This window comes from Nycticebus coucang, chromosome 11 (assembly GCF_027406575.1).
Source record: "Nycticebus coucang isolate mNycCou1 chromosome 11, mNycCou1.pri, whole genome shotgun sequence".
Classification (NCBI taxonomy): domain Eukaryota; kingdom Metazoa; phylum Chordata; class Mammalia; order Primates; family Lorisidae; genus Nycticebus; species Nycticebus coucang.
In genome coordinates, this window is record NC_069790.1 from 42,810,897 (window position 1) to 42,871,844 (window position 60,948).

At 37.8% G+C, this 60,948-nt stretch overlaps 1 protein-coding gene across 1 annotated transcript; it reads left to right on the forward strand.

The window, feature by feature from the left end:
- The first annotated feature begins 42,908 nt into the window (after window positions 1-42,908).
- AGR3 (anterior gradient 3, protein disulphide isomerase family member) lies at window positions 42,909-60,693 on the forward strand. The gene is made up of 8 exons (XM_053609329.1): window positions 42,909-42,948; window positions 44,921-45,056; window positions 48,885-48,948; window positions 51,705-51,757; window positions 52,228-52,304; window positions 52,558-52,621; window positions 59,719-59,802; window positions 60,482-60,693. Exons 2-8 carry the CDS (start codon window positions 44,948-44,950, stop codon window positions 60,529-60,531), a joined length of 501 nt encoding a protein of 166 aa, XP_053465304.1. The 5' UTR covers window positions 42,909-42,948; window positions 44,921-44,947; the 3' UTR covers window positions 60,532-60,693.
- Window positions 60,694-60,948: the final 255 nt, after the last annotated feature.

The following is a 60,948-nucleotide window of genomic DNA, read 5'->3' on the forward strand; positions in this document are numbered from 1 at the left end:
AGCAACCTCCAGCTCTTGGGCTTAGAAGATTCTCTTGCCTCAGCCTCCCAAGTAGCTGGGACTACAGGCGCCCACCACAACGCCCGGCTATTTTTTGTTGCAGCTTAACCGGGACCAGGTTCAAACCCGCAACCCTCGGTATATGGGCCAGCAATCTACTCACTGAGCCACAGGCACTGCCCCAGAAACAGCTTTTAAAACACCATTTTTACTATTAATATTAACTATCATGGATTGGAAATTGTCTACGGGGAGGCACTTTATCCTCATATACAGCTCTTTACTTGTTCCTGAAAAATAGAAAGGGCATTATTTCTATTTTACAAATGAGAAAGTTGAAAGATAGGTAAGTTATGTTCTTTGCCCGAGTCACACATCTGTTTATGGGGCAGAACAAGGATCCAACACAAGGTCTGACACCCTCTCGCCCCAAGCCCATCTCCCTGACCAGTCCATTTCACACATAGTGCCACAGTACTAAAGGATTCCTGTTATTTTGGAAAAGACATTTCAAAGACAGGTTTGTAGGTGAATGCCAAGTTAGATCATCTTAAACCACTGAAGGTGCAGATGAACCTAATTCAAGTCATTTAGAAGGCTTAGTTCATGTCACTCCTCAATGTCAGTTGTATTCATAATTCCTTCAGATCCTATAAGAAATCGATCTTATTTCTGTTTGGGAAAAGTTAAGCATGAAAGGTGTTACCCCATTAAATCAAACCATTTAAGACAAAGACTTCACCCAACAGTGAGAATGAAAGGCAACACAAAAATGATGCAAAAGCCATTTGCTGTGTGAACAAAAGGAAGTCAACCTAATGAGACAGGCTGTCCTGCAGCAAAAAAAGGAGAGACAAGTATGTTATTTGCATACTTGAAGGTTGACCTTTTCATGATCAGATAGTGATTTGCCTGTTGTGACACTACTCTGAGCACAAAGTTACATACATAATGCAAAAGCTGAATGAATAAAAAGTACATAAGGCACAGAATATGCGTTCTAAATGTTTCTGATAGACAAATATTTTGCAATGAGTTACAAAGGTTACCTGGTTTAAAAGAAAATTAAACATGATATGAGAGTTTTTCCTTCTCTTTGAAAAACTGGTTAGTCATCCCTGAAATAAACATAAATTGAGGACCCTTCAGAACCCAGCGTTCCATAATCCTGTTCAGTAATTTAAGGAGAAGAGACACTTCAGGCACATGAATATTATTGTAATAAATTGAGTAAGGTTTTATTCCCAGGCACTTAGCATTGACTCTCATGAGCTGGACTAGACTGTGCCATTGTTCTTGTTTCTCTGGCATAATTCAAACACCAGTGACTCCCTTTGCTAGAAGCCACACCTGACATTTTACCTCTTCATCATTAAACCAGAACAGACTGCAGATGAGAGAAACCTCTCTCAGGCTTTCCCAGGACAGGGAATCTTCCTATGTATGGAAGTTCTCACAGGCCACAAGAAAGGGAGCACAAAGACAAAAGCAACCCCAAGAGGGCCTGGCGCACAAAAGCGCAGCTTCTCATTTATTCATTCCTCACACTGCCTTCCCCACCCCTAGCAACTAGGTCCATCAGTTTCTTCCCTTTGATACCACTTCTGGGGCACTGCCTAAGCATAACTTAGGATGTACGCAAAAGACAACTTTCTTCTTGGGCTCCTGTCACCCTTTAAAATATATTCACTGCCCCTGCTTGCCCCGTGCTTTTTCTGCTCATTCTCATGTTACATACAGTTCTACGTGCACTAAAATATTGCCAACAGACTAATATAAAAAATTAAATCTTTTGGCTCAGAATATGAATCAAAACTCCTGCTTTGATAAACAGCAAACCCTCCCTTTCCCCGGCTCAGGCTGGCTTCAGGCTTAGCCTGTAATAGAAAAAAAGGCACAGAGGGATTCTTAGGTATTTCTTCCACTTGCGGTTTTCTTCCTTCTGTCTCCCTATTTTCCAGTTACGTCTTCCTCCTCAGGTGGAGGGCAGGGGCAGTTGTGGGCACAGGATGAAAAGGAGCAAAGTGTGGAAAGTGGATAGGAAATAGCTCCTGTGAACTGGTATCATTTCAAGCCACTTTCCATCCCTTAGGGTCTGGCAGAAGTTGCAAGTGACTCGTTATTACAGGGACGCCTTTGTAGGCTCTTCATAGAGGTACACCATGGGGAGTTCTCACCTAACGATCCCTTGAGTCAGACAGATGTTTCTCCAAGCTGGGTGGTCACTTGCAACTCCTTCCTTGACCCTTAAGTATTGGGCCTTCTCTCCCACCACATTGCAGCTCACCTTTGGATGCAAATGTCTTCTGGTGTAGGAGGGACAGTTCCCTGGTGGCCTCGGTCAAGCCAGCTGTCCCCTCTCCCACTTGTAGTTCTTAGAATAACTGTAAAATTTCTGGAGAATGCATTATCCTGAGAAAAAGAAGAATTGGCCAGAACAGCCATAGCTATGCTATTGTTCCTGTTAGTACAGGATATTCTGCAACACTTGAGTTCAGTGACCAAGAGATATCTAAGGTATGAAATCCCAGATAAAGCTCTTTTGGGATCCCTCAGATGTAGTACAATTAACAGTGCATTCAGATGAGATTCTGTCCATCCCAGGCAGCTTTCCTGAGTCCTGGGAAACTGGCTCAGCACAGATCCTAGGCTATGTGTTTTTGCTGCATATCAGTGACTAACAAATTTGCTTTGCCTGACTTGTGCATATGCAGTTTCTTACCAGTCTCATGTACATGGTAGAAAACCTTAGCTCCTGCCAGTGGAGTCCACATCTACACCATGGGAAACAACTATGCGTTCCTTGCCCCTTCCAAGAAACCTGGGCTAAGAAACTCTCCTGGCTTCATCAGCAGCACTGAGAACCTGCCTAAGTACTTAGATCTGTCTTGGTACCTGTCTATTCCTAAAGATATGAGGGTTCTAGAGTCACAGAGAAAGTTCTAGAACATTCTGTACCTCTAGCATACAGTGTGTGTTACATGACACATTTTTGATGCTTTCTGACATGATTTAACCAATTCCATAATTCCTCATAGTAAGTAATCAGGGCTCCCTGGAAATTTCTGGTATAAGAGGGGAGACTGAAACCACTTCAGTTTGCAGATTCTTACGATTTTTATTTACTCTGTGACACATGTCTGCATCATGGGAGTAGTAGAGAGATCATCTCAATTTCAGTTCAAATATTCCTAAGATTTATGGAGCTTTAACCCAGCTCAACTTTATAATAACTTTCCCAAATCTCCTTCCCCAACAACTTAACCCCCAAACAATGAGAACCTTAAAATAGAGACCGTGGAGATTATTGTACCTCAGGGGCATCTTCTGGTGATCTTGGACTGCTTGAAATGCTAAAATGAGTAGCCAAAGCCAATGAACACTTGAAAGTGGCAAAGGAGGTCTAGGCACAGCAGTCTTCTTGACAGTGACAGACTGTGCTCAGAGCCTGCAGCTCTCATCTGACATCTAACACCAGCAGAGGTTGTGGCAGGGCAATATCTGAATGGGTGTGGAATGGAGGCCTACAGGGTCTCACATAGCATGTCTACCACCACTGGCCAGATGCAGGGGACTGAGTCCACTACCTGTTTGTTATCCAACAATGAGTCCAGCTGCCTGTCACTGTCCAGCCAATATGCAGAGACAGGAATTATGTCCAAACAAGCTTTACTATCAGAAGGCCAGCAATGCTGAAGAACAGTGAGAACAGCCTCTCAATTCTGTTCTATCTCAGTTACAATTCTAATAATTTTTATAATAAGGAAACCAGCAAACCTAGAAATTTTTAACACTGTCTAACAGAAAATGATATCAAAGTAGTTTTTGTTCTAACAATGCAAAATGTTTCGGCCAGGCATGCTGGTTCACGCCTCTAATCCTAGCACTCTGGGAGGCTGAGGCGGGTGCATTGCCCTAATCTCAGAGATTCAAGACCAGCCTGAGCCAGAGCCAGAGTGAGACCCTGTCTCTACAAAAAAAAACAAAAACAAACAAACAAAAAAAAAAAAAAAATAGGGTGTTATGGCCAGTGCCTGTAGTCCTAGCTACTTGGGAGGCTGAGGCAAGAGAACCTCTTAAGCCTAAGAGCTGGAGGTTGCTGTGAGTTATGATGCCACAGCACTCTACCAAGGGCCACAAAATGAGACTCTGTCTCAATTTAAAAATAAATAAATAAATAAATAAAAGAAAAAAAAGAAAATTAACAATGCAAAATGTTTCAACAACTTAAAGGTAAAATTTACAAAATATCTAAGGTAATCATCAAATAAAACATTGTATCACCAAAGTAACCTTTACTCTACCAACATCATAACACTTATTGTCTTGTGTTGACCACTTCCTCAAGATTTCCTGAAAGAAACATCTTCGCAATATTAGTAAAACCTTAACTAGATAATCACGGGGCTGGGAGTGGGAGTGTATGAAGCTGTTTTGGCTTCATACCCACAATGTCAGAGAATCTGTGTCTGGAAAAAAATAGTAAGAAGAGAAAATAGAAGGCAAAAAAAAAAAAAAGAGAAACTTCATATTTTCAAATTTTTGCCATTTTGCAACATGCCTTAGTGTACGGGAGGATATAGAGGGTTTGGTTGATTAATGAATATAAAAATACAGGTGGAGAGAAGGAATAAGATCTAGTATTGGAAAGCAAAATAGGGCAACTATAGTTAACAAAACTTATTGTTATTTCAAAATAAATAGAAGAATGGAAGTAAAATGTTCCTAACACAAAGAAATCATAAACATTTGAAGTGATGGATATCACAATTACCCTCTGAAGCTGCTCAGGAAATTGCACACCAAAATAGGACTCTTTGATATAAACAGTATTTGAATTAAGGCCCTTGGAGATCAATAGGCCCTTGAAAGGGGCTTTCTCTCTACCAGACAGACCTATCAGAAGAATAATCAACTTCCCTTCCCTGTTATCTCTCTATATTGCAGGAAAGAAAATCAAGAATGCAACCAGGTCTGACTCAAATAATTTCAAATATAATACCTGTTTCTCAAGGTTAATCAATTTGCAAACAGAATCATTTACAAATCAATCTACTTCCCCCATTCATTCATCCTTTCCAGCAATTATTTATTGCCTTTAAACAGAATTACCTATATTCCTCACCTCTGCCTCCCCTCTAAAAGAAGAATATAAAAATCCCACTGGGATATGAGATAATTACTCTGCGATTCTCCCCGTGCTCTTAATAATAAACTTCTTCCTAATATTAGTCTGCCTAAATGGTGAATTGATCTTTCAGTGAAAGTTCAGAAAGGAGTGGGAAAGTTTCTCCTCACCCCAACACCTGACCCAATCATTACACATTGTACGCTTATCTCAAAATATCACATGTACCCCCCATAATTATGTATAACTATTAATATTATATAGCCATAAATATTTCAAAAGTATTTTTTAAATTAAAAAAATCTTTCAGAAAAATAAATAAAAGGTTTGAACATATTTTGGATATGAGGTTTCTGTCACCCAGGCTGGGGTACAATGGCTTGGTCATACCTCCCAGTAACCTTGAACTGCTGGGCTGAATCTTCCTGCCTCAGCCTCCAGAGTAGACAGGATTACATGTACACACCACTATGCCTGGCTAATTTTTCTATATTTTAGAGAGACAAGGTCCTATGTTGCCCAGGCTGCTCTTAAATTCCTGTTCTCAAGAGATCCTTCCAAGCCTCTTAGCCTCCTAAAGTGCTGGCATTACAGATATGAACCACTGAGCCCCAGCCAAGGGTTACTATTTTTTTAAAAAAGATAAATGGTACCACTCTGTTCTTGTATTCACCTTATAGGAGAAAACAATTTCATTGCTGGGTCTTTGCAGAAATTAAGAGCTATCTGAAATATACCCGCTTTCATTCATTCATTCATTCGGAGACAAGGTCTCACTATGTCCAGCCTCAAGCAATCCTTTGCCTCAGCCTTCCAAAGTTCTGAGATTACAGGTGTGAGCCACCATGACCAGCATAGGTTTCTTTTAAAGTCATAATTCATAGTAGTGATACCACTAATCCCTAATATGTTTGTTTTCCAAATTTTTCTCTGTATTTTATAACTGTCCCATATATCATAAAAATCTTTCTTCTCTTTCTAATAGCACTATGTTTGATTCTTGCTTTTCAACTACCTCAATACTGAGTTAACAGTGGATTCTCTTTAGACACTTGGTATCAATCTCTTATGAGGAAATCACCCATTTTTTTCTTTATTTTTCTTTTTCTTTTTTTATTTCAAAGTGTTAAGGGAGAAAAAAAGTTTTTGGTTACATGGATCACTTTTGTAATGCTTGAGTCATGACTATAAGATGTCCATCACCCGAATAGTGTTCGCCATACTCATCAGGTAAGTTTTCATCCTTCCCCTCCTCCCCCACCTTGATGACTACTAAGTTTTACATACCTGTGTGTACATATATGGTCATCAGCTAGTCCCAGTTTAAAAGTGAGTACCTGTAGAGTTTTTTTTTTTTCATTCTTGGGCTACTTTAATTAAGACAATGGTCCCCAGTTCCACCCAACTTGTTGCAAAAGGCATTAATTCATCCTTTTTATGACTGAGTAGTACTCCATAGTATGCATATACCATATTTTGTTAATCCCCTCATGAACTGATGGTTACTTGGATTGATTCCACATCTTTGCAATTATGAATTGTGCTGCAATAAATATTCGAATACAGGTGTCTGATGAAATGACTTCTTTTTCTCTGGGAAGATACCCAGTAGTGGGATTCCTGAATCAAATAGTAATTCTACTTTTGGTTCTTTAAGGAATCTCCGTCCTGTTTTCTGATAGAGGTTGTACTAGTCTTCAGTCCCACCAACAATGTATAGGCATTCCTTTCTTGCTGCATCTACACCAACATCTGTTGTTTTGGGTCTTTATAATAAAAGCTATTCTAACGGGGAAGGTGATATTGCATTATGGTTTTTTGGGTTTTTTTTGGGTTTTGGCCGGGGCTGGGTTTGAACCCGCCACCTCTGGCATATGGGACCAGCGCCCTACCCCTTGAGCCACAGGCGCTGCCCTGCATTATGGTTTTAATTTGCATTTCCATGATGATTAGACATTGAACATTTTTCATAAGTTTATCAGTTTATTGGCTATTTGTCTATCTTCTTTTTACAAGGTTCTATAAATGTCTTTTGCCTACATTATAACCAGGTTGTTCATTTCTTTCTTGCTGATTTGCTTGAGATCTTTGTAGATTACGGATATTAGCCCTTTATCAGATATACAGCTTGTTAAGTATTTTCTCCCATTCTGTAGGTTGTCTATATGTTCTGTTGATTATATTTTTAGCTATGCAGAAGCTTTTCATTTAATCAAATTTCTCTTATTTATTTTAATTTTCATGATTGTCATTGGGGTTTTTTCCATAAATTTTTCACTTATGCTAATATCTAGAAGCATTTGTCCTATATTTTCCTCTAAAAAACTTAACAGTTTCAAGTCTTACATTTCAACCTTTATTTTATTTATTTATTTTTTCCAGTTTTTGGCCAGGGCTGGGTTTGAACCCACCACCTCTGGCATATGGGGCTGGCGCCCTACCCCTTTGAGCCACAGGTGCTGCCCACATTTCAACCTTTAAGAGTCAATCAGGATGCAGAGAAGTGGCTCACCACATTGTGAGAGGTGCTGTGTTCTCAAATATGCTCTGAGATATTCCTGAAAAACAGAGACTCTTATCCCAGGGGCATGTGAATACTCAAGAAGCTGATATAGATTAAAGAACAGAGAAGATGGCTGACCAGGGACACCAACTGGCAGATTATCTCATAAAGAAAATTTTTAGATGAAAAACAAAAAACAATCATAGATTGAGAGTAATTCTGAGGGGAAAGTGCCAGAACCTATAAGAGATTCCATGGAAAGAAATTGTGGAGTAGAACGTGAAGAAGCAAGATATCAGGAAAGGCCAGCCTCTGAGAAGTTTGGAGTCTCATGAAAACAATAGGTTTGTTTCTCCATCCCTCCTATCTCTGGCTGTCAGCAGGCTCCCAAACTGCTGGAGAGTCCTTGTACACTCATAAACCAAAATGTTGTTTCCATCAGTGAACTAAGAGCTTCTTGAGAACAAAACATCAGGCAGCCATTCCCTTTGGGGCCCTTCCTGATACCACAGACATGAACTATAATGACAGACACTGTATTGCTTTTCTATCCACCAAGGATGTTTGGTCCTCTCCTTGGGTCTTTAACCCCCTAGATTTTCAACTTTTATCATTCCCACACAAACATTTCTCAAACTCCAGCTGAGACTATAGGAGCTACAAGGAGCCAGGGAGTCCTAGGGGATCTGTGTGACCCCAGAGCCTGGATATTCCAGGCAGACTGCCTTCTGGAGAGGGGTACAGAGATGACCAGAATGCTAGTTTTCCTCCATATAGACTCTTTTCCTATCCTTCCTCTCCCCTATCCATGGCTGCTGAGAGAGATGCTTGAGCCAGGGTTCTCAGGAGCTGCTGCTTTCCCTCTATTGAGGATTACACAGAGGATGGGGCTAAAGTTTTTTCTCTTAAAGACCTTCACAGGACAAAGGGAGGTTCAAACTATGAGTTCCCTGCTCATCCATCATCCACAATGTTGCTTACCTGGGTGCTCCACTAGAGTAGGGCACACCTCCAGCAGAGGGACAGAAAACCTGCTAAAAACTCCACAGGTGACTTAGGACCAGCACATTACTCCCTGGAATTTTCAGGGAGTGATCTTTGGGGACCTAGGGACAGGCCTATTGGCCACATCTCATACCCCCAGGATTTGGTCTTGTTGCTGTGAAGCAGGGAGGGGAAATTGTAAACTAAACTCAAGAGGCAAAGAAGCCTTTGTGGGCAGAACTGAAAAGAGAGCCTGGTGTAAGTCACAGCTGCAGTGCTCTTATGGATCACCTCTTCCCCCACAGGAAGGCTCCCAGCCTATAGCACCATTTCTTGGGAGCTCAGTTAGTTTGAGCTCTTGTCTACTGGCAGTTGCCAGAGAAAGACCACAGAGCAGGGGAGAAGAGCAAAACCTATGCCTAACAGCCATATGGTGGTTCTCAGATAGTCTTAGTGTCTACAAGCAGACTTTCTGACTGAGATGGGCCACTTCAGCTCCTTCCTGGCAGCTTTCCCCACAAAGCTGAGACTGAACCTTTGACTCCCATTAAAGCAGCAGCTAATTTATCAGCTTCTGTGGAGCCTGAAGGCAGCTTCACCCAGACTCACTTTCTCAACTGTGTTTGCAGTGGTGGAAAGTAAGGACTCACCTAGAAGTTCCAGGGACTCACCCAGCACCTGGAACATTCAAGTGCTCCTTTTGAGTGGCTAGAGCCAGTCATAGGTCCCAAGGGAGGAAAAAACTACAACTTGTTCCTTCTGGAAAGCACTAACTACTGACAGGAAGGTAAATTTGTACCACCCTTATAGCGTTTAATGATACAGTCATACAGGGTGTGATTGATTCACACCCCAAACCACCAACTGCTATCTCAGAGATTAAACTGGGCATGCCAATATAATTCATGCTGTTAAGAAGACCACAGGGCTGAGGGAAAAAAAAGTATCTCAGGGATCGAGTGTGGTGGCTAACGCCTGTAATCCTAGCACTCTGGGAGGCTGAGGCAGGTGGATTGCCTGAGCTCATGGGTTCAAGACCAGCCTGAGCAAGGGCAAGACCCCATCTCTAAAAATAGCCAGATGTTGTGGCGGACTCCTGTAGTCCCAGCTACTTGGGGAGACTGAGGTAAGACAATCACTTGAACCCAAGAGTTTGAGGTTGCTATGAGCTATGACACCATAGCACTCTACTGAGGGCAACAAAGTAAAACTCCATCTAAAAAAAAAGAAGAAATAAAATATCTCAAAGAGCTCCATTCCCCCTCATCAAAGAAAAAGAGGGAATCTTTCCATACAAATAGCTCACCACTGCCACGTCCTACAAAGCACCCATAAGCAAAGCCAAAGGTTCTTACCCAATATATGCTACAGACATTCCCTTATAAGTGTGTGTGGGGTAGGGAGAGAAACAAAAGTCCATCTAAACAATAACAACAAAAACATCCCCAAACAAGAAGTGACAACTGACCCAGATAAGAAGGAATCAGTAAAAGAACTCCAGATGTATGAAAAATTAGAGTGAGAGAACACCACCAAAAGGGAACATCAACTCTATACTAATGATGACAACTAAGATGAACATATAGAAATGACAGATAAATAATTCCAAATAGGAATTATACAAGAGCTCAATGAAATTCAGAGAAAATGGAAAGCAATTGAAAGAAATCAGAAAGCAAATTCCAGAAATGAATGGAAAATCCACTAAGGCTACCAATGTATTAAGGAAAAAAGCCAAATAGAACTTCTGGAAGTGAAAAATTCATATAAGGAAATACAAATCACAATGGAAAGTATTAAGAATTAACTAGACCAGGCAGAAGAGAGATTTCAAAGCTTAAAGACAACTCTTTTAAATTAAATCATTCATTCAACAATAAAGAACAGGTAACTAATAGAAATGAACAAATCCTACAAGAAATATGTGATTATATAAAACAGCCAAATGCAAGAATCATAGGTATCACTGAAGGTGAAGAAGAAAATATGCAAGGAGTTAAAAACCTATTTGAGGGAATAATTAATTAAAAGTTTTCTGGTCTTGCTAGAGATATAGACAGCCAGGTACAAGAAGTTCAAAAGTCATCTGGGAGATTCTTTGCAAATAGACAATCACCAAAACATATGGTCATCAGATTGGCCAAAGCCAACATGAAGGAGAAACTCCTATGAGCTATGAGATGAAAATAAGTAACTTACAAAGGAAAACCCATCTGAATAATTTCAGATTTCTCATTGGAGACCTTAAAAAACTAAATATCATATATGAAGGAGAAATAAAGAATTTTCTAGATAAGCAAAGACTGAGGGAATTTGTCAAGACCTATCCTGAAGAATATATTCTGAACTGCATTATATATCAAACAGCATAACAGACATTTATCAGAGTAAAACCACCCAAAAGCTAAAGCTCAAAGTCAAATAAAACAAGAGCATAAGAGATAAAACAAAGCAATAAAGTACTACTCATTAGGATGAACACAACAGGATCCTACATATCAATTCTATCAATCAACATGAATGGCCTGAATGCACCACTCAAGGGACACAGTCTGACTGCATGGATGAAAAAATACAACTTAAGTATCTTCTGTCTCCAGGAAACACATGTAACCCACAAGGATTCTTTCAGACTCAAAGTGAAGAGATAGAAAATATATTCCAGTAGAAAGCAGGTATTTCCATTCTCATATGAGCTAAAATTGACTTTAAATCAAAAATAGTAAAGAAAGACAAAAATGGTTATTATATAATGTTAAAGGGAGAAATTCAACAGAAGAACATAATAATCCTGATTATTTAGCACCTAACATAGGAATGCTCATATTTGTAAAGCAAACCCTACTAGATCTAAGCAAAAAAGAGATAAATAGCATCCTAATTACTGAGCACTTCAATAGTGTCCTGATAGAACTGAAGAGGTCATCCAAGCAGATAAATAAAGAAATCCTGGATTTAAGTGGGGCTCTACAACAAATGGGTCTAACAGATAGTCTATAATGGCCACATTAAAAAGAAAGATCACAAATTAACAATATAATAATAAATCTCAAGGAACTAGAAAAGTTAAGAGTAGACCAAACTAAAAGCCAACAGAATTAAAAACATAACTAAATGAATTGGAGAACAAAAAAAAAAACAAAGCATCAGTGAACAAGAAAACTGATTCTTTGAAAAGATAAACAAAATTGAAAAACCTGTTGCTAAATTAACCAGAAACAGAAGAGAAAGAAGCCAAATAAGCTCAATCAGAAATGAAAAAGGAAAAAGGAGATACTACAACCAATACTGCAGAAATACAAAATATCATCTAAGAATACTATGAAAATCTCCATGCACATAAACTTGAAAACAGAGAGAAAAGTAGCAAATTCCTAGAAACATACAACCTCCCAAGACTCAATCAGGAAGAAACAGAACTCTTGGACAGACCAATAGCAAAGTAACACCATAAAAAAAAATCTTCCAACCCCCTCTCCCACCAAAAGCCCTGGATCAGGTGGATTCACAGTTTATTTTTACCAGAGCAATAAAGAAGAGTTTATACAAAACTGCAGACATTATTTTGTAACATGAGAAAAAAACGAATCCTCCTTAACTCATTCTAATCATCTTGATACCAAAGCCAGGAAAGGAGAAAGGAAAGGAAAGGAAACAAAAGGGAAGGAAAAAGAAAGGAAAGGAAAGGAAGAAGAGGAGGAGGAGAAGAAGAAAGAAAGAAAGGTACAGACTAACATCCTTTACAAATGTAGATGTAAAAAATCCTCAATGAAATACTAGCAAACTGAATTCAACAGCACATCAAAGAAATAATTCACCATGACCAAGTGGGCTTTATCCCAGGGATGCAAGCATGGTTCAACATACACAGATCAATAAAAGTGATTCATCACATAAGCAGAAGTAAAAACAAAAACCACATGATCATCTCAATAGATGCAGAAAAAGCATTCCACAAAATTCAGCACTCTTTCATGATGAAAACCCTCAGTAAAGCAGGCATAGAAGAAACATACCTCAAAATTATAAAAATATATGACAAACCCACATCCAACATTATATTGAATGGGGAAAAGTTTAAAGCATTTCCCTCAAGAACTGGAAGAAGACAAGGGTGTCCACTATCACCACTTCTTTCCAACATAGTACTGGAAGTTCTTATCAGCACACTCAGGCAAGTGAAAGAAATAAAGGTAATCCAAATCAGGTAAAAGGAGGTCAAAATATCACTTTGTGTTGACAATTATACAATATAATCTTGTATCTAGAAAATATAATTATACAATATAATCTTGTATCTAGAAAATTGATAAATAAATTCAGCAAAGTCTCAGATTACAACATTAATGTACACAAATCAATGTCATTCCCACACACGAACAACAGTCAATCTGAGTCAAATTAAAGACTCAAGGCTCAGGCAGTGCCTATGGCTCAAAGGAGTAGGGCTCCGGCCTCATATTCCGGAGGTGGCAGGTTCAAACTCAGCCCTGGCCAAAAACTGCAAAAAAGAAAAAAAAAAAAAATGACTCAAGGCTTGGTGCCTGTAGCACAGTGGTTACAGCATCAGCCACATACACCAAGGCTGGTGGGTTTGAACCCCACCCAGGCCAGCTAAATAACAATGACAACTGCAACAAAAAAATAGCTGGGCATTGTGGCAGGTGCCTGTAGTCCCAGCTACTTGGGAGGCTGAAGCAAGAGAGTTGCTGAAGTCCAAGGGTTTGAGGTTGCTGTGAGCCGTGAAACCACAGGACTTTACCGAGGGTGACATAGTGAGACTCTGTCTCAAAAAAAAAAAAAAAAAAATTAAAGACTTAATACCATTGACAACAGCTACAAAGAAAATAAAATACCTAGGAATATATTCAACCAAGAATGTGAAGGATTTCTACAAGGAAAACTACTAAAGTCTGCAAAAAGAAATAGTAGATGACACAAACAAATGCAAAAACATATCATGCTCATGCATCAGTAGAATCCAGATCGTTAAAATGGTCACACTGTCCGCAATCCCCATCAAAGTACCAATGTCATATTTCACAGATCTTGAAAGAATAATTCTACACTTCATTTGGCATTAGAAAAGAGCCCAAGTAACCAAAGCAACCTTAAGCAAAAAGAAGAAATCTGAAGGCAACACATTACCAGACTCCAAACTATGCTTCAAAGCTATAGTAACCAAAACAGCCTGGTATTAGCACAAAAATAGAGACATAGACCAATGGAATAGAACAGAGAACTCTGATGTAAAACCATCCACATATAGCCAACTGACATTTGACAAAGCATACAACAATACACACTGGAAAAAGGAAGCCCTATTCAATAAATAGTGCTAGGAAAAATTGATAGCCATATGCAGAAGAATAAAATAGGACTCCTACTCCTGTTTTTAATTGGTAACCTTCAAAAAAAGAGCATTAATTAGCCTTGTAGTCTCAACACTGCTTCTCTCAAGCCTCTTTTGTTATGAGCAATTGAGAACTAAAGTGTCCTTTGTAATGTGCTCCTCAATGATTTTTGCCTTTCCTGGGAGCTTCAATTTTTCTGACCTTGAATACTTGACCACTACTGACAGCTAGAAAAACATCAGTTTAATGAGCTTCTTTTTCTGCACTAGCAAGACTGAGCTTTCCTTCTGATTCTCTAGCATTTCCCTAATTTTTTAAGTTAGTACTGTTAGTTTTATAAAATGTTAACTTGTCTTTTGTACTGTGAAAACACTGTTTATTCAAACTGAGTATCTTTCTCTTTCTCTATCTTTTCCCTACAGTGCCTCTTTTTACTTTTACCCTTATGTTTACAACATAAAGTTTTTCTTCCACCTCTACACAAAATGATGTAAACATACTCTCAGTCTTTTTCTGTCCATTAATCAGCTTTATTATTTGTTAGTTTCTGACCTAAATTCTGAGTCCTCAAATGACATCCAGGAACAAGACTTCATGCTTTATAGCTGTCCACCTAAGATCTGTGAACAAAAATGAAATACTTTGATATCACATAGTCAAATCATTCGCATCACACACACAATTGTGTGTATTTCTGGAATACACAAAATTCCAGAAATCAGATAATAACCAAAAAATAAAATAGATAGCCTGTGAAGGAGAAAGGGAAATTAGAAATTTATTCCTCCTTGACTGCCCCTTTGGTCTGAAATGTTGGGAAATAGATGTGAATTATCATTGCATAATGGAAGCTGGAACTGAGGCTGAAACAGAATTGTATAGGTGATGAAATTATGTAAAATCCACCACTCACTGTACCATCAATAAAAAATCCCAAAAGTATTGTGAACTAAAATAAAATCTTAAGCCTGTCCAGCTGACTGAACTCCTCTTGTCCAAGCAGGTCTTCAGAAAAACATTTTATATTTATTTGTTTATTTATTTATTTATTTATTTATTTATTTATTTATTTTGAGACAGAGCCTCAAGCTAGCGCCCTGGGTAGAGTGCTGTGACATCACAGCTCACAGCAACCTCCAACTCCTGGGCTTAAGTGATTCTCTTGCCTCAGCCTCCCAAGTGGCTGGGACTACAGGCACCTGCCACAATGCCTGGCTATTTTTTGGTTGCAGTTGTCATTGTTCAGCAGGCCCGGTTGGATTCAAACCCTCCAGCTCTGGTGTATGTGGCTGGTGCCTTAGCCGCTTGAGCTACCAGCGCCGAGCCAGAAAAACATTTTAGCTGAGTTACCAACCAGGAGTAGAAGGGAGGACAGACACACCTAGTTATGCCCTTCCCTTTTGGAGTTATTCTTTATAACAATAAGATAGTGAGTAAATAATTAACTGGGCTAAGGCCTTGTAAGACAAAACTTAAACCACACCTGTAGGCCACCAATTTACTTAACAGATCTTTCGAGTTTGGTAAATGTCCATGGCTGTCTCTTATTAACAGACTTCCTTATCTTCACTTAAAATATTCCAAGCCTTTAGACAAAGTTCATTTTTTAAAATCAATTACAAAGAAAAGATCCTTTAAATCCACCTATAACCTATAAGCCCCTACTTTAAGATGTCCTACCTTTTGGGGCCAAACCAATGAGTGCAGGGATATAGAAATGGGTGGATAAGTCATGCCCAGGAAGAAATAAGCACCAATCCCCACTCTCCAAACCCTTAAAACCCGTAGAGTCCCACCCCACCTTAACCCACGTGCTGACATCTTTTTCGAATTGGGCCCACTCGGACGGGAGTGAATAAAGGACACGTTGCCAACACAGAACCTGGACTCCATTTCCTTTCATTCATGTCTTGGAATAACCTCTCATTTTTGGTCCTGAACTTCTCATTTTTGGTGCCAAAAAGCCAAGACAGGGAGAAGATCCCTCAGGGGCCTGAGATCCATCGCATCAGATCCGTTCCCAAGTAGACAACTCTTGTTCCAACAAGACGAAGGGAAATGGGAGGACCCCGCCAATCCCAGCCTGGATTCCATGCATTTATTAGTGAGGTGAGCATTCATCTATAGCCCCTCTCTGAGCCTTTCAACTTTCTTCCTTTCTCCACTCCAACTTCTCTCTCCTCCTTCCTCCATTTCTGGGCATTTCAACTTCCCTTCCCTTTCTCCATGCTGGGCCAAAAACTCTGGTAGTTGGTACTTCTTAAATCCAGCACCGTCACAGACTAACCCCGGAGAGTCAGACTTGCCTGTCCAATGACTAGTACATGGGGATGCCCCACCCTGGGCCTGGAACACTCTTTTTGGGCTAGTTATAGGTCCTTCGGGGAGACCTGGTAACCTCCCCTGCCCCAGCCTCAGACACCTCCTCCTCTTCCTCATAAGTTCTCTTTTGATCCTCATTTTAACCTCATCTATTTTCTACCTCCAATGTGGGGAGGTAGAATTCAGTCATAGATTTCCCTTTCCTCACCATTGAGCTGACTCTTAACTCACCTCAAGCCTTTACACCTTTATCCTGACCTTAAACCTAAACACCTCGTCTTTCTCTGTAATACTACCTGGCCTATGTACAAACTAGACAATGGCTCACAATGGCCTGAAAATGGCACCTTTGAATTTTCAATGCTCACAGACCTCAACAATTACTGTTGGAGAGTGGGAAAATGCTCTTAAGTCCCCTACATCCATGCCTTCTTCCTCCTCTGAAACATTGCTTCTTTGTGTTTGTCTTGTGAACCTTCTCAAATTTTCCTTGCATGGGCCAAACCAGCCCTTCCCAAACTCCTCAATCCCCCGGACTCTCCATTATCTTCCTTTGATCCAGCAGACAACCCTTCCCCTTCTGCCTCCTACAGCCTCCCCCTCAGCTTCCTCACTACCCACAGAATTCCATCCTATCCCTCCTCTCTCCACCCCCCACCCCCACCTTCAACAGCACACAGACAGGAAAGGAAAGATGGCAGACCCTGGTGGGAAAGGAAAGATGGCAGACCCAACATTCCCCCCTCATACTAGATCTGGCCACACCTTTCCACTTTTGGACCACCACTTCCCTCTGAGAAGTTGTGGGAACAGAAGGTATCATCAGGGTTCATGTCTCCTTTTCTCTCTCTCAGACCTGTCCCACATAAGTCAGTAACTAGGTTTGTTCTCCACAGATCCCATAAAATACTCTCAAAAATTTAGATTCTTTCTGCTAAGCCTCTTTGCCGACTTCAAACTCAGTCATCAGAGCCTATCATTACTGGAAGAGTAATGGAGTATAGACAGGAAGGACACAGGGATGCTATGCAGCTCAGGGTTTAGATATTAAGGTCCTTCCTTCCCTTTTGCATCCTATCCAAGTTACGTTAATCTTTGTCATCACTTTTCCTTTGCTTCTCACTGTGTTATAATTCAACAAACCATGTAAGTTGAGGATCTTAATTTGGTCCCTGATAATTCCGAGTCACTTCTGGAACAGTTTCCTGGTAGCACACTTGGAAGTTACCATAGCATCAAAGTAATTTCTCATAATGAGAGGAATACAGACTATCTACACTGTGAAATCCGTAGATGTGTAATGGAATCAAACTTGAGAATTGTAATTATTAAGCCATAGAACAAAAACTACACGTACCAATGGAATGAAAAATATCCAAGTGAAAATAAGCAATCAGAAATCATGGAATTAAAAGGAAGTAATTTCACATAACAGTAAAATAGTAGAGCTCATTGTGACTTCCACGGATGCCTGATGTTGATGAGACAAAGTCTCTAATTATGATGATAATTGTTAGTTTTTAAAGTTATAGTGCCAAAGAATATGCTCATATTTTAAAAAATTTTATGATATATCCATACTTTTTTCAGTGAATATTTGGCATAATTGTGACAACAATTATGCCAAAGATATATTATGAAGATATATTATGCCAAATATATCTTCATCTGCTTCCTCTTGAAGCAGATGAAGATATATATGTAGGTAGTATACCTCTTTCCGGCTACAAAAAATAAGCAGTTCTAATGTATGCAAAGATTAATATAAACCAGATAATTTACCTGTAGTTTGGTTTTGAATCAACAAAATAATGATACAGGTGTCCAGAAGAATAGCTTCAGTAATTGTAGCAGAATCAAAATATCACCAGAATCACTGGTCTGAGAAAAGTTGTGGGTCCATTTCCTTTCAGTGAGAACAATCAACAGAAACTAAAAAAAACCAGCATCAAAACACATTTGGACAACTACTATCTAGGCACTACAAATGATACAAAAATACCTCAAACAAGAAAACTGCTCGCCCTTAGGCCCTCTATAATTAATCTACATGAAATAATTTGTTTATAATTCAAGCTAATGTATTAGTGCTCATTAAAAAAAAAGTGTTCAAGACACTTTAAAACAAACAGTATTTGTCACCTGTACTGAGAACCCTACTCCTATCCACAGCAACAGTCTTTCCTTTGGGATCACTGAGGTAATACAGTTATGTCAAACTCTAATCTGCCTTTTGGAATCTTCAAAGATGTAGTAGCCTCTTGATGTCCATGAGGATTATGGAAGCAGATGAATCAAAACCTTCTTCACAGCTCAAAGGAGGAAGATGTCATACAAATGTATAAAACAACCTTCTACCTGTGTCGTTCACAGTATTTCCCTCCATATGTGACCTTTGCATCATTAAAGCCATGACTATGCAAAAATTAGCAGACCATACCATTATCAAGAGGGTAACAAGAATGAACTTTGACACTGATACATGGGAGTCTAAACCAGAGATCTTATAGGCCCCTGATAAGCCAAGTTGCATACAAGTAAGGTTGATATTCAGCCAATAGGTACTGGTATAGCCATCCAGTTGTTAGTATGTTGAAGTCCTTCCCTCATGAATTGATAAATAGGTCCTGCAGCAATTGCTCCCCATCAAATGTTTCCCTTCCCCACCACACACACACGGCTTCCCTTGGAAGCCCTAGCCACCAAGGAAATTAAACCAATACCTATATCACATCAACTATTAAATATTCTGAATCCATTCAAATGGTATGTGCCAATTCATACACATGAAAAGATATATTTAAAGCAATATCCCTCGAGATTCACCATGTTACCTATCAATAAAAGAAACATTAGATGGGCCCCTTCCCTCCAATTGTTTGTAGATATTTTGCTAAAATAAACAAGTATGATTGTACCCAGCAACTGCATACTTAACATACTTAAGATATAAACATTAGTAACCTGGAAGAAAAAAAAAACTTCCAAGTATAAAACAAATTTTTAATTTAAGGTTATTAAATCTTGGTTCTTCACATTTTTATTAAGCAAAATAACTTTTGAAATATCTGATAAGTTGAGGCGGAGCAAGATGGCAGCCGAGTAACAGCTTCCTTGCATCTGGGCACCGTGAGTCTGGGGAGATAGGACTCCAGGCATCTCTGGCTAGTGGGAACTGCCTATCATCACTCCTATGAAGATACAGGGAGTCAGCGAGAGACTTCTGGACCCCAAGAGGAGGACTAAAACAGTGGAAAACCGGCAAGTGGTCGCGTGTGTTCAATCCGTCTAAACACGCCCACAACTGTAAGTTCAGTAGCAGCAAGACTGCAAACCAGAAAGGCCTTACCTGTGAACTGTTTTGATGTCCTTGGACTTGGCACTGAGTTGAACTGCCTTGGGGAAGGCCTGAGCGGGAGTGTGGAGAACTTTGGCCGTTGTCTAGGGCCCCAGTCTGAGCCGCTGGGCCAGATGGAGCTAATAGTGTTTGGCGCTGGGTCACACGGATCCATTCTCAGTGATCTGCCCCAGCAAGCTCCGCCCTCAGGGTCGCAGAGCTAGAAACGGGTGGGAGCTGGTAACCCAGCAACCAAGTAGCCTAAGGGTGGGGTTTGAGCCGCCTTGCAGCCCTAACCCTCAGGGGCAGAGTGAGACCGGTTTTGGCACACTGAGTAAGTGGATAGCCACTTCAGCAGAGATTCCAGCGAGAAAGCTGGGAAAGCTTCTGCTCAGCAAGTTTACAAGTTTAAAGTGCCTTTTAAGTAGGCTGAAGAGAGATTTAGGGTGTCTACCTGCTGGGGTTTGAGAAATCAGCAGCCTCCAGTCGTATCAGAACTGTGACTAACATCTCATACCCCAGAAGACCACGTGTTGCCCAGACAATATTCAATAACATATACAAACTGCTTTGTTTTTGGTTGTGTATTTTTTTCTTCTTTTTTTTTTGGTTTGGTTGTTTTTTTTGTTTGTTTATTTTGACGTTGCTGATGTTCTTTTGTTTTTTTTAATTTCAATCTTTTCCACACAGATCCCTTTTTCTTTCTCAATTTTCCTAGTTTAATTATAATTTCCCATTGCTGCCTTTTTTAATAACTTCAACTTCATTTTTGCTAGTGTTTCTACCGATATAATTTGGTTTTTCACCCAATGTTATCCCCGTAAAGTTTTCTGTTTGCTTCTTTTGGTTTGATTTATAGCATTTTTGTCTTTCCTCTCTACTTGGTGGAGGTGGGGTACTGTGCCTGATCAGGTTAGCAAAGAGCTGCTGACCTCAAGGGAACCACGCAACTAGGCACCCGCAGAAGGTGGGGTTTTTTAAGGTTGTGTCAAAGTACCCTACTGTACACCTATATTGCCCTGTCTCCCTCTTTCTGTGCCTCTCTTCTTTTTGTCAATATTCCTTATACCCACCCCCCCTCCTTTCTCTATCTTTCTTTTTTTCTTATCACTCGGTCCTCCTTTCTTTCATCCCCTTTTTTTGCACTTCAACCTTCTCACCCTTCTGGTCCTGTAACCCTTAGTACATAGGCAAAAGAACTTAAAGAGCAAGAGGAAGTGAAAGGAAAATTAGGGCAAGGAAACAGACAAAAGAAATCACTCATGAGGAAGAATCAGCAGAAAACTCCAGGCAACATGAAGAACCAGTTTAGAACAACCCCACCAAGGGACCATGAGGTAGCTACTGCAGATGATTCCACCAGTATAGAAATGTTAGGAATGACAGAAAGGGAATTTAGAATACACATGTTGAAAACAATGAAAGAAATGATGGAAACAATGAAGGAAATTGCTAATAAAGTGGAAAATAACCAAAAGGAAATCCAAAAACAGAATCAAATCAGAGATGAACGATATGAAGAATATAAAAAGGATATAGCAGACCTGAAGGAACTGAAACAGTCAATTAGGGAACTTAAAGATACAATGGAAAATATCAGCAACAGGTTAGACCATGCAGAAGAAAGAATTTCAGAGGTAGAAGACAAAGGTCTTGAGATAACTCAGACAGTAAAAGAGGCAGAAAAGAAGAGAGAGAAAGCAGAACGTTCACTGTCAGAATTATGGGACTTTATGAAGCATTCCAACATACGAGTTATAGGAATTCCAGAAGGGGAAGAAGAATGCCCCAGAGGAATGGAAGCCATACTAGAGAATATTATAAAAGAAAATTTCCCAAACATCACCAAAGAGTCTGACACACTGCTTTCAGAGGGATATCGGACCCCAGGTCGCCTCAACTCTAACCGAGCTTCTCCAAGACACATTGTGATGAACCTGTCCAAAGTCAAGACAAAAGAAAAGATTCTGCAAGCTGCCAGGAGTAAGCGCCAGTTGACCTACAGGGGCAAAGCCATCAGAGTTACCGCAGACTTCTCTAATGAAACTTTCCAAGCAAGAAGACAATGGTCATCTACCTTTAACCTACTTAAACAGAACAATTTTCAGCCCAGAATTCTGTACCCTGCTAAGCTAAGCTTCAGAATTGACGGAGAAATCAAATCATTTACGGATATACAAACTTTGAGGAAATTCGCCACAACAAGACCAGCTCTACAGGAAATACTTCAACCTGTTCTGCACACTGACCACCACAATGGATCAGCAGCAAAGTAAGAACTCAGAAATCAAAGGACAAAACCTAACCTCCACACTGATGCAAAAGATAAAACTAAGCAATGGACTCTCACCAAATAAGACGAATAGAATACTACCACACTTATCAATTATCTCAATAAATGTTAATGGCTTGAATTCCCCACTGAAGAGACATAGATTGGCTGACTGGATTAAAAAACACAAGCCATCCATTTGCTGTCTGCAAGAAACACACCTGGCCTCAAAAGACAAATTAAAGCTCCGAGTCAAGGGTTGGAAGACAATTTTTCAGGCAAACGGAATTCAGAAGAAAAGAGGAGTTGCAATCTTATTTTCAGATACATGTGGATTTAAAGCAACTAAAGTCAAAAAAGACAAAGATGGTCACTTTATATTGGTCAAGGGAAAACTACAACAAGAAGACATTTCCATTCTAAATATTTATGCACCCAATTTAAATGCTCCCAGATTCTTGAAGCAGACCTTACTCAGTCTGAGCAATATGATATCTGATAATACCATCATAACAGGGGACTTTAACACACCTCTTACAGAGCTGGACAGATCCTCTAAACAGAAATTAAACAAAGATATAAGAGATTTAAATGAGACCCTAGAACAACTATGCTTGATAGACGCATATAGAACACTCCACCCCAAAGATAAAGAATATACATTCTTCTCATCACCCCATGGAACATTCTCCAAAATTGATCATATCCTGGGACACAAAACAAATATCAACAGAATCAAAAGAATTGAAATTTTACCTTGTATCTTTTCAGACCATAAGGCACTAAAGGTGGAACTCAACTCTAACAAAAATGCTCGACCCCACCCAAAGGCATGGAAATTAAACAATCTTCTGTTGAATAACAGATGGGTGAAGGAAGAAATAAAACAGGAAATCATTAACTTCCTTGAACATAACAACAATGAAGACACAAGCTACCAAAACCTGTGGGATACTGCAAAAGCAGTTTTGAGAGGAAAATTCATCCCTTTAGATGCCTACATTCGAAAAACAGAAAGAGAGCACATCAACAATCTCACAAGAGATCTTATGGAATTGGAAAAAGAAGAACAATCTAAGCCTAAACTCAGTAGAAGAAAAGAAATATCCAAAATCAAATCAGAGATCAATGAAATTGAAAACAAAAGAATCATTCAGAAAATTAATGAAACAAGGAGTTGGTTTTTTGAAAAAATAAATAAAATAGATAAACCATTAGCCAGACTAACTAGAAATAGAAAAGTAATATCTCTAATAACCTCAATCAGAAACGATAAAGGAGAAATAACAACTGATCCCACAGAGATACATGAGATCATCTCTGAATACTACCAGAAACTCTATGCCCAGAAATTTGACAATGTGAAGGAAATGGATCAATATTTGGAATCACACCCTCTCCCTAGACTTAGCCAGGAAGAAATAGACCTCCTGAACAGACCAATTTCAAGCATTGAGATCAAAGAAACAATAAAAAAGCTTCCAACTAAAAAATGCCCTGGTCCAGATGGCTTCACTCCAGAATTCTATCAAACCTTCAAGGAAGAGCTTATTCCTGTACTGCAGAAATTATTCCAAAAAACTGAGGAAGAAGGAATCTTCCCCAACACATTCTATGAAGCAAACATCACCCTGATACCAAAACCAGGAAAAGACCCAAACAAAAAGGAGAATTTCAGACCAATCTCACTCATGAACATAGACGCAAAAATTCTCAACAAAATCCTAGCCAATAGATTACAGCTTATCATCAAAAAAGTCATTCATCATGATCAAGTAGGCTTCATCCCAGGGATGCAAGGCTGGTTTAACATACGCAAGTCTATAAACGTTATCCACCATATTAACAGAGGCAAAAATAAAGATCACATGATCCTCTCAATAGATGCAGAAAAAGCATTTGATAAAATCCAGCATCCTTTTCTAATTAGAACACTGAAGAGTATAGGCATAGGTGGCACATTTCTAAAACTGATTGAAGCTATCTATGACAAACCCACAGCCAATATTTTACTGACTGGAGTAAAACTGAAAGCTTTTCCTCTTAGAACTGGAACCAGACAAGGTTGTCCTCTGTCACCTTTACTATTCAACGTAGTGCTGGAAGTTCTAGCCAATACAATTAGGCAAGACAAGGAAATAAAGGGAATCCACATGGGAGCAGAGGAGGTCAAACTCTCCCTCTTTGCTGACGACATGATCTTATACTTAGAGAACCCCAAAGACTCAACCACAAGACTCCTAGAAGTCATCAAAAAATACAGTAATGTTTCAGGATATAAAATCAATGTCCACAAGTCAGTAGCCTTTGTATACACCAATAACAGTCAAGATGAGAAGCTAATTAAGGACACAACTCCCTTCACCATAGTTTCAAAGAAAATGAAATACCTAGGAATATACCTAACGAAGGAGGTGAAGGACCTCTATAAAGAAAACTATGAAATCCTCAGAAAGGAAATAGCAGAGGATATTAACAAATGGAAGAACATACCATGCTCATGGATGGGAAGAATCAACATTGTTAAAATGTCTATACTTCCCAAAGCTATCTACCTATTCAATGCCATTCCTATCAAAGTACCTACATCGTACTTTCAAGATTTGGAAAAAATGATTATGCGTTTTGTATGGAACCGGAAAAAACCCCGTATAGCTAAGGCAGTTCTTAGTAACAAAAATAAAGCTGGGGGCATCAGCATACCAGATTTTAGTCTGTACTACAAAGCCATAGTGGTCAAGACAGCATGGTACTGGCACAAAAACAGAGACATAGACACTTGGAATCGAATTGAACACCAAGAAATGAAACTAACACCTTACAACCACCTAATCTTTGATAAACCAAACAAGAACTTACCTTGGGGGAAAGACTCCCTATTCAATAAATGGTGTTGGGAGAACCGGATGTCTACATGTAAAAGACTGAAACTGGACCCACACCTTTCCCCACTCACAAAAATTGATTCAAGATGGATAAAGGACTTAAATTTAAGGCATGAAACAATAAAAGTCCTCAAAGAAAGCATAGGAAAAACACTGGAAGCTATTGGCCTGGGGGAAGACTTCATGAAGAAGACTGCCATGGCAATTGCAACAACATCAAAAATAAACAAATGGGACTTCATTAAACTGAAAAGCTTCTGTACAGCTAAGGACACAATAACCAAAGCAAAGAGACAACCTACACAATGGGAAAGGATATTTGCATATTTTCAATCAGACAAAAGCTTGATAACCAGGATCTATAGAGAACTCAAATTAATCCACATGAAAAAAGCCAACAATCCCTTATATCAATGGGCAAGAGACATGAATAGAACTTTCTCTAAAGATGACAGACGAATGGCTAACAAACATATGAAAAAATGTTCATCATCTCTATATATTAGAGAAATGCAAATCAAAACAACCCTGAGATATCATCTAAGCCCAGTGAGAATGGCCCACATCACAAAACCTCAAAACTGCAGATGCTGGCGTGGATGTGGAGAGAAGGGAACACTTTTACACTGCTGGTGGGACTGCAAACTAGTACAACCTTTCTGGAAGGAAGTATGGAGAAACCTCAAAGCACTCAACCTAGACCTCCCATTCGATCCTGCAATCCCATTACTGGGCATCTACCCAGAAGGAAAAAAATCCTTTTATCATAAGGACACTTGTACTAGACTGTTTATGGCAGCTCAATTTACCATTGCCAAAATGTGGAAACAGCCTAAATGCCCGCCAACCCAGGAATGGATTAACAAGCTGTGGTATATGTATACCATGGAATACTATTCAGCTATTAAAAAAATGGAGACTTTACATCCTTCGTATTAACCTGGATGGAAGTGGAAGACATTATTCTTAGTAAAGCATCACAAAAATGGAGAAGCATGAATCCTATGTACTCAATCTTGATATGAGGACAATTAATGACAATTAAGTTTATGGGGGGGGAAGCAGAAAGAGGGATGGAGGGAGGAGGGTGGGGCCTTAGTGTGTGTCACGCTTTATGGGGGCAAGACATGATTGCAAGAGGGACTTTACCTAACAATTGCAATCAGTGTAACTGGCTTATTGTACCCTCAATGAATCCCCAACAATAAAAAAAAAAAGAAAAGAAATATCTGATAAGTTATATAATTAAAGAATATTTGAGACTTGAGGTTTAAGCTCATTAGAAGAACTAGATTCTTGGTGATTTTAGTTTAGTGAAATTTTCATTATAACTATTAGGAAAACTATGTATTGAAAATCCTGAGGGGACTCCATGAATTTCATCATCTATTAGAGGAGGAAATAGAAAGATATGCACAGTGGTTAAACTCATAGTCAGTGTTTTAGAAAAATGGATGCTGTTGCTATGCATATATTAACATCTCCCTTTTTTCCAGTGGCAATAGGGATGTGCCAGTTATAATGTCACAGGTTCTTACTAGATACTTTGTACTACAATTTAAACATGACTCTTTTCTCCCTCCACTTTCAAGTTTCAGTTCACTGTTCATTTGCTTGCTCTGCTTTCCTTTGGTTGTAGTGACATCTAATGTCAGAGTTATGGTTCTACTTACAATTTTTTACTTTAAGAGTGATGCAAAAACAATATGTATTCAGTGGAAATCATCCTTCAAATTTTGAAGATCCTTTCTCAGGCTAGCAATATGCAGCACAGGCTTTCATGTAAGGCTCAGCAGTGGCAGTGAGCTGCAGTGACAAAGAGCTGCAGCTCCCAGTCAGCCAAGTGATCTGAAGGGGAAACAACCAACACTGTACAGTGCACTGTGCTGCCTGGTAATTTTGCCCAACTTTAGACTAATATCAGTGTTCTGAACACCCTTAAGGTAGGCTAGGCTGAGCTGTGATGTTTAAAAGTAGGTGAGGTTTATTAAATATATTTTTGACTTATGATATTTTAAAATTATGATGAGTTTATTGGAATGTAACTCCATCATTAAGTTGAAGAGCATATCAAATCCAGAAAATAAATTTTCCCAGGAGAAAAAGTTGATCAGAATGAAAATAAAAAACCATCTAGATAATAAGAAAAAACATTTCTAGGAACTGACACAGATTCGGGTGTTTATGTTAAACAAATCCATTGAATTTTAGGCAAAATTAAGAAGTAGTAATTTATATTTTACATGTTGATGACTTTTTTCAATTTAAAGAATAAGCAAACAATTTTACAAGTATCTGAACAGGAAAAAAGGAAAGGTTATACAGTAAGGAGTCAGATTGGCTTCAAACTTTTCTTCCACACTAAGTATTAATAAAAGATAATGTACACTAAATAAGTAGAATACTAAACACCTACATCTTAAATTTACTGAACTACAAATAATTCAACATCCAAACAAGCTCTCATTCCCATGAGAGAAACAGAAATGCATTTTAGACTTACAAAGATGAGTAAATACCACAAATGTACCCTTCATCTAAAATTACACACAAATTCTTGTACACCTATTAGCAAATCAAAATAAATAAACAATGAGAAAGATATGACATAAAAGAAATGTCAATGAGAAATGAAACTTAGTGTCAAAAATAGATTTAATAATGAAATAAGCAAATGCTAAATAATTTTCTCGATTTAAATGCTGTTAGCTAAAACAGCTAAAAAGCAATCACTAATCTACTTTAAGTAATAGGAAAAAACACTTTTTTAGAACAAGCCCTAATATGTGACATTTCCCATTTAGTTAAAACAGCGATTCTAATGTTGGGGTTTTTTGTTTTTTGGTTTTTTTTTTTTGACAGTTTTTGGCCAGGGCTGGGTTTGAACCCACCACCTCCGACATATGAGGCTGGTGCCCTACTCCTTTGAGCCACAGGCACCGCCCCTAGTGATTCTAATGTTTAAACACAGATTTATTCTCTCTCTCTCTCTTTCTTTCTCTCTTTCCACATTTCCATATGACTCTTGAAAAGTGTAACAAATTTGTCATTCCTAACTACACTGATAACACCAACAGTTCCATTCATTACATCTAAACGCGACTATCCTCAAATGGAAAAGGAGCCATTTTCTTTGTATTTATTGATTTTCATTAATGGGAAAATAACTTTTTTAGATCTCCCTCATATTTCATTGGCAAGAATTATATCACAGGATTTTGCTTAAGCCAACAGTGGTTTAGGAAGAAAACCAACATGATTGGATTAAAATAGTGTAGGAGTTCTCAACTTTAGCACTATTGGCATTTGGGGCTGAATAATATTTGTTGTGGGGAGTTGTTCTGTGCATTGCAGGGTATTTAAAATCATCCCTGACCTGTATCCCCTAGGTGCTAATGGAACCCTCCACAATGGTAACAATCAAAAATGTCTCCAGACATTGCCAAATGTCCCAGGGGTTGAGAACCACTGGAATATGCTATTGAATCTAACTCCTCAGGCTGGCTATGCATTCTACCTTTCCTAAATATAGAACAGCACAGAAGAAAGGGAATACTTGAACCAATTTAGTATCTTTCAGAAAAGAGAACTATATGAAAGAAAAATAGTCTCAGTATTTTGTACAGTTATACTTTAAAAGATTATATAACAAAGGCATAAATATGAACTTAGAATTCTGTATTAATTGATTAACATGGAAATAAATGAAGAGATTTTGCAGGACTGAGGCCTGTTATTATAGTGTTTCATCATCAAGCTCACAAAATGTCAGTCTGTACTTAACAAGAATTATAATATGCAATTTAGTTGACTTGTAGAAATTTATCTTTGAACACTAATTTTCCTTACAGATTTGTATATACAATATTTAGCCTCTAGAACAGGGTTCTCAACCTTCCTAATGCCGTGACCCTTTAATATAGTTCCTCATGTTGTGGTGACCCCCAACCATAAAATTACTTTCGTTGCTACTTCATAATTTTGCTACCTGTAATTTTGCTACTGTTATTAATTGTAATGTAAATATTTGATATGCAAGAGACCCCCAAAGGGGTCATGACCCACAGGTTGAAAACTGCTTCTCTAGAACCTTGACCAAGTGTTGCCTTTGGCTGTGTGAAGTGGAGGATCAACTGGAGGAATTATATCTTCTTTCAGGGTAAAATTCCTCTATTAATATTTTTGAACCTATCAATATAAAATGATTCCCTACACAAAGATTTATAGTTTCCCTAGAAACGTAATTTATTCTATATCTTATTGCTTTTATATATGCAGCTTATAAATATATTTAGTTTTTATGTGTTAATTAAAATGTAACTTTAAAACCGTAATGGATCACATCCTGAACATCTTATTTGCCATCTTAAAAGGTTCTTTATCCTCTGGTCTTATGTTAAGACTATATCCACACTCTTTCCAGCCCTCTCAATGGAGCCAGCTGTCCCCCACATCACTCCAGGGCCCTGCCCCTATTTACTCCCCAGACCTCTTCTTGCCCCCTCATTTCTTTGGTTCTGTGATTCTCCGTCTCTGCTTTCGTCTTCATACTATCTCTATCTGCTTCTTATCTGTTTGGAACTATTTCAGGATCCCTCTTCAGTCTACCATGGCTGCCTCCCAGGTCTGCACACTCGATTTTAACTTTACCCATATCTTCCAAGATGACCCTTGTTAAAATGGACTCTAGTGAAACTAGACAATCTAGGTCCTTGGTTTCCCACTGTGACATGTTAAATGCTTTGCCTATTTAAGACATAGCATTTTTAAGCAATGAAGTACAAGAGGCATCACCACAGCTATAGGTAAGAGACAGATTGAAGGACTTAATCTCTAATCCATAGCTACTTAATCTGATTTAGCCTACGGGGCAAGTACTTAATCTGATTTAGCCTACGGGGCAAGTACTAGAGAATAAATTTTGTGTATATACATATTGTAAAAATACCATATGTTTATCAAGTATTTAGAGGTACTACCCTGAAAATTCAGACTTGAGATGCTTAATGGAAGTCAAGGGGTTATTACATTGCAATGAGAAGCATAACCATTCTTGACAGAATAAGAACCTGCTGGTTGTAGACATTGAGCATTAGAGGCTTATAAAGACACTATGCTTTTTAATGTCTGGTATAAAATAACACCTTTCCTTTATTCCAAAGGGTCTTTTTCCTCTAAACTAATTTTTTAAATAACTATTTGCCTCTGAAGGATCTAGAAAATAAAGACAAATAAATGATCTTTATAAGGTATCTTTCCTCTTTCATTTGCTGAATAGTCTCATAAATACCTGTCCTGATATGGTACAATCTTCAGTATTATTAAATTTTAAAAGGAGGGGCTCAACAACTGAAGCACAGTGGTTATGGTGCCAGCCACATACACTGAGGCTGGTGGGTTTGAACGTGGCCCAGGCCAGCTAAACAACAATGACAACTATAACAAAAAATAGCTGGGCATTGTGGTGGGCACCTGTAGTCCCAGCCACTTAGGAAGCTGAGGCAAGAGAATCACCTAAGCCCAAGAGTTTGAGGTTGCTGTGAGCTGTGACACCATGGCACTCTACTCAGGACAACATAGTGAGACTCTGTCTCAAAAAACAAACGAAAAACAACAGCACTAAAAGAAAGTTCAGAAGTATTGATAAACTGACATCATTCATGTTAATATTAAAAATAAAAAATACGTAGATACATACAGAGATGATAGATAGATGATGAACAGATAGGGAAATGTTTGAAAATAAAGAAAATATTCCTGGAAGGCAGTTTGAGAAGTTGATGAGAATTATCGTCTTAGGAAGGAGACCCATTGACTGGGTGAAAGGGAGACCTATTTTCCACTGAAGGAGAGACTGTCAAACTGAAGGACAAATGAAGAGAGATGGAAACACACACACACACACGCAAGCGCACAAAGTGAACAGGTAATCCTAACCCTAAATTCAATGTTTGTCTTATGTGACCAAGTAAATTTGTAAAATTCATGGCACAATGCCATTGAAAGAATCAACTCCAAGCATGGAATATTTCCATGTACTAAAAGAGTATATAATTAGATACATTTATTTTTTTGGTTCATGAATAGAATGAAATAGAGGATCTAAAAGTTTGTAGTTTGTAAAGTTGATAAAACAAATAACTATAAAGAGAGATGGCTTATTTTACATGTTTCAATTTGTAAACTCTTCTGTTGAAAAGTTACCCTAAACAAAGACTAAAAGATAGTATTGAGATAATATTTCTATAAGATTAAAATTAGCATTGAATAGATCCTCCATGGAACTAAATTTTCTCTAATTTACCAGGTAACACTACAGAAAAAGTATTTTCTTAATTAAAAACAGTACAGCCTTCAGGAAAGTGCCACAAGTTGAAGCTTTTTATAATTCCAAATATATTAACCATAAGGATAACTTTAAAGATGATTGCATAAGTTTTACAAAAATATAAATATAAGATGACACTGAAAAAAATTGAAACAGTTAATACCAGGAAAATCTTCAGAAAGAAAACCCCAACTGGGTATCAGACAAATACAGTCAGGAAAAGGATTAAAGTGAATACATGTAAATAATAATTTTTAATTTTTTTCCATAATGCAAATGTAGCAACAATAAAAACAAATGGGACCTGATCAAGTTTAAAAGATTCTGCACAGCTAAGGATGTAATCAACAAAGCAAAGAGACAACCTACGGATTGGGAGATGATATTTGCATGCTATGTATCTGACAAAGGGCTAATAATTGGCGTTGAGAAAGTACTCAAGAAGCAAATCAACAAGAAAAGATCAAATAACGCCATTAATAACAGGGCAAGGGAAGAGAGATTAAAGATGGTGGCCAAGTAACAGCTTCCCTGCAACTGGGAACAGTGAGTCTGAGGAGACAAGACTCCAGGCATCTCTGGCGGGTGGGATCTGCCTATAATCATCCCTTTGAGGATACAGGAAGCCAGCAAGGGACTTCTGGACCCCAAGAGGAGGACAAAAACAGTGGAAAACTGGCAAGTGGTTGCGTGTGTTCAATCGACCTAATCACACCCGCAACTGTAAGTACAAGCAGCAATGAGGCTGCAAACCGGAAAGGCCTTACCTGTGAACTGTTTCAGTGTTCTTGGACTTGGCACTCAGTTGGACTGCCTTGGGGAGAGCTTGAGAAGGAGTGTGGAGAACTTTGGGCATTGTCTGGGGACCCAGACTGAGCCACTGAGCTGGGCGCAGGAAGCCATTGTGAAAGAACTGCCCCGGCAAGCTCCGCCCTCAGGGTCTCAGAGCAAGGATTGGGCAGGTCAAACTAACTTACTGACTGAGCAGCCTAAAGGAGGGGACTGAGCTGCCTTACAGCCTTAATCCTTAGGGGCAGAGTAAGAAGGTTTTGGCACACTGGAGCCTTGGGCTGTTGCCCTGGGTAGAGTGGCGCGACGTCACAGCTCATAGCAACCTCAAACTCCTGGCCTTGGCGCCGCCCAGACCTAAATAAGAGCTGTGCAGTGACCCCCGACAGATGACCCGCACCTACCGGGCCTCCACATTCTCTGACCAGGAATTGCGGGAGCCACACAACCCTGCATCCTTCCTCCTGTGTCCTCCCAGCTTCCACACTAGCCTGTTCATCTGGACAGGAACTCTGGTAGCTGCGTGCCCTTTGGAGCCCTCCCTGCCTCTGTGCAGAGCTCTCCTCCTGGCCAGAGTCTGCTGGAGCCTTGGGCTCTCTGTGCTAAAGTCACTGGGCGCCTGGCACTCCCAGAACTGTGTGTACCACCCCAGCCCTGTTGCTGGATCTGGGTGTGTCACAAACCAGAGCTGCTTCCGCAACCAGAACTCCCTAGCTAGAGCAGCCCCAGAAGAACTACACAGGGTCATTCCCTACAAAGATCCAGCAACAATAGAGTGATCCCACTGGGGTCTAATCTTGGAGAGACACCTCCCCAAGGAGGAGAGGACAGCCAGAGGCAATGGTGAAAAACAATCATGAGGCAAAATCAACAGAAAAACTCTGGCAATATGAATAATCAGAGTAGATCAACTCCCCCAAGGATCAATGGGGCAGAAACAGCACAAGACCCCATGCACAAACAAATAGCTGACATGTCAGAAATTGAATTCAGGATCTGGATAGCAAATAAGATCGAATTAGAATTCCAAAAGTTATCTCAAAAATTCAACAGATTCAAAGACCAAATGACCAAAGATTTCGACACATTGAGACAAGAAGTTGCATCCCTCAAAGATCTGAGAAACACAGTAGAATCCCTCAGTAACAGAATGGAGCAAGCAGAAGAAAGGATTTCTGACATTGAAGACAAACCTTTTGAACGCTCCCAAACCCTCAAAGAAAAAGAGAAATGTAGAGCAAAAACAGACCACTCTCTCAGAGAGCTCTCAGATAATTGGAAGAAAACCAATATTCGTCTTATAGGGATCCCCGAAAGTGACAAAGTGGCTTCACAAGGCACAGAGTCTCTTCTCCATGAGTTTATGAAGGAGAACCTTCCAGACATGCCAAGAGATTCCGAAATTCAGATAGCAGACAGTTTCAGAACTCCAGCACGACTCAACCCAAATAAGACATCCCCCAGACATATCATAATCAATTTCACTAAAGTTAATATGAAGGAGAAAATTCTGAAAGCTGCCAGACGAAAGAAAACCATTACCTACAAGGGGAAGAATATCAGAATTACTGCAGATCTCTCTGCTGAAGCCTTTCAAGCTAGAAGAGGATGGTCATCGACTTTTAATCTAATAAAACAAAATAACTTTCAATCCAGGATCCTGTACCCAGCTAAACTGAGCGTCATTTATGATGGAGAAATGAAATACTTCAACGACATTCACATGTAGAAGAAATTTGCCACAACTAAACCAGCTCTCCATAACATTCTTAGACCTATCCTCCATAAAGACCAGCGTAATTCTCCACCACAAAAGTAAACCCACCCAAAAAAATTTTGATCAAATTCCAACTTCCACAGTCGCAAAGGGATTAAAAATGTCCACCAGTCTCTCGAAAGGCTTATCAATACTCTCAATTAACGTGAATGGTTTAAATGGTCCTCTAAAGAGGCATAGGTTGACGGACTGGATACAAAAACTCAAGCCAAATATCTGCTGCATCCAACAATCGCATCTTACATTAAAAGACAGATATAGACTCAAGGTGAAGGGATGGTCATCTATATTCCAGGCAAATGGAAAGCAGAAAAAAGCAGGCGTTGCAATCCTGTTCGCAGATGCAATAGGCTTTAAACCAACCAAAATAATTAAGGCTAAGGATGGACACTTTATATTTGTTAAAGGTAATATCAATATGATGAGATCCCAATTATTAATATTTATGCACCCAACCACAACGCACCTCAATTTATAAGAGAAACTCTAACAGACGTGAGCAACTCAATTTCCTCCACTTCCATAGCAGTTGGAGATTTTAACACCACTTTAGCAGTCCTGGAGAGATCCTCCAAAAAGAAGCTAAGCAAAGAAATCTTAGATTTATACTCAACCATTCAACATCTGGACTTAACAGACATCTACAGAACATTTCATCCCCAAAAAACTGAATACACATTCTTCTCATCAGCCCACGGAACATACTCTAAGATCGACCACATCCTAGGCCACAAATCTAACGTCAGCAAATTAAAAAAAATAGAAATTGTTCCTTGCATCTTCTCAGACCATCATGGAATAAAAGTTGAACTAAATAACAAAAGAAACCTGCGTACCCATACAAAAACATGGAAGCTAAACAACCTTATGCTGAAGGATATATGGGTTATAGATGAGATTAAGAAGGAAATCGCCATATTTTTGGAACAAAACAACAATCAAGACATGAATTACCAGAACCTCTGGGATACTGCAAAGGCAGTCCTAAGAGGGAAATTCATAGCACTGCAAGCCTTCCTCAAGAAAATGGAAAGAGAGGAAGTCAATAACTTAATGGAACATCTCAAGCAACTGGAGAAAGAAGAACACTTCAACCCCAAAGGCAGCAGAAGAAAAGAAATAACCAAATCAGAGCAGAATTAAATGAAATTGAAAACAAAAGAATTATACAACAGATCAATAAATCCAAAAGCTGGTTTTTTGAAAAGATCAATAAAATAGATAAACCTTTGGCCAACCTAACCAGGAAAAAAAGAGTAAAATCTCTAATATCATCAATCAGAAATGGTAATGATGAAATAACAACAGACCCCTCATAAATTCAAAAAATCCTTAACGAATACTACAAGAAACTCTACTCTCACAAATATGAAAATCTGAAAGAAACCGACCAATACCTGGAAGCACGCCACCTACCAAGACTAAGCCAGAACGAAGTGGAAATGTTGAACAGACCTATATCAAGTTCTGAAATAGCATCAACTATACAAAATCTCCCTAAAAAGAAAAGCCCAGGACCAGATGGCTTTACATTAGAATTCTACCAAACATTTAAAGAAGAACTAGTACCTATACTACTAAACCTCTTCCAAAATATAGAAAAAGAAGGAATATTACCGAACACATTCTATGAAGCAAACATCACCTTGATCCCCAAACCAGGGAAAGACCCATTAAGAAAAGAAAATTATAGAGCAATATCACTAATGAATATAGATGCTAAAATACTCAATAAGATCCTAACAAACAGAATCCAACAACACATCAAAAAAATTATACACCATGACCAAGTGGGATTTATCCCAGGCTCTCAAGTCCGGTTCAATATACGTAAATCTATAAATGTAATTCAACACATAAACAAACTTAAAAATAAGGACCATATGATTCTTTCAATTGATGCAGAAAAAGCTTTTGATAATATCTAGCATCCCTTCATGATCAGAGCACTTAAGAAAATTGGTATAGAAGGGACATTTCTTAAACTAATAGAGGCCATCTACAGCAAACCCACAGCCAATATCATGTTGAATGGAGTTAAATTGAAATCATTTCCAGTTAGATCAGGAACCAGGCAAGGTTGCCCATTGTCTCCATTGCTCTTTAACATTGTCATGGAAGTTTTAGCCATTAGGGAAGAAAAGGCAATCAAGGGTATCCACATAGGGTCAGTAGAGATCAAACTTTCACTCTTCGCAGATGATATGATCATATATCTGGAAAACACTAGGGATTCTACTACAAAACTTTTAGAAGTGATCAAGGAATATAGCAATGTCTCAGGCTACAAAATCAACACCCATAAATCTGTAGCCTTTATATACACCAACAATAACCAAGCCGAACAAAAAGTCAAGGACTCTATTCCTTTCACAGTAGTGCCAGAGAAGATGAAATATTTGGGAGTATACCTAACAAAGGACGTGTAAGATCTCTACAAAGAGAACTATGAAACTCTAAGAAAAGAAATAGCCGAAGATGTTAACAGATGGAAAACCATACCATGCTCATGGCTGGAAAGAATCAACATTGTTAAAATGTCTATACTGCCCAAAGCAATATATAATATTAATGCGATTCCTATTAAAGCTCCATTGTCATACTTTAAAGATCTTGAAAAAATAATACTTCATTTTATATGGAATCAGAAAAACCTCGAATAGCCAAAACATTACGGAGCAATAAAAACAAAGCAGGAGGAATCACGCTACCAGACCTGAGACTGTACTATAAATCCATAGTGATCAAAACAGCCTGGTACTGGCACAAAAGCAGAGAAGTAGATGTCTGGAACAGAATAGAGAACCAGGAGATGGATCGAGCTACTTACCGTTATTTGATCTTTGACAAGCCAATTAAAAACATTCAGTGGGGAAAAGATTCCCTATTTAACAAATGGTGCTGGGTGAACTGGCTGGCAACCTGCAGAAGACTGAAATTGGACCCACACCTTTCACCATTAACTAACATAGACTCTCACTGGATTAAAGATTTAAACTTAAGACATGAAACTATAAAAATACTAGAGGAGAGTGCAGGGAAAACCCTTGAAGAAATCGGGATGGGCGAGTATTTTATGAGGAGGACTCCCCAGGCAACTGAAGCAGTATCAAAAATACACTACTGGGACCTGATCAAACTAAAAAGCTTCTGCACAGCCAAGAACATAGTAAGTAAAGCAAGCAGACAGCCCTCAGAATGGGAGAAAATATTTGCAGGTTATACCTCCGATAAAGGTCTAATAACCAGAATCCATAAAGAACTCAAACGTATTAACAAGAAAAGAACATGTGACCCCATCTCAGGGTGGGCAAGGGACTTGAAGAGAAACTTCTCTAAAGAAGACCGACACAAGATCTACAAACACATGAAAAAAAGCTCATCATCCTTAATCAGATTTGCAGAGAAATGCAAATCAAAACTACTTTGAGATATCACCTATCCCCAGTAAGAGTAGCCAACATAACAAAATCCCAAAACCAGAGATGTTGGCGTGGATGTGGAGAAAAGGGCACACTTCTACACTGCTGGTGGGAATGCACACTAATATATTCCTTCTGGAAGGATGTTTGGAGAATACTTAGAGACCTAAAAATAGACCTGCCATTCAATTCTATAATTCCTTTACTAGGCTTATACCCAGAAGACCAAAACTCACAATATAACAAAGATATCTGTACCAGAATGTTTATTGCAGCCCAATTCATAATTGCCAAGTCATGGAAGAAGCCCAAGTGTCCATCGACCCACAAATGGACTAGCAAATTGTGGTACATGTATACCATGGAATATTATACAGCCTTAAAGAAAGATGGAGACTTTACCTCTTTCATGTTTACATGGATGGAGCTGGAACATATTCTTCTTAGCAAAGTATTTCAGGAATGGAAGAAAATATATCCAATGTATTCAGCCCTACTATGAAGCTAAATTATAGCTTTCACATGAAGACTATAACCCAACTATAGCACAAGACTATGGGGAAAGGGCCAAGGAAGGGAAAGGGAAGGGAGTGGTTTTGGTGGAGGAGGGTAATGGGTGGGGCCATATCTATGGTGCATCTTAGAATGGGTACAGGCGATTGCACTAATGTACACAGCTATGATTTAACAATAAAAAAAAAGACACATCCTGATGTTAAGGATATTAAAATGTGAAAAAATAACCTTATGAACAACAACAACAAAAAAATAACAGGGCAAGGAACATGAACAAAAACATGAGGACAAATAGCCAACAAATAAATGAAGAACTGCTCATTGTCCCAAATCTTCACAGAAATGCAAATCAAAGCCACTTTGAGGTATCACTTAAATCCGTAAGAATGGCCCACATCATAAAGTTACCCCCACACATACGAAAAAGAAGCTGTCATGAGTATAGAGAAAGGAACACTTATGCACTGTTGACTGAGCACAGCCTCAGTGAAAGGAGGTATGAAGAATCCTCAAAGAACTAAAAGGAGACCTACCATTTGATACTATAATCCTATTAATAGAAATTTGCTCAAAAGAAAAGACATCTGATCATAAAAACATTTCCATGTGAATGTTTATAGCAGCACAATTCACAATTGCAAAGATGTGGAAACAACCCAGGTGCCCTTCAACACATGAATGGATTATTAAATTGTAGGACATGTATACTGTGGAATATTATACAGCCATAAAAAGATGGACATTTATTTTACCTTTTGTAATACCCTGGATGGAATTAGAGAACATGCTCCCAAGTGAAGTATCATAAGTATCATAAGAATGGAAAAACAAGCATCACTTGTACTCAGTACTGGATTGGACTTAGCAGATTAGCAACTACATATCCACATGAGAGAAAAACTCCATGAAATCCAAGTAGGGGTGAGAGAGGGAAGAGGTTGAGTAAATTTCCACCCAATAGGTACACTATTCAGGTATACTGCACACTGCCTGGGTAAAGGACACAACTACAACTGTACAAATGGAAGAACATACCATGTTCATGGATGGGAAGAATCAACATTGTTAAAATGTCTATACTTCCCAAAGCAATCTACCTATTCAATGCCATTCCTATCAAAATACCAACATCGTACTTTCAAGATTTGGAAAAAATGATTCTGCGTTTTGTATGGAACCAGAAAAAAAATCCCCTATAGCTAAGGCAGTTCTTAGTAATAAGAATAAAGCTGGGGGCATCAGCATACCAGATTTTAGTCTGTACTACAAAGCCATAGTGGTCAAGACAGCATGGTACTGGCACAAAAATAGAGACATAGACACCTGGAATCAAATTGAAAACAAAGAAATGAAACTAACATTTTACAACCACCTAATCCTCGATAAACCAAACAAGAACATACCTTGGGGGAAAGACTCCCTATTCAATAAATGGTGTTGGGAGAACTGGATGTCTACATGTAAAAGACTGAAACTCGACCCACACCTTTCCCCACTCACAAAAATTGATTCAAGATGGATAAAGGACTTAAATTTAAGGCATGAAACAATAAAAATCCTCAAAGAAAGCATAGGAAAAACACTGGAAGCTATTGGCCTGGGGAAAGACTTCATGAAGAAGACTGCCATGGCAATTGCAACAACAACAAAAATAAACAAATGGAACTTCATTAAACTGAAAAGCTTCTGTACAGCCAAGGAGACAATAACCAAAGCAAAGAGACAACCTACACAATGGGAAAGGATATTTGTATATTTTGAATCAGACAAAAGCTTGATAATTGGATCTATAGATAACTCAAATTAATCCACATGAAAAAAGGCAAAAATCCCATATATCAATGGGCAAGAGACATGAATAGAACTTTCTCTAAAGATGACAGACGAATGGCTAACAAACATATGAAAAAATGTTAATAATCTCTATATATTAGAGAAATGCAAATCAAAACAATCCTGAGATATCATCTAACCCCAGTGAGAATGGCCCACATCACAAAATCTCAAAAGTGCAGATGCTGGCGTGGATGTGGAGAGAAGGGAACACTTTTACACTGCTGGTGGGACTGCAAACTAGTACAATCTTTCTAGAAGGAAGTATGGAGAAATCTCAAAACACTCAAGCTAGACCTCCCATTTGATCCTGCAATCCCATTACTAGGCATCTACCCAGAAGGAAAAAAATCCTTTTATCATAAGGATACTTGTACTAGACTGTTTATTGCAGCTCAATTTACAATCGCCAAAATGTGGAAACAGCCTAAATGCCCACCAACCCAGGAATGGATTAACAAGCTGTGGTATATGTATACCATGGAATACTATTCAGCCATTAAAAAAAATGGAGACTTTACATCCTTCGTATTAACCTGGATAGAAGTGGAAGACATTATTCTTAGTAAAGCATCACAAGAATGGAGAAGCATGAATCCTATGTACTCAATTTTGATATGAGGACAATTAATGACAATTAAGGTTATGGGGGGGAGGAAAAGCAGAAAGAGGGACGGAAGGAGGGGGGTGGGGCCTTGGTGTGTGTCACACTTTATGGGGGCAAGACATGATTGCAAGAGGGACTTTGCCTAACAATTGCAATCAGTGTAACCTGGCTTACTGTACCCTCAATGAATCCCCAACAATAAAAAAAAAAAAAAATCCTACAAAAGCAAACTATGTAACCTAACTGTATGTGCCCCCACATTAATCTGAAATTTTTTTAAAAACTGGAAAAAAATGCTTTCATGTATGTGAACATATTTTAAAGAATTTTACTTTTGAGACTAATCCTTAATAAAACTGTTTGTGATGTATTACACTATAGATTTTGGCTGACATATTTCAAAGCATTACTGTAAAATGAACAGAATGTTAATGACTTTCATTACCCCCTAATTGCCCCAGTGTAGAGGATAAATTGCATCGTCACACAAGTGGGAGAGAACAAAAGCTATGGGTCAGCTCAGATTCCACATGATCTGGTTTTATAAGCCCACAGGGACCTGACTTCCTCTTTCTCTTTCTCATCTTATCGTCGACTGAAATGAATATGTGAGAAGCTTAACAGGGATGTAAGACTATCTCCAGATTTTTCTATAACCACTCCCAGTCAAGAACAAGTTGAAAGATCCCCTAGCCCCTTTCTAACAGGGACATTCAGGGATTGCTGCCCAGCTCTGTCTTGTCTTTGTACATGCCAGATTTAAAATTAAAATTGTAGGTTGGGTTTCATAACTCTCAGCAGGAAGGATTCCACTGAACAATGTGTTCCAGGGAAGGTTGCCTGGAATAAATAAGGAATAAAGCACAATTAGACAAATGCATGAATCAGTGATACAGTAAGGGAATAATACAACCTGGTTATATGAGGTTTCTTTTCTAGAAGCACAGGAGGGTTTAATTAGGAAAATAATAAAATTTACTAAATCAAATGAGAAAATCTGTATATCCACCTTTATATAACAAAATCTAACATTCTAGCTTTTAAGAGACTTAAGAATAACAGCTACCTTCTTAACGTGGTAGGCCAAATATAGCACTGTGTCTAACGTTAAAATACTGAAAGTACATCCCCTTTAATTCCAGGAGAAAGATAATCATGTTTCCCATTCATTCGCAATATTCAAAGCAATTAAACAAAAAGAAAGGAAGGCAAACAAAGGAATGAAGGCAGGGATGAAGGAAGAGAAGGAAAGACTGATTTATGAACAAAAAGAACCCCAGATTAGGGATCAGCAAACTTCTTATATAAAGGGCCAGATGGTAAATATTTGAGGCTTTGTAGGCCATAAAGTCACTGCCACAAGGCAGTGGATCCTGAACAACGTCAATTTGTACTGTGTGGGTCTGCACAAATTTTTTTTTTTGTTCAGTAAAAATTAGCCCTCCTATGGGTGAATCACCAAACACAGACAGATAAAATTGTAGATAAAAAACATAGTATAAAAATTGGCTCATGCGTGTAATCCAGCAAATGGGGAGGCTGAGGAGGAAGGATTACTTGAGGCCAGGACTTAGAGACCAGCCTAGCTAACATAGTGAGACCTCATCTCTAAAAAAATAAAACAAATCAGCTGGGTTTTGTAGCAGGCACCTATAGTCCCAGTTATTCAGGAGAGTGAGGCGGGAGGATTGCTTGAGACCAGGAGTTGGAGGTTGCAGTGAGCTATGACAGCACCACTGCACTCCAGTCTAGGTGACAGAGTAAAAGGCAAACACAAAAACAAACAAAAATAACAAAGACAGCAGGACAGGATGTGAAACCTGCATATAATGAGGATGGAATGTTTGCATCTGCAGGGTGCACAGGGTCAACTGCAGGATTGGATAAACACGATTTCGTATCCATGGGGATCCTTACTGTACTCTCAACTTTGCTGTCGCTTTGCAAAAGTAGCCATAGACAACATGTAAGCCAGTGGATATGGCTGCCCTCCATCCACTGAAAGTTGAATTTCATACAACTTTCACTTGTCACAAAATAAGATTCTTTTTTTCCCCAACCACTTGAAAATATAAAAACCATTCTTAGTTCCTGGGCTATACATGAACAGATGGACCAGATTTGGTGACCACTGCCCTAGGTCATTTTAACAGTAAGTTGATTTAATTAATACCATTAATTAATCCGATAAATACTATTAAATAGTATCTATTAGATTAATATGAGCAAACTTATCTAATTGCCTGTTTTCTATTTTTTTGGCACAGGAAAGATTTCATAGAAAGATTATAAAGAATAATCAAATTATGTTGAATTTTAAAACATTTTCAGTTCCTTCTCTCTCACTCTCTCTTTCAAAATAAAAATAAAAAAGGATTTGATTTCCCTAGTTGTTAACCATAGTCCCGTAAACAGAATAATCCTTAGGAATTTCTGTTTGCTTTGTATCCAATCTGCAAGCCTCCTGGAACTCTCAACAAGAACAATGACACACAGTTCCTATATTCATTCTGATTCATTCTGGTTTCTTTCTTCTCTTTTTTTTTTTTTTTTTTTGTGGCATTGACCTCCAGCCAAACACTACATTACCCTGGGAAATAAAAGGTAAAAGAGAAAGAAGCCCAAAGATGGTATTTGGCCTCATTTTATGAGGCCACTCAATCTTAATTTACAGAAAGACAGAAGTGCTTTTTTCATGTGAGAAGCAGAGAACTGGAAAAAAGTACAGAGTTTTTCAAACAAGGCTGGTTTTGCAAGTTTACCGGTTACTATGCTTTTGTTTCTACGCAGGTGGGGTTGTAGGTCAGGTGTGTGTGTATCTATAAATCCACACCCATTTTTAACCAGAAACATCCAGAATACACTTCCACCAAGTTAACTGGCCGGTTCAGGTAAGAAAGCAAAGTTTCCACATTTAATCAGTTGTTGAGCTCTGCCATATTTATTATAAATGATTAGTTTTCTGTTTAAAAGTGAAGCTCGCAGTATAGGGTGGGAAAAATGACATAAACTTATATATTTTTTTAGCTGAACAGGATTTCTTTGGTTGTTTTCATAGTTTTAGTCTATTTATATTAAATATTAGAGTTAATATTTGTAGTCATCCCTTGTAGTCTTTTAAATTTTGTTATATTTTAAAATGTAGAAACTTTTAACATAACATCTAAGTAAATTACTTACATCAAATTACTTTTGAAAAGTAAGATACTAGTGTCAGAAAATGCTAACTGTCCAGTATCTGTAAAGCCTAATAATTTGATTGTGTGCCTCCCAAGCCCACCTTAAGCTGCTATGGAGATGTAATAGGGACATAACTGTGTCATATTCATCTGTGTTCTTCCAACTTAACCTTGAAACTGGTACTAAAGGACCCTCAGCAATTTACATTCTGTTTTACTAAGGAAAGCATTGTTTATCCCAAAACATACTCAAAATCTATTTTATAATTTATCAAACAATGGAAAAGAGAAAACCAAGATTTTTATTTTTTTAAGTAGAAAGCACTTAACAATAGTACATAAATACTTAAAATTTAAAAAGTGATTTGGTTACCTCTTTAAACTTGGCAGCTTTAAAATAGCAAAATGTGAAAGTATACTCTCTTTTTTTTAAAGTAGATTCCACCTGCTAATGTTAAAAAAAGCAAACAAACAACAACAACAATAACAAACAAACTTTATCATACTTGCTCCAGATTGACTTTTCTTAGTTCTTTACAGATGAGATCCCTGAAAGAATATTGATGTAATTTTAGGCTCTCTTCCCCCAAAAAACAAACAAAAACTTTCAGGAGTTTTTGAGCCTTCTGTACCTCCTTAGACCTTTTAGAAACCCACAGAACTGAGGTGACGAGCCTGTTCTAGATGGCTGCTTCCCTTTCTCCACTGTGACCACAGACCTGGCTCAGCCTGTCCTCTCCAGGTTGGAGTCTGAGCTCCAGATTCAGCTGTCCCTACCCTCTCTTGTTGCAGTGTTTCAGTTATAAGATGACATTCTGAAATGTTTTATGGTTTAATAAGTTATGGGAACTTAAACTGAGATTTTTATCAGGCACCATGGTTATTATTTAACAAGGGTTTTAAATGCCTGAATACAAAGAAAGTAATAAATGGATCTACTAAAGATTTAAGGGGGAAATCATTTTTAAAAGGCTAACCTGGAATGGCTGCCTTCAATCCAGAGAAAGGATGGAAGAGATATATCACTGGGAAGGGAAAATTTAGAATGAGAAGAATGAAAAAATGTCTGAGAAAACTAGAATATTTCTATCTGCTAAAAGTCACCTTTTCATTGCACTTCAGAGGCTGTGAAAAAAACATGGTCTTAAGTTTCATCACAGGGATATGAGCAGTGCAGTGCAGCATACAAGCAGGCTTTGTGTACCCTGATCCAGCTCACTTTCAACTACACTGCCCTATGCTCAGAATACCCAGAACGTGAATTTTCACCAACTGCCCATTTATTGAATTGATTATATCTTTAAAATAATGTGCGAAGGTGAATTCTAGGTGGTTCTACCATCCATGTAAAATCAAAGAACCAGCACAAGTTTGGTGCAACTCTTAGCAAATATCTTATAATGACAGCCTGAAAAATAACCCAATAAACCAGTGACTTCTAACCAGTGTGTGCGCCATGAGAGGATCTTAGGTGTGCCATGAAAATTTTAAAAAAAATTAATTAAATTATTTTTGAAAGATAATCAAAGCTCAATAAACACATTCTTTTTTTTACTTTTTTTTTTTTTTTTTGATCAACATAAGTTAAGTGTGCTGTGGAAGTTTAACTATAGGCTCAAATGTGCCATGAGCTTAAAAAAAAGGTTGAAAAACACTGCTAAGAATTATTTTCTGTGTCATCCAGCTTCTTCTGAGAGCTTCTGTAGAAGACATGATTCTCCACTTGCCTCTGGATCTCTACCTCTTACTCATCACAGTTTCTTCCAACCTTGGCATTGCAATCAAAAAGGAAAAGAGACCTCCTCAGACCCTCTCAAGAGGTGCTGCAATCTCATTTTCTAAACTCAGTCACTTGGTTTGTTTTCAAAATATGACTGTCTTCACTCATAGTCTATTTAAAAAGCAAACTCAACTAACTGGAAGACTCTTGATGTATAGAACTTTAAGACAGATTTTTTTTTTTTTTTTTAAGAAGGAATCAGTTGATTTTAGGAAGCAAATCAAACCAACTGTCAAACAGTAACAACTCGTTGCATTTTTCTCAGAAATAGTGGAGAATTGGTTTGCTGTCTGTAACTTTCATAACCAGAGTCATAGAAAATAATGATTTTTTCCTATGTCATATTGGTGCCCTAAAAGTAATTTAGGATTGCTCAAAATTTGTTCAAATTCCCAGGTCTCTATTTAGTAAGGCAAGAAAATAGTTTGAAATGGTTTTATACCAGCCTACACAGAAAATTATATTATATCCCAGACCCTGAGAATTGGGCTAACCAAGGGTTTGCTACATTGACTTTGGAAGAGAGAGTCAGCATTTTTAGAGACCATAATCTAGAACTGTCATTGGCTGCATGTTAGAAAACATTTTATTTGTACTGTTTTACTTTGGCCTGAGAAACAAATATATTTTCATCTGTAAATAAACATTTTATAAAGAAAAAAATTCTCAAAATTTGTTCCTATAGATCCAAAAACAAAAATAGGAACAGAATCATGTGTCCCCACATAGTTATTCAAAATTAGCAGCATAACTACAAAGTACTTGACCACTGTTTGGAATGGTGCAAACAAATAGAGGCCAATTACAGTATCATTTAAAATCTTAAAACACTGACTTGGTTTCCAAGATCATTCATTTCTTGGCAGATGTCTTGAGGGCCAGCCAAGTGTCCATCGGTGTTTACCTAAGCTAATTAACGCTACTTCAGTTTCACAATCACACAAACTATATATCTAGAAAGTCAGTTTTTTGCAAAAGAAATAAATTTAAAGGGATAACTATTTTCCTGAATGTAATGTATCATATATCTCTCTATATAAGCATAATATTTACAAAACAATGAACTGAGCAGCCTTAAAAGTGCCAAAGGCTAAACTAATCATTTCCCTTAAAGACCTTCCCAGGACTGAATTAAGCAGCATGCTATTGAGGCATCAACATTCTGTGTGCTCACTTTTAAATGTCATTTAAAACTTCTGATGAAATATGTATGAGATATTTTAAACAACTTAGTGGGTCTTCTATTCAAATTATTTAAGAACTAATTTAAAGGGAAAGTGACCGATAATAGTTGACAATCCCATTCTTAAGAATTGGTTTATATTTGGTCAAGCCTTTTATCATCTGTTGCTATGTAGGTAACAAGGAGAGAATGAAGCTCAGAATGAATGACGATTAAAAGTGGGGGGGAGAAGCAGGAAAACAGGTGCAAGGTCAACAGAGTGGCATATGAAGCCCCTCAGAGCAGAGGGCAGTAGCAAACAGTTGAGAGGGCAATAAGGGGGAAAGAGAAGATTAATCGAAAAAAGTAATATATAGTTCAAGAATACACATATGCGTGCATGCACACACAACTCATAGTGAAAAAAAAAATCATTACTTTCTTTGAATGAAAAGAACTGCCTAATATCCAGTCCCATGCCTAGCATATAGTAGATACTAAAAAATGCATATTAGATGAATGAATGAAATTTTAAAAGACAAGAAAGCATGACCAGATCTAGAGATAGAATTATGATAATGAATAGAAGCCATGAAGATAGTATAAAGGCTGTACCAGCTTTGGCCTATTGTGATTATGAGTTGGCTAGAGTGTACAAAAAATAACGATAATGTAGGATGGTTCCTCTACAGGGCTATGAATAACTTTTTAAGAGTAGGGATTATTTTTTTTACCTTTGTTTTCACACTGCTTAGTAGAGTAAGATGTATAGAAGATATTCCTTTAGCGTTTGTGAAACTAAGTTGAATAGGAATTTTTCCTGTTACTAAAGCTCCAACATTGAATGCTATTTGCAACAGAAAAGAGAAAATTAAGCAGGGGGCTATTTTTACTTGCTCTTTCTAGAATAATTTTTATTTAATGCAAAAATGTGGTATGAAGATACAGCATGTAGTCAAGCACAGTTAGAGAAAGAATCTTTCAGGATTATCACAAAGAGGAAGAATTCCTGCTTAAGTGGAATATAAACCAACAAAAGATGTCTTCCAATGTTATGATTTTAAAGCAGGCAAAACAATCCAACAACATTGCTGATGTGAATGTGAAACAATACAGCTACTTTGGAAAATGATGTGGTAGTTCCTCAAAATGTTAAATATACAGTTATCATTTGACTCAGCAATTCCACTTTGAGGTATATACCCAAGAGAAATGAAAACATATACCCACTCAAAAATTTGTTCAATTATGTTTATAGCAGCATTCTTCATAAAAACCAAAAAGTGAAAATAATTAAATGTCTATCAACTGATAATTGATAAATAAAATGTGGTATATCAATACAATGGAATTATATTAACCATAAAAAGTAATTCAATATTAATATTAATCATGCCACAACATGAATGAACCTTTAAAAGTTTATGATAAGAGTTAGTTACAAAAGTCCACATATTACATGATTTTATTTATATGAAGTATCTCAAATCTATAGTGACAGAAAGTAGATCAGGAGTTTCTTAGTTCTGGGGGAGATGAAGAGATTGGGCAGGAGATGATAACTAGAATTTCTTTTTAAGTTCATGGAAATGTTCTAAAACTGATTGTGGTGACAGTTGACCAACTCTGTGATACTAAAAAAAAAAGTACACTTTCAATGTGGGAGTTGTAATGGTATGTAAATTATATTTCATTAACAGTGTTATCCCAAAACAAACAAGCAAAAATCATGGAATCACATAAATCTTGCTTCATAATTCTGCTTCATAATTTCTTGCTATTATTCATCCATGATATCAAAGCCCCAAACTAATGTCTGACAACATTTGAAACATGTAAGAAAATCTGAATCCAAACTAGCCTCCAAATATTTTTTTCACATTAATTTAATGCTTCTCATACATAAATAGAAACATTTCCTGAAAGTACCCTGCAATATATGTGGGTGTTTTGTGCATTCTTGTTCTTAACTGTCTAATGCACAATTTCAAGTGTCACATCACTTCTTGTAGCCTGACGGGTTCTGTCTCTCCTCACTGCTTTCTTCCTTGCTCTCCGTCACTCTTCTGGATGTTTCCAAATCGCATGTGTTTTATTGTGTCTCTCAGCCACAAAATTCCCACACCTGAATTTTTTCTATGTGAGAACTCAAAGCAAAAATTGGAATTTCTTTTCCCCATAAATAGACTGACTTAGAAAATGTCAGCATCACTTGGGAGTCAAGATACCAGGGCACTGTGGAGTAAAGTTTGAAGTATTTCTGATAGTTTTACAAAGTATGCAAAGATTAACTGTTATTTTCTGAACATTTGGAAAGCCAGAGCTTTTGCATTGTCCAGAGATATCCTTTCAATCACCTCTAATAGCCAGGCACCGGTAGCTCAATGGTTAGAATGCCGGCCCTGTGCAATGGGGATGGTGGGTTCAAACCTGCCCGGGCCTGCTAATCCATCACCTCTAATAGCATTTATTAATCACTTACTGTAGTTAAGACCATGCGGTTTGAAACATAATCCTATAACCTCACTACTACAATCTGAAAAGACACCACCTCTTCACATCCAGTTAAAATTGTATATCCTTTGCATCATTTGTCAGCCAACAGTAGGTGGCTCAGTTAGTTATCTGTAGGTGGGTATCCACTTGTTAGATACCCATTTTAGAGCTCTTCTATAGTCATACACTGATCCCTCTCTTTTATTTTAGGATGGGGAGATGATATCACTTGGGTACAAACTTATGAAGAAGGTCTCTTTCATGCTCAAAAAAGGTAAAGGCCTCCAGATTAATTTTCTTTTTATTTTTAGTGATCAACCTCTCAGGGGTTGATCTCTGCCAGTACCTTGATCTTCTTCTGCTCTGTTACTTTTTCCTATTGAATCTCCAGTAGGCTCTGACACTTTTCCTTTATAATTATACCCAATCTATGTTTTCTTTTTCTTTTTTATTTAAAACTTTTCTTTCTTTCTGACATGAGTTGATAGCTGATCCACAGTTGAAAATTTCCAAGACAATCAATTTTAAGTGTTCTTACCACAAAAAAAATATAAGTATATGCAGTGATCTATATGTTAGATACCTTAATCTAGCCATTCCACAACATCTATCATTAAATAGCACATTGTATACCATAAATTTTTACTTGTCACAGATAAATAAATAAATGGATGCTATAGGAATTTTTTATATGCTAAAGTGGTATTTTAAATCAGGTTGAAAGGAGGTATATTATGTAATAGTGTTAGAAGTTAATAGCCATCTGGGTAAAACAAATAAATTTGGACCCATAGGTCACATTTATGCCAAAATAAGTTGGAAAGATGTAATTATAAAAATAAAATCATTATGGTACTAGAAAACACTATTGAAAAACATTATTGCTTTGAATCTTGAGTAGGAGAAGGCAAGGATTAGGGGAGAGTAAGAGGAGTGCCTGGGATGTAGAAGTAAAGCTTGTAATCATTGCCACCTAGATGCTCCCCTTGCCTCACCCTAGTCCTGTCTGTTAGTCTTGCAGATGACCAAAAGGGGAAAAGAAGAAAAGGAGAGGAGAAAAGGAATGAATAATATTTTGATTACATGGACTTTTGTGCATAACCAAAAACATGCCATAAACAAAGGGAAAAGACACAAAACAAAATAAAGGGGAAACTGCAAAATGCATCACAAGGGTGAATTTCTCTGATGTACGAAACACTCCTATAAATTAAAAAGAAAAAAGTGAACAAGTCAGTAGAAAAAAATGAGCAAAAGATATGATAGTTCACAGAACAGAAAAAGGAGTACCTCACATATTGACTTCTTATAAGAAAGTAAAACCATATTAATTTTCTTCTTTTCCTATTAGATTAAAACAGTTTAACCAATTTTAGGGAGTAAACTATTACTGCTCACATCACCAGAGAGAATATAAATCAGTACGATTTCTATGGAGAGTATCCATCAAAAGTACAAATGTACTCATTCTTTGACCCAGAAATTTAGTTCTGGAAATTTATTCATAAATATACTTACCCATTTGCAAAATTATTCATAAAGAACAGCATATTTCCCAAATAAACATTCGTACAAATGTAAATGTTTAGAAATAATCTAAACATAAGACATTGGAGACAATTTAAATAACCCATCTTTCGGGGGACTAATTAGATAAATTAAAATATATCCATATAATAGAATTTTATACAGAAGAACAATGGAATGCTAACATATATGTGAAAAAAACAAAATGCAAATACATGTGTGCATGTTTTTTGTGCTTTTTTATTTTTTTATTATTATTTTTTTTACTATTAAATCATAGCTGTGTACATTAATGTGATCATGGGGCACCATACACTGGTTTCATAGACCGTTTGACACATTTTCATCACACTGGTTAACATAGCCTTCCTGGCATTTTCTTAGTTACTGTGACTTTTTTCTTTTTTAAAAGGCAATACAGGCCAGGCACAGTAGCTCATGCCTATATTTCTAACACCGTGGGAGACTGAAGCAGGAGGAGGGCTTGAGCTCAGGAGTTCAAGACCAGCCTGAGCTAGAGAAAGACCCCATCTCTACTAAAAATAGAAAAATTAGCTGGGCTCTGTGGCAGGTGCCAGTAGTCCCAGCTACTCAGGAGGCTGAGGCAGGAGGATCACCTGAACCCAGGAGTTCGGGATTTCTGTGAGATAGGCTGATGCCATGGCATTCCAACCTGGACAACAGAGTGAGACTCTGTCCCCTCAAAAAATACAGCAATATGTTTACATACATACACATACAGGTAGACAGAGACAATACAGACATATATTCACACACATATACGTATTCAGATATGTGACCTGAAAACTTCTGGAAGAAAACATAAAGCACAGTAATACTGCTTATACATAAGCCAGCAAGGGAGGAAGAATTTTTATCTTTAAGTTTTGAATTTTAAACCAGCTAAATTTGTAATTTATTTTAAAAGAAAACAAAATTAGTACTTTCGACAAGACTTGAAGTAAAAATCTCAGATTTATGAATCATGGCAATGTAGTCTAGTACAGTATTATTCAACATACAGCCCCCAAATTGTGTCACCAATAGTTTATTAGAAAAAATAAATTTAAAAGTTCCACCCCTAGCCCACTAAATAAGAATCTCTGGGGGTGGAGTCTAGAAATCTGTAGCATAACAGGCTTATTTGTCATTCTTTTGTATGCTATAATGCGGTTAGATGAATAAAAATCAATTCTGTCTCCAGAGATGAAGGGGTATTGTGAACAAAATATTCATTTCCAATGAATACTTGGTATAAGATTTCAAAAGAGTCAGAGATTTTTTTATTTAATTGTTTTAAAAGTTTTTACAAAAAGCTTTGATATTTGGCTATGTTCACATCCTTTCATTCTTGTGCCAACCTGCAGTGTATAAGCAACATAAGTGAGAGTTGCCTATTTATATATATTTCAGGGTCATTTAGGCTTTAAATCTAATTCCACTGTATATTTTGGCTCAAAGTTAATCATTTAACTTAATTCCACCCTTTCTTTTTTTTTTTAGTAACAAGCCACTGATGGTTATTCATCACTTGGAGGATTGTCAATATTGCCAAGGTAATTTTAGCTCCTGAGATTTTATTATATTTCCAGCATGAAGCAGAAAAAGTAAGCTGTTAAGAATAGTGAGAATAGTAAAAAATCCCTCTGAAAAAAAAAGACAAGTGTTTACTCAACTGTTAAAGACTACAATGATTGTTAATTTGAATACATTTTTATTGTTTATCCTTTAAAATTTGATATCCCTTTTTTCACAAAAAGGTAGATGAGGTGGGTGGGAAAACTTGCTGAAAGAAATAGTTGTTGTAACCAATGAGCCAATGAGTTACATGAAATTATAAAACTAGTGTCTTCACTAATAAAATTTCCCTTGATATCTCCAGGACAGACCATCCCTCACTGTTTCCCAATGAATGACAAAGTGGCAATAGACCAATGAACTATTGACCCCCAAGTTACAGATGCAAATAAATCAGAAATAGGAGCTTAATCTTTACAACTAACTGGCATTTGGTTTTTTCCCACAGCACTGAAAAAAGTATTTGCCCAAAATGAAGAAATACAAGAAATGGCTCAGAATAATTTCATCATGCTGAATCTCATGGTGCATAAACTCTACAATGTTTTCTTAATATTATAATTTAATAAAATATTTGAATCCCTGTTTTTCTAATTTTAAAACATAAGAGCTAAGTGTTGATTGATACGTTGATATAGAAAGTTATATAGAATTGTAAAAGGCTAAAATATACAATTTACAATTTACTAAAAATCTAGTTCACATAAAATATTTTTGAAATTAACTATCAAAAATAATCCATTCCAGTAACATTCATTTTTTTTCCTTCTTCTCCTAGCATGAGACTACTGATAAGAATTTATCACCTGATGGGCAGTATGTGCCTAGAATCATGTTTGTGGGTACGTGTGTGTTCTCATTTTCATTATATTTTTAAAAAATAGTACAAATCTTAGCATTCTTGATTTTGTTTTGAAATGCAAGTTCAAGCAGTATTTTTTTTTATTTTTTTATTTTATCGTTAAATCATAGCTATGTACATTAGTGCAATCAAGAGGTACAATGTACTGGTTTCGTATACAATCTGAAATATCCTCATCAAACAGTTCAACGTAGCCTTCATGGCATTTTCTTAGTTATTGTATGTAGACATTTGTATTCTGCATTTAGTAAGTTTCGGCTGTACCCATTCTAAGATGCACCATAGGTGTGGCCCCACCAATTACCCTCCCTCCACCCTAACCTCCCCCCTCCCTTCCCCTCCCTTGGCCCTTTCCCTATATTCTTGTGCTATAGTTGGGTTAAAGCCTTCATGTGAAAGCTATAAATTAGCTTCATAGTAGGGCTGAGTACATTGGATACTTTTTCTTCCATTCCTGAGATACTTTGCTAAGAAAAATATGTTCCAGCTCCATCCATGTAAACATGAAAGAGGTAAAGTCTCCATCTTTCTTTAAGGCTGCATAATATTCCATGGTGTACATACACCACAATTTATTAATCCATTTGTGGATCTATGGTCACTTGGGCTTGTCCCATGACTTAGCAATTATGAATTGGGCTGCAATAAACATTCTGGTACAGATATCTTTGTTATAATGTGATTTTTGGTCTTCTGGGTATATACCTAGTAGAGGAATTATAGGATTGAATGGCAGGTCTATTTTTACATCTCTAAGTGTTCTCCAAACATCTTTCCACAAGGAATGTATTAATTTGCATTCCCACCAGCAGTGTAGAAGTCTTCCCTTTCTTCCACATCCATGCCAGCATCTCTGGTCTTGGGATTTTGTGATATGGGCTAATCTTACTGGAGTTAGATGATATCTCGAAGTACCTTTGATTTGCATTTCTCTGATGATTAAAGATGATGAGCATTTTTTCATATGTCTGGAGGCCGTGCGCCTGTCTTCTTCAGAGAAGGACTTGAAGGACTTCTCTTCAAGTCCCTTGCCCAGTCTGTGATGGCATCACTTGTTCTTTTCTTGCTTGTACGTTTGAGTTCTCTGTGGATTCTGGTTATTAAACGTTTGTTGGAAACATAACCTGTGAATATCTTCTCCCATTCTGAGGGTTGTCTGCTTGCTTTATTCACTCTGTTTTTGGCTGTGCAGAAGCTTTTTAGTTTGATCAGGTCCAGTAATGTATTTTTAAAGCTGCTTCAATATCCCGGAGGGTCCTCCTCATAAAATACTCACCCAGACTGATTTCTTCAAGAGTTTTCCCTCCACTCTCTTCTAGTATTTTTATAGTTTCATGTCTTAAGTTTAAATCTTTAACCCAGTGAGAGTCTATGTTAGTTAATGGTGATAGGTGTGGGTCCAGTTTCAGTCTTCTACAGGTTGCCAGCCAGTTCACCCAGCATCCTTTGTTAAATAGGGAATCTTTTTCCCCACTGAATGTTTTTAATTGGCTTGTCAAAGATCAAATAATGGTAAGTAATTGAGTTCATCTCTTGGTTCTCTATTCTGTTCCATATATCTACCTCTCTGTTTTTGTGCCAGTACCATGCCATTTTGATCACTATCAATTTCTAGTATAGTCTGAGGTCTGGTAGCATGATTCCTCCTGCTTTGTTTTTATTTCTGAGTAATGTTTTGGCTATTCGAGGTTTTTTCTGATTCCATATAAAACAAAGTATTATTTTTCCAAGATCTTTAAAGTATGGCAGTGGAGCTTTAATAGGAATTGCGTTAAAATTATATATTGCTTTGGGTAATATGGACTTTTTAACAATGTTGATTCTTCCCAGCCATGAGCATGGTATGTTTTTCCATTTGTTAACATTTTCAGCTATTTCTTTTCTTAGAGTTTCATAGTTCTCTTTATAGAGATCTTTCACATCTTTGTTAGATAAACTCCTAAATATTTCATCTTCTTTGGCACTACTGTGAATGGAATAGAGTCCTTAACTGTTTTTTCAGCTTGACTATTGTTGGTATATATAAAGGCTACCGATTTATGAATGTTAATTTTGTAACCTGAGATGCTGCTGTATTCCTTGATCACTTCTAAGAGTTTTGTAGTAGAATATCTGGTGTTTTCCAGATATACAATCATATCATCTGTGAAGACCAAAAGTTTGATCTCTTCTGACCCTATATGTATACTCTTGATTACCTTTTCTTCCCTATTTGTGATGGCTAAAACTTCCATTACAATGTTAAAGAGCAGTGGAGACAATGGGCAGCCTTGTCTGGTTCCTGATCTGAGTAAAAATGATTTCAACTTAACTCCATTCAATACAATATTGGCTGTGGGTTTGCTGTAGATGGCCTCTATCAGTTTAAGAAATGTCCCTTCTATACCAATCTTCTTAAGTGTTCTGATCATGAAGGGATGCTGGATATTATCAAAAGCTTTCTCTGCATCAATTGAGAGAATCATATGGTCTTTGTTTTTTAATTTGTTTATGTGCTGAATTATATTTATAGATTTATGTATATTGAACCAGCCTTGAGACCCTGGGATAAAACTGACTTGGTCATGATGTATAATTTGTTTGATGTGTTGCTGGATTCTGTTTGTTAGGATCTTGTTGAATATTTTTGCATCTATATTCATTAGTGATATGGTCTATAATTTTCTTTTCTTGTTGGGTCTTTTCCTGGTTTGGGGATAAGAGTGATGTTTGCTTCATAGAATGTGTTGGGTAGGCTTCCGTCTTTTTCTGTATTTTGGAACAGGTTGAGTAATATACGTACCAGTTCCTCTTTAAAGGTTTGATAGAATTCTTATGTGAAGCGATCTGGTCCAGGGCTTTTCTTTTTAGGGAGATTTTGTATGGTTGATGCTATTTCAGAACTTGATATGGGCCTGTTCAATATTTCCACTTGATTCTAAGTCTTGGAAGGTGACGGGCTTCCTAGTATTGGTCAATTTCTTTCAGAGTTTCATATTTCTGAGAATAAAGTGTCTTGTAATATTCATTAAGGATTTTTTGAATTTCTGAGGGGTCTGTTGTTATTTTGACTTTGTCATTTCTGATTGATGAAATTAGAGATTTTACTCTTTTTTTCCTGGTTAAGTTAGCCAAAGGTTTATCTATTTTATTGACCTCTTCAAAAAACCAACTTTTTGATTTATTGATCTGTTGTATAATTCTTTTGTTTTCAATTTCATTTAATTCTGCTCTAATGTTGGTTATTTCTTTTCTTCTACTGGGTTTGGGGTTGGAATGGTCTTCCTTTTCCAGTTGCTTAAGATGTCCCATTAAGTTGTTAACTTCCTCTCTTTCCGTTCTCTTTAGTAAGGCTTGCAATGCTATAAATTTCCCTCTTAGGACTGCCTTTGCAGTATCTCAGAGGTTCTGATAATTTGTGTCTTCATTGTCATTTTGTTCCAAAAATTTGCCAATTTCCTTCTTAATCTCATCTATGACTCAGCTATCATTCAGCATAAGGTTATTTAACATCCATGTTTTTGTATGAGTATGCAGATTCCTCTTGTTACTGAGTTCAACTTTTATTCCATGATGGTCTGAGAAGATGCAAGGAATAATTTCTTTTCCTTTAAATTTACTGAGGTTGGATGGGGGCAAGACATGATTGCAAGAGGGACTTTACCTAACAATTGCAATCAATGTAAGCTGGCTTATTGTACCCTCAATGAATCCCCAACAATAAAAAAAGAAAAAAAAATTTACTGAGGTTGGAATTGTGACCTAAGATGTGATCAATTTTGGATTATGTTCCGTGGGCTGATGAGAAGTATGTGTATTCAGTTTTGGGGGGATGAAATGTTCTGTAGCTATCTGCTAAATTCAAATATTGGATGGTTAGGTTTAAATCTAAAATCTCTTTGCTCAGCTTCTTCTTGGAGGATCTATCCAACACTGCCAATGGAGTGTTGAAATCTCCGACTATTATGGAGCTGGAGGAAATCAAGTTGCTCATTTCTGTTAGAGTTTCTCTTATAAATTAAGGCACATTCTGGTTGGGTGCATAAATATTAATAATTGAAATCTCATCATATTGAGTATTACCCTTAACAAATATGGAGTGACCATTCTTATCCTTCCTTACTTTTGTTGGTTTAAAAACTATATTATCTGCCAATAGAATTGCAACACATGCTTTTTTTTTTTTTATTAAATCGTAGCTGTGTACATTAATGCAATCATGGGGTACCATACACTGTTTTTATAGACCATTTGACACATTTTCATCACACTGGTTAACAAAGGCTTCCTGGCATTTTCTTAGTTATTGTACCTGCTTTATTCTGATTACCATTTGCCTGAAATATGGATGATCATCCTTTCACCCTGAGTCTTTATTTCTTTTAAGGTAAGATGTGATTCTTGTATGCAGCAAATATCTGGCCTGAGTTTTTGTATCTAGTCAGCCAACCTGTGCCTATTAAGAGGACAGTTTAAGCCATTCACATTAATGGAGAATATTGACAAGTCTGATAACATTTTGGGTATCCAGTTTTTCGAAAGTCCAGTGGATATTTTTAATCCTTTTGTCACTGTGGAAGTTGAAGTTTGATCAAAAGTTTCTGAGTGAGTTTACTTTTGTGGTAGAGGATTGGGCTGGTGATTATGGAGGATAGGTCTGAGAATATCCTGAAGAGCTGGTTTGGTTATGGCAAATTTCTTCAACATACGAATGTCATTAAAGTATTTAATTTCTCCATCATAAATGAAACTCAGTTTAGCTGAATACAGGATCCGGGTTTTAAAGTTATTTTGTTTTAGGAGATTAAAAGTCAATGACCACCCTCTTCTGGCTTGAAAAGTTTCAGCAGAGAGATCTGCAGTCATTCTAATATTGTTCTCTTTGTAGGTAATGGATTTCTTACATCTGGCTGCTTTCAGAATTTTCTCCTTCATAGTAACTTTAGTAAAGTTAATTATGACATGCCTGGGGGATCTTATTCGGGTTGAGTCATGCTGGGGTTCTGAAACTGTCTGCTATCTGAATTTCATAATCTCTTGGCATGTCTGGAAAGTTCTCTTTCATAATCTCATGGAGAAGAGACTCTGTGCCTTGTGAAGCCACTTCATCGCTTTCTGGGATCCCTATAAGATGAATATTGGTTTTCTTCAGATTATCTCAGAACTCTCTGAGAGAGTGATCTGTGTTTGCCCTCCATTTCTCTTCCTCTTTGAGAGTTTGGGAATGTTCGAAAGCTTTGTCTTCGATGTCAGAAATCCTTTCTTCTGCTTCCTCCATTCTGTTACTGAGGGATTCTACTGTGTTTCTCAGATCTTTGAGAGCTGTAACTTTTTGTCTCAATGTGTCAAAATCTTTGGTCATTTGGTCTTTGAATTCATTGAATTCTTGAGACATCTTTTGGATTACTGCTTGGAATTCTAATTTAATCTTATTTGCTATCTAGATTCTGAATTCAAATCTGACATCTCAGCTATTTGTTTGTGCATGGGATCTTGTGCTGTTTCTGCCCCATTGATCCTTGGGGGATTTGATCTACTCTGATTATTCATATTGCCAGAGTTTTTCTGTTGATTTCACCTCATGATTGTTTGTGACTGTTGCCTCTGGCTGTTCTCAGAGTTGGGGAGGTGTCTCTCCAAGATTAGACCCCAGCAGGATCACTCTATTGTTGCTGGATCTTTGTAGGGAGTGGCCATGTGTAGATCCCCTGGGGCTGCCCCAACCAGGGAGTTCTGGTTGTGGGTACAGCTCTAGAGTGTGACACACTCAGATCCAGCAAGAGGGCGGGGGGTAGTGCACACGGTTCTGGGAGTGCCTGGCACCCATTGACTTTGGCACAGAGAGCCCAAGGCTCCAGCAGTCTCTGGCCAAGAGAAGGGCTCCACACAGGGTAGGGAGGGCTCCGGAGGGCACACGGCTACCGGAGTCCCTGGCCAGATGAGTAGACCTGTGGAGGCAGGGAGGGTACAGGAGGGAGGACAAGGGGTTGCGTGGCTCCCGGATTTCCTGATCAGGGGGTGTGGGGGCCCAGCCGGCCTGGGTTCGGGGTTGTAGCGCAGCTCTTACCGAGGTCCTGGCGGATGCCAGTCGCGGGTTGCAGTGCAGCTTTTTCGGAGGACCGGGCAGGCACTGATCGTGGGTCATGGCCTAGCTCTTTCGGAGGTCAAGGCAGGTGCCTATCGGGGTTGCGGCACAGTTCTTCCTGAGGACCAGACGGGGGCCAATTGCGGGTCTTGGCGTTCCTCTTCCAGAGGTCCAGGCAGGCACCGATGGTTGCGGTGCAGCTCTTACAGAGGTCAGAGTGGGCTCAGGCCACAGATCCCAGGTCTAGTGTCTTGGCGCAGCTCTTACGGAGGTTCATGTGGGCGCCTATTGCGGGTTGTGGCACAGCTCTTCTTGAGGTCCTGGCAGGCAGCTGCCAATATTTTTTAACAGGTGTATCCTGTTTGGTGATCGTCTTGGCCAACGTCTTCTGTGTGATTTAGCTTATTAAGGGTGTGGTAGATCTTATGAATATTTGCCAGTGTTGATAGGTGAGAGTTCAGCTGAAAGTTTACAGCGGCAGCATCCGAGTGCATTTTCTGGCAGCTCACACCCCGCCACCACCCAGGCTCTCATGCTCACCTCACGGTCCCCCCACTGGCTCCCAGTATTTTTTTTTTTTAATGGGAAGTCATTTCTAAACAAACCAATAATAGCACTTGTTAGTTCTACAACCCACATTCACCATATCTATAATTTGAGAATTTTAAATTTTTTTTTTTTTTTTTGTAAAGACAGAGTCTCACTGTACCGCCCTCAGGTAGAGTGCCGTGGCATCACATGGCTCACAGCAACCTCCAACCCTTGGGCTTATTTTTAAGAGTAGATTATGCTATTAAATTAATATTCCCCTGTACTTTCAGTATAATGCCCCAAACTGTATTGACAGAGAACTAAGACACAGTAAAAGGAGAATTCACATTAATTCCTCACGATGTACTTAAACTAATTTTGCTAACAGATTTGCCTGACATTGGTTTTAGAGTAATAGGCAAAAAAGATTTTGAGAACGTGTTAACTAATACTTCTGTAAATTATTTTTTCCACTTTGACAGACCCTTCTTTAACAGTTAGAACTGACATAACTGGAAGATACTCTAATAAGATGTATACATATGAGCCCCAAGATTTACCAGTATGTAAGTATTCATAAATTATTTTGAAAAATGATCAAAAATGATACCTGACTATTAAAATGGCCAAAGACTCCCTCAAGCACTGCTTCTCCATAAATAGTGCCTTCTACAAGTTACAATCACCTGGGTTGGTCATGATTCTTAAAAATGCAAACTCCCATCTCCCACCCAAATCAGAATTTCTTGGGCACTTCAGAATCTCCATTTTAACAGGGATGCCTAAAGGTTATATTGATTACTAAATTTGGAGGCCACTTAAAAGAATATGTAGTATACATTTAAATTACACAAACTTAAGAGAGTACATTCTCCAGGATAAGAATTACTTGTGATTTCTTCAAATGAAAATAAAATCTTTTCATTTATTTTTTACAAAACTCAATATCAACTATATTTAATAAGGCATTGTACCTGTCAGATCCAGCAATTCTGATACAAAATGATCATATTACTCCTTCAAAACCGATCTGATAAAATTTTTTTGACATAGAGAATGTTGATCAACTAGATATGAATAGTCTACCCCCTAAATTTATATATATGTCTTTAGTGCAATATTCTTTTATGCCATTTTTTCAAAGCTATTCATTTAAATGGGCCAATTTCAGACTCTAGAGTTAAAAGATCATAATATTTAATACTTTCATTTACTAATAGTATAATATATTTACTCTTATTTCAGTGATTGAAAACATGAAGAAAGCACTAAGACTTATTCAGGCAGAGTTATAAGAGATGACAGAAAAATGCCTTTGTTTCCAAGAGGTCAAATGTTTTGAAGTAAACCTCTGACTCATTGACAATACTAAATATGCAAGTATATATATTTTGTAACATTTTTAGATTTTTAAATGTGTTTGCAATATTCTTATGAAGATAAAATGATATTTCAATAAAGTTGCTAACAACCGAGAATAAGCATGTTGTTTGATTTCTGCCTGTATCAGTGGCAAAGATGTGCCAAAAGCTACAGTGGTGGAGACAGGAGGACCTAACTGAGAGGTCTCTACACTGTTTGTTTCTATTTCCTCCTCTCTCACTCCACCACCTAATCTAATTTTTATTCTAACTCCTTCATTGTATCCAACCTGCTAGTATAGGTCATAAATGATCTTCATGTTATCAAACCAAGTTGCTCTAACTCAATCC

Bases quoted from the DNA above. Each gene is read 5' to 3' on its own strand.
- AGR3 (XM_053609329.1), top strand. From the start codon at position 44,948: ATGATTCTCCACTTGCCTCTGGATCTCTACCTCTTACTCATCACAGTT. The intron at 45,057-48,884 runs GTGCTGCAATCT...CTTTTATTTTAG, and splicing joins TCCTCAGACCCTCTCAAGAG to GATGGGGAGATGATATCACT. The intron at 59,803-60,481 runs GTAAGTATTCAT...CTCTTATTTCAG, and splicing joins GCCCCAAGATTTACCAGTAT to TGATTGAAAACATGAAGAAA.